A 72089-nucleotide genomic window follows, 5' to 3' on the forward strand; every position below is an offset into this window, starting at 1 on the left:
GATTTGTGAGAACTTACAAACTCATAATCAACTCATCATTTTTCAACACAAAAAACACCAATCTTCTCCAAATGGTGTGTTTAAGCCATATCTAGGCTAAAAAAAAGATTTGACGATTTTATTTTATTTTATTTTTTTGGGTTTTTTTGTATGACTGCTGATGAGCACAATCAACAGTTGTATGGACTGCTGATGAGTACAATCTGTTGGATTAGGTGTTTAAGCCCATAACTATAATTTGAATGTACTTAACCCGATAGTAGCACGGTCCTTTTGGGTTGCCTTCACACTGGTGACTAGACAGGATGACTGTTCAGGAGAGAGGCTGATTTATTGTTAAGAATAATAAATTAGGGCATAAATATGATTTATTAATATATTATATTAATAATATATTAATCTGGAATCATATTATTATTTAGTATTTAATCAGAAATTAATTTGGAATTAATTTTGGGATTAAATGAACTGATTAAAAGTGTAGGGACTGTTTTGTAATTATTTGATAGTTGAGGCTTTGGGCCAATGGATCACCTTATTAGGAAAGGGCCAAAAATCCTAGAAGGTTCTAGGATTTTTCGTCCAAGGCTAAAGGATAGGAGGTTCATGGACTTGCTTAGGCCCTAAGCTATGAGATTAAGGTTTCCACCCTAAAACCCTAGTTGGACTCAAGTATAAATAGACCCCCCTTAGGCATTAGAATTCGTCCAAGCTTGGAGAAACCGTAGTAGAGCCAAATTTTGGAGCTTGTTACCCTCCCTCCTCTCTCTCATATTCATCCTCTCACTCAAGTGTGTTTGTGAGCCATTAGAGGTGCTACACTTGTGGTACTTGTTCTCAAGAGCTAAGGAAATTCAAGGAACTAGTTGTTATTACTATATAGCAACAAAAGGTATGTATTCTATTCTTATTTGTGAATTTCGAAAATAATAGATGCATGCTAGGTTTCTTTTTGTGTTCATAAAGTTGTATGTCTAATAGTGAAAACATAGATCCAAATTAGGGTTGCATGCACACATAAGATTGTTTATATAAAACTTATCGATGGTATCACAGCCTTTGGTTTTTGTTTTCAATTGGATTTGATACAAGAGTATGAACTTGACAAATTAGGGTTTATGGCTAATAAACCCTAGGGCTTGGATTTTCGAAATCAGGGTTCTAAAACCCTAGTTTTCGAATTTTGTTAGGGTTTCTTAAACCCTTTCCTTTGGCATTAAGATTTCGAAATTAGGGTTGTCTCACCCTAGGGTTTTCGAAAATGCCTTATTCCCCAAGATAAGATTCCAAAATTTTAGGATTAGGATAATGCCATCTTTTGTAATTATCCCTTTAATTGTTTAAATAAATAATTAAAGATCTTTGAATTATCCCATCCCAAATTTTTGAATTTTAGGGGATAAAGTGATTAGGTTAAATTAATTGTTTAATTTAATAGATAATCCTCCAAGATTTAATAATTTAAATTAATTGTTTAATTTTGGATAATTATTAAATCAAAGTTTTAATATTTAAGATTTTAAAATTAAAAGGTATTAATTTTCGAAAATTTTAAATTTGATTAAAACCCTAGTATTTTGAAATGTTTAAAATACACCCTTATACTATTATAATATTATAAATTTAATATTTATATATATATATATGTATAATATTAAGCTAGTCTTACCGTTAGTAGGCCTCATTCACGAAGCTGATCTATAAGGGGGGTATAAGGTTGCTGCCTATAAAATGTCAGTTTAATGGGTGTCCACTCTCACCCACCGCTTCCTTGATTGGTGGAGGGTCATTAGCCGAACGGGTAGGATAGGGCAACTAATTCCTCATTAAAAGTATAATGGTTATTAAAGTAACTAAATTTTTTTATAAAATTCTCAATCTTAGTTACTTTAGGAAAAATGTGAAAATGATGTTATTCCATGAAATTACACTTTGTACCCTTGTCAAGTCGTTAGTGGAGTGTGCGTGGATAACCGGCACACTAATATGGACTAGCGAAGGTGGCGAAGGTGGCAAAGGGTGACTTGATGTTTGTCATAGATCAATGGAGAGCGTGTGGCTAACCGGCACATTGATTAGGTGACTGTAACATTGAGGGCACCAAGTATATTTGCATGGTTATTCACACCTTGTTTGTGATCCTCGATATCCCAGTCACAAACTTGAAGGACATATCGAGATTTAAACATGCCATTGAAAAGTTTAATGAATCTCAAAAGATCTAGGATTTTCAATACATTTAAAACTTAATTTCTTTTTCGTTTTTATGGTGGAAATTAGTGAATCGTCATTCACTTACCTTCAAATTATTTGCGATTTAGATTACGACATCCCTCTTCTAAATTGTGAATAATGTTGTTGGATCCTAGCCCTAATTTCTAATTTGGGTGTTTAATTAGCGATTCTTATCTAATCAAACTTTGTCTCTCTTCTTTTTCAGATGTCTACCTCAAACAACAACAACGCTTCTGGCTCGAACTCTTCTGGCTCGTTCTCACTCATGAATTTGTGTGGGAGGGTAATTTTCGATGGGACCAATTTCAATGATTGGATCCACAACATTCGAATGGTTACCCGCTACGAGGACAAGGAGTATGTCCTCGACAAGGAGCTGAAAGAAGTAAATGTCAACACTACTACTCCCGAGGAGATCGCTGCCTTTAAGGCACATGAGCGCGATGCTACCAAAGTCCATTGCATCATGCTCGCCACTATGACTGCCGAACTCCAAAAGTCCTACGAGGACTTCTACCCCTATGAGATGCATCAGGATTTACTGGATAGGTACCACCAAAGTGTCAGGCAGGAGAGGTACGAGATCATCACTTCGATGATCACTACCAAGATGAGGGACGGAGAGTCTGTCACAGCCCATCTGCAGAAAATGCAGAGATATGTCGACCGCCTGCTGAAGTTAAATGTTAACTTTGATGAGGAGTTGGCGATTGATATCATTCTTCACTCCTTGCCTCCATGTTACAACCAGTTCCGCATGACCTACCACATGAACTAGGAGGAGGTCACTTTAAGCAAGCTTCAAGGCCTGCTGAGGACTGCTGAGAGCAACCTCAAGGACAAATCCGTTGCCTCAACTCCTGCTGTTGCTGCCCCCGTCTTGGCTATTGGGCAGGGGAAGGGTAAGAAGGGGAAGGCTCCTTCCAAGAGCCACCACAATGGAAAGTCCCAAGATGGCACCTCTTCTAGTGGAACCAAGGCTGGTTCCGCTGTGCCCTCCTCCAACCCGAAGGATGCAGAGTGCTACTACTGCCATGACAAAGGGCATTGGAAACGAAGCTGCCCGAAGTATCTGCAGGACATCAAGGATGGAAAGATAAAACCATCCTACGCAGGTACTTATATTATTCAATCTAATAACTCATCACATGCTATTTCTTGGGTTCTCGATACAGGATGTAGTTTTCACATTTGTTTTGATTTGCAAGGCCTAAGAAGAAATAGGGATGTGGAGCATGGGAAGATAAACTTGATCATGACGAACAGAAGAGCGTCGCTTGTCACCAAGATTGGAGTTTACTCTTTAGTGCTTAGTAGTGGGTTAGGACTAGAGTTGAATAATTGTTTCTATTCACCAGAAATGGCAAGAAACATCATTTTTTTCATGGTTTATATAAACAAGGTTTTAGATTTTCATTTGATAATGAAAAAGGTTCTATTAATGCTTTCTTTAATGGTGTTTTCTATTTTGAATCATTGCCTTGTAATGGAATATATGAAACTGTGATGGTTGTAGACAACTTAGGAAATGATGTGTTGTATATCGATTCTTACAATAATTTGGATAAAGCATGCTTGTGGCATTGTCGTCTTGGACATGTCAACAAGAAACACATAGCCCAACTCCAAAAGGATGGAGTGTTGGAGTCATTCGACCTTAGGGACGATGACGTGTGTGAGTCTTGTTTACTTGGAAAGATGACCAAGTCACCCTTCACGGGTACTTGTGAAAGGGGTGAGGGTTTATTGAATCTCATACACACCGATGTGTGTGGAACCTTTAGATCCACCACAAGGGATGCAAGCCGCTTCTATGTGACTTTCACCGATGATTATAGCAGATATGGTTATATCTACTTAATCAAGCACAAGTCAGAAACCTTTGAAAAGTTCAAAGAGTTTAAGCAGGAAGTGGAGAATCAGCTGGGCAGGAAAATTAAGATGCTCTGATCCGATCAAGGTGGTGAGTACCTTAGTCTTGAATTCCACGACTACCTCAAGGAATGCAGAATCGTTTCGCAATTGACGCCACCTAGGACACCGCAGTTGAATGGTGTGGCTGAGAGGCGTAATCGAACTTTGTTGGACATGGTTCGTTCCATGATGAGTCGTGCTTCGTTACCTATCTCATTCTGGGGGTATGCCTTAGATACTGCCGCCCGTATCCTTAACTTAGTCCCTACAAAGAAGGTTGCCAAAACACCTCACGAGATATGGACAGAGAAAGCTCCCTCGTTGGCACATATCAATGTTTGGGGTTGCGAGGCTTTCGTAAGACGAGAGACTCACGAAAAACTCTAACCTCGTAGTGAGCGGTGTATTTTAATTGGCTATCCACAAAAGTCCTTTGGATATCTCTTCTTTAGACCGAGTGACAATGTTGTCTTTGTTGCGAGGAGAGGGGTTTTCCGAGAGCGAGAACTCATAAGCTAAGGAGACAGTGGGAGGCAAATCGATCTTGAAGAGCTTCAAGAATAGAACGATGAAGGAACCTCCAACGTTGGAATTCAACCCGAGGAGGAAACTCCTGTTGAACCTATTAACGAGTCCCTACCTCTTAGACGTTCCAGTAGAGTTAGTGTTCCACCTGAGTTTTATGGTTTTCATATTACTTTTGAAGGTGATACGTTTATTAGTGATAGTACACTAGTAAAATTTGGATGAACCTAGCATCTACAAGGAAGCCATGGCAGGCCCAGAGTCTGCAAAATGGAAAGAGGTTGTGGACAGCGAGATTCAGTCCATGTATGACAACCAAGTTTGGAATTTGGTTGAAAATGTGTCGGGTCCTAAGACGGTCGAGTGCAAGTAGATCTTCAAGAAGAAGACCGACATGGATGGAAAGGTACACACTTATAAGGCGCGATTGGTTGCGAAGGGCTTTACTCAAACTCCTGGAGTTGACTATTATGAGACCTTCTCACCAATTGCGAAGATAAAGTCTATTGGGGTAATGTTGGCCATTACTGCGTTTCATGACTATGAAATATGGAAAATGGATGTCACAACCGCTTTCCTTAATGGGAAGTTGGCTGAGGATGTTTACATGTGTCAGCCAGAGGGTTTTGTCGATGCACGGCATCCTAATAGAGTGTGTAAGCTTGAGAAATCCATTTATGGATTGAAACAAGCATCTCGCAGATGGAATCTTTGTTTCGATGAGAAAGTCAAAGAGTTTGGCTTCCTGCGAAGCGAGGATAAGTCATGTGTATATGTCAAAGCCAGTGGGAGTATAGTTAGCTTCCTTGTATTGTATGTCGATGACATACTACTCATAGGAAACGACATCCCAACCCTGTAGGAGGTTAAGTCCTGGCTTGGGAAGTGCTTCGCTATGAAGGACCTCGAAGAGGCTGTGTGACATCCCCATTTTCACGGCCAGAAAAGACTGATTTTGTTTATGCTATATAAAAATCAGAGTACCTATTTTAATAAAAATGTTGCGTAATTTGTTCCCAGAAAAACATGATAAATACATTATCAAAGCATTTCCGAAGAAATGTATTTTTATTCATTTTCAAAACCTTGGGATGTCATCGTCAATACAGAAACATAAGCATAAACAGAACTTACATTCATTTACACTAGTGATCTACATCTCTTTTAAATCTCTCAGTGTAAAGTAAGATATCGACACCTGTGATACAAATAAGCTTGAGTGGGTCAGGTTGGGAAACCTGGTGAGTACATAGGGTTTTCAACCGACAATAATATAATCATTATGTTTAATTATCAAACAATCAATCAACCCAATTACCCATCCCCATTATCTTATTTACTCTTAAGGATCTACCCTAAGAATCAGTCATTCATCGTTCATTCATTCCTAAGGATTATCCTAAGGAATCGGCACGAAGTCCATCGATGCCATGGTTTACTCAATAGGCACTAAGTCTCATAGTCGCCAGGGTTATTCTCTTTTATCGATAGTATCGATTCCGAGACTCCTCTCACAACACATGTCAAGGGGTTTAGCCACTACGTTGCATAGTCGCCAGGGTTAATCTCGTCTATCGACAGTGTCGTTTTCGAGACTCCTCTCACAACACATGTCAAGGAGTTTTTAGAGTACGGCTGGTGAGCACACAGTTCAAAACACCTACAGGTTGCGAGCCTGCTAGTGTCCACTGGACTGTCTAGAACAGTCTGTGGTTGTCATCCATACTCTGCTGAATGACGGGGCCAACACATGGGTAAAAGGCTTCTCTCATGGTTTACCTCTCACCCTTATCTCATGGTCTATATCACCTCTCATCATTTTGTTTTTGTCACACGGCAACTATTTCATCTACCCATGTTTTACCCAACACATTTTGTAGATATAAAATACATATACAGTTTAAATCATTTAAAACATGTATAAAAATCTTTCACCCAGCACAGACGGCAAGTATACAGACAATATGCACACATAACACGTAATTTATATTAAATACTTCATATATATATGTAAGATGAAAGGGACTATGCACTCACTTGATAAGGTGGTGACTCGGTACTCGGACAGCGCTTCGTTTACTTTAAAATAATTTCCTTCGACGAAACCTAGTATTATTACCACTAGATTTTAGTCTAATATTTACCGTGACTAATTATTAGTCTTATTATTATTATTATTATATAAGCGTTTAAACAATATTTTCTAACCACTATGTACAGACAGGGGCCACACATAAAACACCGGAGGGCAGGATCATTTTGGCATATAGCACTTTTGAAATCCAATAACCCAGGCGGCCCTTCAAACCGGATTCCCCGTACCGCGAGTGGTTAAAAAGATATTATAACGACACTTATATAACCCATAATAATAGTTCAAATAATTATTATAATGTCCTAATAACGTTACTATATTTAAATAAAAGCTATATTAAAAATTAGGTAGCCGTATCTTACCTACAAGGGGGTTTGGCTAGAAGCCGCGATCTGCAGGGGCAGAACTTCCGAGCCGAAAGCCCTTCTTCTCGGAGCCGTCGACCGCTCCGGGGCTTTCTTCTAGCGTTAGGGGAGTTTTGGGAGGTTTAGAGAGAGAGTAGAGAGAGAAGGGTGGAGGTGTGAAGAAATGAGGGTGGAAGGGGTTGTATTTATAAGGTGAAATATGGCTGAAATTAGTGCCACATGTCACCATCTAGTGGCAAGCCTTGGGGAAAAAGTAATGGCCAAGATTGTGTCACGTCACCCCTTTTGCAGCAGCACCCTGCCGACTTCTAAACCCCTTAACTTTCGCATACGAGCTCCATTTTCAACGTTCTTTATATCCACGCGTAGGTAAAAATAAGATCTACAACTTTCATTTTGACCCCGTCGGTGAATTCTTGACCGATCTTAAATTTAACAGTACGAGGAGATTATACTGTTAAATGTCCGCGTAAAATTCATAACTTCTACATACGGACTCCGTTTTCGTCTGTCTTTTTACCGTTGAGTTCCTATTAATGAGATCTTCAACTCTCATTTAGGTCGCGTAGGCCAAAAACCACTCGATCTAAAATTCGAGTTTCGGGTCGTGCACTGTTATGCCAAATCTTAGAAAATTCATAACTTCCTCATACGAAGTCAGATTTGGGTGTTATTTTTTTGTACGTTCTCGGTTTAACGTATACTATAACTTTTGTTTAGATTTCTAAGGCTAAAAAGTCCTCCATAGTAAATTCATTATTTATGTCTCCCGGTGTCGTGCCGGTTTTGCCGAAAAACTTCGACGAGCCATAACTTCTTCGTTATAACTCGGATTTCGGCGTTCTTTATATGTACAGAACCCTTGTAACATATACTATGACTTGGTTAAGATTATTCATTCTAAATAATCTTCTATTAAAGAGTCATTTTTGACACTTATCGTCTCTAAATTGACTAGCCCGAATCTGCGGGCGTTACAATTATCTCCCCCTTAGGATGATTACGTCCCGGAATCATCAACGAAACAGGGTTGTATAATGACTCCGTACGTTATCTCTTTATCCTAGGTAATAATCCTAACTTCTATGTTCCTTCGAATGAGTATCTAATTCTTGGACTTCTCGACTGCAGGCGGTGCTCGATCTTGCACTTGCTCCCTATCTCACGTTAGACTCCAAATTATGACCTTCAAGTCACAATCTCGATCCTCACTGGATACGAACTTAAGATAAGTTTTTTTTACTACAATGGAACGATGTGTCATATTCTAATGACCTATCATCGTATGTTGCAACGCTTAGACTCAGGTCTCTTAGAGTCAAATTCCACAATGGAATATACTTTCCTTCATGTTCTAATGTGATATAATCACATTTTAACATGTAGAATTTCTAGCTACTAGCTTCTTTAACAACGATCACAATACTTCTATTGATCGCTTTGATTATCTTTTACTTTAATCTTCTGGCTTAAGTCGGATGCTACATCAAACTTGGTTCTCTGAACCACGTAACATACTCATCTTAGTCGGACTCGATATGATATGACCACTAGGGTCGGAATAAAAACAATCTTCTTAGTCATTACCGAAACTATGGTAATGACATACATGAACAAAACAGAATCAATTACTAGCTTCTTGGTAACCTTGTGACTTTCCCTGATCCAAGCGTGAGTCCTGTGCTTCCGGTAGTATAGGCCTCTACTACCCTTCACACCTACTCATACTCGTCCTAAGTATTGTCTCGCAGTTCACCCAAGTCACCATACAAGAAAATCACATAACAACTTGACTCATCAGATAACAAAATGAAGGTTTTATATTATTCCCTGAAACGATTACATAGGTGTTCAAGTTCAACCTATACTATGCCTCTAATAGGCTACACCACGTGGTACTATCTACACGACTACTTCATAGATCCTCATTCTTGATCCCTTTCATTGCCATCTGCTTCGTCGAGGATCATATGGAACGCTCTTGCCTTCGGTTTCGGTGGAATGTTTGGTCTTACCGCCTCTTTCATCTTCGGGCAATCCTTAGCAACGTGCCCTTCTTCACGACATTCATAACACACCCTTTTGTTGGTGGTGCACTCGTTGGCGTAATGCCCGGTCTTCCCACACTTGTAGCAGGTCACTTCCTCGCTACATTTCCCGAAGTGCTTCTTCTTGCATTTCTCGCACCATTTCGCTTCGTTTCCTCCTCCACTAAACTCTTTTGAACCAGACTTGATCTTCTTATTGTTGGGCTTTGCAGACCCCTCGAACTTCCTCTTCTCGCCAACCTCAACCTTGTTGGCAGCTCTTCCTTTAATCATATCCTCCACATACTTGGCAGCCCAGATAGCTGCCTCCAAAGTAGGTGTCTAACGCACTGGCACCGCGTACTCCCATGGAAGTCCCTTTGCGTACTTGTCGATTTTCGTCAGCTAATCCAGAACAAGACGCAAGTCGAAATCCATCTTCTCTGTGAAGTTGTTGGTGTATTCATCAATTGACATGCTTCCTTTCTTCAAGGTCAGGAATTGGTTCTCTAGCTCGAGCAGGTTTTGGGCTAAGCAGTACTTGCGTTTGAACTGCCCCAAAAATTATGCCCATGTTAGTTGCAGGGGCTCATTGGGGCTTAAAGTCTTCCCCAGGGTGTTCCACCAACGCACCGCGCCTCCTCGGAACTGACGCACTGCAAACGTGGTTTGTAGCTTGCCTTTGCAACCACATGTCATGAAGGCTAATTCCATCTCCGAGACCCAATCCATAACTCCGATCGGATCTTCCTTCCCAGTGAAATTCGATGGCTTGCAAGTTAGAAAATCTTTGTACTTGCATCCATTCCTCTCGACTCCATCATCTTGGTTGTTCCACCTAATCATCGGCGGATCAGCTTGACCAACGGTCCTGCTGTAGTTTCCCTCCTCAAACTGCCCTTCGTTCAACTCGGGTTGTTCGATCGGTATGGTAGCTTCCTCTCGATTCTGTTGGAGCAAACGTCTGGTTTCCTCCATTTGACGATCCAACATCATCTGGATCATCGCTTAGCATTCTAAGTTTAAGTCTAGAAATCCTACAAATTCCTACTTTGCTTAAACTAATGCTCTAATACCAACTGTGACATCCCCATTTTCACGGCCAGAAAAGACTGATTTTGTTTATGCTATATAAAAATCAGAGTACCTCTTTTAATAAAAATGTTGCAGAATTTGTTCCCAGAAAAACATGATAAATACATTATCAAATCATTTCCAAAGAAATGTATTTTTATTCATTTTCAAAACCTTGGGATGTCATCGTCAATACAGAAACATAAGCATAAACAGAACTTATATTCATTTACACTAGTAATCTACATCTCTTTTAAATCTCTCAGTGTAAAGTAGCTTCAAACCTGGTGAGTACATAGGGTTTTCAACCCACAGTAATATAATCATTATGTTTAATCATCAAACAATCAATCAACCCAATTACCCATCCCCATTATCTTATTTACTCTTAAGGATCTACCCTAAGAATCAGCTATTCATCGTTCATTCATTCCTAAGGATTATCCTAAGGAATCGGCACGAAGTCCATCGATGTCATGGTTTACTCAATAGGCACTAAGTCTCATAGTCGCCAGGGTTATTCTCATTTTTCGACAGTATCGATTCCGAGACTCCTCTCACAACACATGTCAAGGGGTTTAGGCACTATGTTGCATAGTCGCCAGGGTTAATCTCGTCTATCGACAGTGTCGTTTTCAAGACTCCTCTCACAACACATGTCAAGGGGTTTTTAGAGTACGGCTGGTGAGCACACAGTTCAAAACACCTACATGTTGCGAGCCTGCTAGTGTCCACTGGACTGTCTAGAACAGTCCGTGGTTGTCATCCATACTCTGCTGAATGACGGGGCCAACACATGGGTAAAAGGCTTCTCTCATGGTTTACCTCTCACCCTTATCTCATGGTCTATATTACCTCTCATCATTTTGTTTTTGTCACACATCAACTATTTCATCTACCCATGCTTTACCCAACACATTTTGTAGATATAAAATACATATACAGTTTAAATCATTTGAAACATGTATAAAAATCTTTCACCCAGCACAGACGGCAAGTATACAGACAATATGCACACATAATACGTAATTTATATTAAATACTTCATATCTATGTGTAAGATGAAAGAGACTATGCACTCACTTGATAAGGTGGTGACTCGGTACTCAGACAGCGCTTCGTTTACTTTAAAATAATTTCCTTCGACGAAACCTAGTATTATTACCACTAGATTTTAGTCTAATATTTACCGTGACTAATTATTAGTCTTATTATTATTATTATTATATAAACGTTTAAACAATATTTTCCAACCACTGTGTACAGACAAGGGTCAGACATAAAACACCGGAGGGCAGGATCATTTTGGCATATAACACTTTTGAAATCCAACAACCCAGGCGGCCCTTCAAACCGGATTCCCTGTACCGCGAGTGGATAAAAAGATATTATAACGACACTTATATAACCCATAATAATAGCTCAAATAATTATTATAAGGTCCTAATAACGTTACTATATTTAAATAAAAACTATATTAAAAATTAGGTAGGCGTATCTTACCTACAAGCGGGTTTGGCTAGAAGCCGCGATCTGCAGGGGCAGAACTTCCGAGCCGAAAGCTCTTCTTCTCGGAATCGTCGACCGCTCCGGGGCTTTCTTCTAGCGTTAGGGGAGTTTTGGGAGGTTTAGAGAGAGAGTAGAGAGAGAAGGGTGGAGGTGTGAAGAAATGAGGGTGGAAGGAGTTGTATTTATAGGGTGAAATATGGCTGAAATTAGTGCCACATGTCACCATCTAGTGGCAAGCCTTGGGGAGAAAGTAATGGCCAAGATTGTGCCACGTCACCCCTTTTGCAGCAGCACCCTGCCGACTTCTAAACCCCGTAACTTTCGCATACGAGCTCCATTTTCGACGTTCTTTATATCCACGCGTAGGTAAAAATAAGATCTATAACTTTCATTTTGACCCCGTCGGCGAATTCTCGACCGATCTTAAATTTAACAGTACGAGGAGATTATACTGTTAAATGTCCGCGTAAAATTCATAACTTCTACATACGGACTCCGTTTTCGTCTGTCTTTTTACCGTTGAGTTCCTATTAATGAGATCTTCAACTCTCATTTAGATCGCGTAGGCCAAAAACAACTCGATCTAAAATTCGAGTTTCGGGTCGTGCACTGTTATGCCAAATCTTAGAAAATTCATAACTTCTTCATACGAAGTCAGATTTGGGTGTTATTTTTTTGTACGTTCTCGGTTTAACGTATACTATAACTTTTGTTTAGATTTATAAGGCTAAAAAGTCCTCCATAGTAAATTCACTATTTATGTCTCCCGGTGTCGTGCCGGTTTTGCCGAAAAACTTCGACGAGCCATAACTTCTTCGTTATAACTCGGATTTCGGCGTTCTTTATATGTACGGAACCCTTGTAACATATACTATGACTTGGTTAAGATTATTCATTCTAAATAATCTTCTATTAAAGAGTCATTTTTGACGCTTATCGTCTCTAAATTGACTAGCCCGAATCTGCGGGCGTTACAGGCTGCCTATATTCTGGGAATAAGGATAGTGAGAAACATGAGTAAAAGGCTAATAGGATTTAGTCAAAATACTTACTTGGATAAGGTACTAAAACGTTTTAGTATGGAGAATTCCCATAAGGGGGAGTTGCCGATCCAAAGCAATATCAAGTTGAGTAAGACTAAAAGCCCGAGTACTGAAGCCGAGATAGCCGAGATGAGTCGAGTACCTTACGCTTCCGCAGTTGGATCGATCATGTATGCCATGACTTGTACTCTCCCTGATGTGGTCGTCGCTTTGAGCATGGTCATCAGATATCAAGGGAACCCTGGTAGAGCGCATTGGACCGCAGTCAAGAATATTCTTAACTACCTTCAGAGGACCAAGGAATGGTTTCTTATCCTCGATGGGAGTGATGACTTAAGGGTGCGACGGTATAGTGACGCCAATTTTCAGACCAACCGAGACAACTTCCGCTCTCAGTTGGGCTGGGTCTTTAATTACCTTTAATGGAGGAGCAGTGACTTGGAAAAGTTCCAAGCAGGAGACCGTAGTTGATTCAACGTGTGAATCAGAGTACATAGCAGCGAGCGAAGCGTCAAAGGAGGCGATATGGTTGAAGAACTTCATCAGAGACCTTGGAGTTGTGCCAGCCATAAAGGAGCCTATGGAGATTTTCTGCGATAATGAAGGAGCGGTTGCCTTGACCAAGGAACCGAGGGATCATGGCAGATCCAGACATATCGACAGGAAATATCACTTTATTAGACATCGGGTAGAAGAGGGACTCATCGTAGTTAAGAGGGTATTATCAGAGGATAACCCAGCAGATCCCCTTACGAAGGGACCGAGTAAGGTTAAGCACTTGCAGCACACTAGGAGCATTGGGCTGAAGGACGATATAAGTTTTAGTGATTAGATAGTTTTGAAACGTGTAATAGATAAATTGTAATTAACATTTTATGATTAAATAAAGGAGTATTATTATAAGTAAAGTTACTGTCTTTTGTTAGTTTTTTACCTATTGATTCACTTTGCATGTTTTGACTTCCTGAATAATAAGATTATTCGAACAGTCCACAGTCGTTCATATGTTGGAAGTAGATATGAAAGAAGACTGCCGTGAATTGGTTTGTAGACTGTCTAAAGTGTATTAGACATAGCAAAAGTTTGTTGCAACGTTCATGAGTGCTTATGAAATAATATTTGAGAATTGGATTAAACCCACGCTTACTTGTATCACTTCATGGAATTTATCACGAGTGATCGTAAGACGATAATATCATGTAGTCTTTAAACCTAGATATATGGTTTATTGTTTGCAAGTTGGTTGTGCATTGATAATGCGTAAACGCATCAGTAACTTGATGTTATAAAACACATTGTTGTGTATGATTTGATGAGTGAATAGTAAATGCATATAAGTCGAAGTTTATCAGTTCCTTTTATCTTATGAGGCTAAAAGCGATATCTTAGGCCCCTCGATGATTTGGTTTGACTTATGTGTCGGGCCCGATCAGGACTAAGTTGATGTGTTCAATTAAGTTCTATGTCTGACAAATCAGAGATCGAGAAACAAACTGCTGGACAATAAGTATGACTATGTTCCATGTAATTGTCCGCACGATATCTTGAGAACGGAGGACTATACGATCCCTTATCTAAAGGACGAGTCAGAGTTCGACAGCGGCTATTGAGAGCTATGATTGCTAATCGGATTTTGAAGTTACATTGGCAGTTATAGTTATTAGACTTATCCAAGTGGGAGACTTTTGGATTAGGTGTCTAAGCCCATAACTATAATTGGAATGTACTTAACCCGATAGTAGCATGGTCCTTTTGGGTTGCCTTCACACTGGTGACTAGACAGGATGACTGTTGAGGAGAGAGCCTGATTTATTGTTAAGAATAATAAATTGGGGCATAAATATGATTTATTAATATATTATATGAATAATATATTAATTTGGAATCATATTATTAATTAGTATTTAATCAGAAATTAATTTGGAATTAATTTTGGTATTAAAGGAACTAATTAAAAGTGCAGGGGTTGTTTTGTAATTATTTGATAGGTGAGGCTTTGGGCCAATGGATCACTTTATTAGGCAAGGTCCGAAAATCCTAGAAGGTTCTAGGAGTTTTCGTCCAAGGCTAAAGAATAGGAGGTCCATGGACTTGGTTAGGCCCTAAGCTAAGGGATTAGGGTTTCCACCCTGAAACCCTAGTTGGCCTCAAGTATACATAGACCCCCTTAGGCACTAGAATTCATCCAAGCTTGGAGAAACCCTAGTAGAGCCGAATTTTGGAGCTTGTTACCCTTCCTCCTCTCTCTCATATTCATCATCTCACTCAAGTGTGTTTGTGAGCAATTAGAGGTACTACACTTGTGGTACTGTTCTCAAGAGCTAAGGAAATTCAAAGAACTAGTTGTTATTGTTGGATTAATGTCTAAGTCCATAACTATATTTGGTATGTACTTGACCCGACCCGGCATGGTCCATTTGGGTTGCACTTCACCGGCACAATTTATATGGATAGTCTTTTGAGAATAGTATATTTATGATTTATATTAATATATTATAAGTTCTAATATATTAATATGGAATCATATTATTTAATTAGTATTGATCAAGAATTAATTTAGAATTAATTAAGTGATCAAAAAGAACTAATTAAATATGGACTCTTATATATATGGAATGGGCCAAGTTCATTTAGGTTGGGCTAAGCTTTCATGGATGGTCCATGGAGCTTTTAACCCATGAATCCTATGTAAATGAAAGGTCATGGGTATTAGGGTTTACATGGATGTAACCCTAATCCTCCATAATATATAAAGGGGTCCTTGGCTCACAAAATTGGACAAGTGTGTAAAAATAAGAGTGGGCTGATTTTAGTGTGCATACATATTCTCTCAAGTTCTTCCAAGGTGTTTTGGTGATTTGTGATTCCATTTGAGGCTTCCACACTATTGGGGCTAAGCTCTTAAAGCTTGAAGACATCAAGCTACATCAAAAGGTATGTCATCTAACTAGAACTTTGTAGTATAGGTGCTTCATAATATGCTAGTTAGGATGAAACCTTGAAATAGTTAATATTTGCATGTATAATAGAGAAAACATAGATCCAAGGTTTATAGGGTTGCATGTACACCATAGGAGTGTTAGAATACTATGAAAGTTGGATGTTCAATCACTTTCTAAGTCACTTTCTAAAGGTCATCTTAGTGCATTCTTATGACTAAGAAGAGGAGTCATGAATTGTTGAAATGGTTAGATCAGGAAGATGAGTCATACTTCGTTCCAAAACAATTCTTAGAGTCATACTCCAAGATTGTAACTTGAGTGACATATCTTAAAGAAAGGTTTAAAACACTTGTCAAATGTAAGAGTAAAAGTGTCCTACTCTTGTACATTTGAAATTGGTAAGTTGTGATGTTTTGGATAAAACAAAGACCAACTAAGGCCAATTGTGTGAAGTGTTTGTCTTGATAAAGAATCCGCACTATCTCTTGAATATTTGGCAAGATAGTCTTATATGTCAAGAGGATAGTGGGAGTCTTAAAGATCCTAAAAAGAATTTCAAGAACTAATCAAGAATAAAACCTGAGGTTCTTCACTAGCACACGACTTGAGGTTTATAACCTATCGTGTTGACATATTATGTGCCCATTCCAGTTAAAGTTGGCTTTGCATAGGAGTTCTGAAAGTTCTCAATTGGTTGTATAACAACTTGGAAGCAATGGCAGGCCCTGTACTGCCAGGTGGCAAGAAGTTAAGATTGCATAAGTTCAGTCCATATGAGTTTGGATCTGTCATTATCCTTGTCTTGTGACTATGGTTTTGACGATTCACATGGATAAGAACACATACACCATAAAATCTAAGGGTCATAAGGTTTCTCTCCGATTCATGAAAATGATGGTGAGGAAACACTTCCACCAAGTAGATTTGAAGCAGATGGCAAAAGGTCTAAACAATTGAGACTATGATTACGGCATCCCTTTTCATAGTTCTGAAATTGTTTAGACACACATGCTTGCTATCTAAGGAAAGGTGTATGATTTTGATAAAGTTTTATCAAAGCATCTCGTATCAGAAATCTGAACTTTGGTAAGAAAGTCAATAAAGTATTGATTTCTAGAAGTCCAGCTGATTTCTGAGTACATGTCAAAGCTAGTGGGAGCATAAGTGTTATGCTAATAATCATCATGTTAGTGGGAGCATGATAATTATTGTTAGTGTTGCAAGTTAGCAATGTTAATTATAGAAAACAAAAGTTTCAATGCGTGAGGCTGCAGGGATTGAAAAAGTTGTTTTGCTATAATTAAGGGAGAGGATATACTTCATTTCAGTTCTAAAGGCTTAGATTGAGACCTTAATCATCCTTGGTCAAGAATATATATATATGAATTTCATGTTGGATTGGTTCAACTTAAGGAAATTCTATATATTGCGTTCTCAAAATTCGATTATGATTACGGAATCCCTCTTCATAGTCAAATTTTGAAAACATGGCAAATAAAAATATTGTAGCAAAAGACTGGTCTAGAATCATGTCTTTATGTGAGACATCATGAATCGTGTACCATTTGCTTTGGGTACAGGATCGATTGCATGTGCTATAATATTTGTCATTTCTAAATTTTTCCAAATGCCCAGAGGCATTAAGAAGGGAAAAGGTCTAGAATTTGATATGACTAAAATGATTAAGCAATTGTCGAGGACAATCTGAGGTTTACCAAAGATTGGTTGCTCATGGACAGTTGGAAGTATAGTGCTAATTTTGGAAGGACCATATTGACATATTCTGAAAAGAGGCATCTCTTATTCAGAAGTGATAGTCAAAATGAGAATATGGAGTTGTCTCCATAGGTGGAAGTTATCTGTGTAAGATTAGAAAACTTAATGCAAGAAGCATGTCCAAAGCAATGTACTTTGAATATGAGACTTAGTTTCCATGGAGTTGATCTCCATTGGAATACCTTATAATGACTGTTGACAAGTCTTTGTGACTTTGTACATATTCATTACAGGAGGGTCAGTGCATATAAGTTTAAAATCTAAATAGATTTCGATAAATGATAGGAATTTGAAATTCTCACATTTTTCGATAAGGATTTGGGAGTGTGAATTAGAATCATTGAAATTATGTTCAATTGGTTTATTTCACAAAGTAAGGATCATAGAAAAACATAGAGTGCATACTTGGTGTATGGCAAAGCTATTGTTTAAGAAAAACATAGTGTACATGCTTGGAGCATGGGACAACTAGTGTTTTTAATTCAAGTATAAAGTTGATAAAACCGAAACAATGAATAATGAGTAATCAGTATGGTGATAAATAAAAGTGTTTATTTATATTCATAGGGTTTGATACCATATTTGATTCATTTATTCTTGTGTTTCACTTTGCATGTTTTGACTTCCAGAATAACTAAGTCGCTCTTCCTGAATGATTAAGTTATTCAAACCATCCACAGTCGGTCATATGTTGGAAGTAGATATGAATCAAGACTGTCATGGGTTGGTTTGTAGAGGTCCAAGTTGGTGGACAAAGTGGTGCTGCAACACTCATGAGTGCTCATAAGTTCTGAGTATTGGATTTAATCCACGCTCATTTGAATCACTTCATGGATTTTATCACGAGTGATCATGAGACGATAATATCTTATATTCTTAAAACCTAGAGATATGAGTTGTTACTATGAGTTGGTTATACATTGATTGCACGAAAACGCATTGGCAACTCGATGTTATAAAACGTGCCTTTGTGTATGATTCAACAAGTAGTAGAACAAGCCATATGAGTCGAATTTTATCCATTCCTTTTACCTTCGGGATAAAAGCGATATTTGTGGGCCCCTCGATGATTTAGCGATGACACATGTGAGTGCTTGGCCAAGCCAGGACTGATTTGATTTGTTCAATCAGTCAGTCATCATAAATCGAAAATCGGGAAACAACAAATGGACAAAGAGAATGATTATAATCCATGTCTCAGTCCATATGATATCTAGAATGGAGGAATATATGATCCCTTATCTAATGGACAAGTCATTGACAAGGTCAGAGTTCGACAGCGGCTTTAAGAGCTACGATTGCCAGTTAGGTTTTGAAGTCATACTCAATAATAGTTTTAGACTTATCCAAGTGGGAGACTGTTGGATTAATGTCTAAGTCCATAACTATATTTGGTATGTACTTGACCCGATCCGGCATGGTCCATTTGGGTTGCACTTCATCGGCACAATTTATATGGATAGTCTTTTGAGAATAGTATATTTATGATTTATATTAATATATTATAAGTTCTAATATATTAATATGGAATCATATTATTTAATTAGTATTGATCAAGAATTAATTTAGAATTAATTAAGTGATCAAAAAGAACTAATTAAATATGGACTCTTATATATATGGAATGGACCAAGTTCATTTAGGTTGGGCTAAGCTTTCATGGATGGTCCATGGAGCTTTTAACCCATGGATCCTATGTAAATGAAAGGTCATGGGTATTAGGGTTTACATGGATGTAACCCTAATCCACCATAATATATAAAGGGGTCCTTGGTTCACAAAATTGGACAAGTGTGTGAAAATAAGAGTGGGCCGATTTTAGTGTGCATACATATTCTCTCAAGTTCTTCCAAGGTGTTTTGGTGATTTGTGATTCCATTTGAGGCTTCCACACTATTGGGGCTAAGCTCTTAAAGCTTGAAGACGTCAAGCTACATCAAAAGGTATGTCATCTAACTAGAACTTTGTAGTATAGGTGCTTCATAATATGCTAGTTAGGATGAAACCTTGGAATAGTTAATATTTGCATGTATAATAGAGAAAACATAGATCCAAGGTTTATAGGGTTGCATGTACACCATAGGAGTGTTAGAATGCTCAAAACCCAACAGTTATTACTATATAGCAACAAAAGGTATGTAATGTATTCTTATTTGTGAATTTCGAAAATAATAGATGCATGCTAGGTTTCTTTTTGTGTTCATAAAGTTGTATTGTCTAATAGTGAAAACATAGATCTAAATTAGGGTTGCATGCACACATATGATTGTTTGTATAAAACTCATCACAATCAACAGTCATATGGACTGCTGATAAGCACAACCAGCAGTCATATGGACTGCTGATTACTCATCAGCAATCCATATAGTTACTGATTGTGCACATCCGCAGTTCATGACTGCTGATTGTGCTCATCAGCAGTCCGTACAACTGCTGATTGTGCATACATGCAAATTTCGAAAAAAAATAAAAAAATTGTCAAATCTTTTTTTTTTGAGCCTAGACATGGCTTAGACGCACCATTTGGACAAGATTGGTGTTTTTGGTGTTGAAAAATGATGAGTTGATTATGAGTTCGCAAGTTCTCACAAATCTTTTGGTTCGCAGAATAACTTAACCATATATATATATATATATATATATATATATATATATATATATATATATATATATATATATATATATATATATATATATATATATATATATACACACACACACTTCCCATGTCTCGTGTAACTTAGACATTGTGTAATTTTTTTCTCATATTGTATTGTCAGATTTCTTCCAACATAATGAGTTTCTTCATTGTGCCTCAATTAGTGGATTTAATGGCTTAAACATCATGTTTTGAATAGCTTCACAAGCACTTGATGCAAAGAATACACCACGACTTATGGTCCCTTTCCATCCCATGTGCATATGCTCCTAAACTACTATACATAAAAGCATGAATATTAACATATTTTAAATTGAATACGAATTAAGAAATTGTAAAATGGAATACGTTATTGCCTTAATGGCATTCATGTGTTCGATAACGTGTACTTCAACTGTCTATGTCACAAGTAACGAAAATAATTTTCTAAATTCCTCACCAATATATGTTTTCCTAAACTTGGCATAAATATTCCTTATACGCCACCTCTTCTCCGCATGTGGAAGGACCTCCTTTACCGCCTCAATTGATCCTTTATGTTGATCCGACATAATATACATCCATATGACTTCATTAATTTAAAGGTCCTCCCTAAGTAATTCGTAAAACCATTTCCAATTATCTTTATTTTATATGTCAACAACTACGCAAGCAATATGATATATCTCATTACTTCCATTTCTGCCTATTGTAGAGATCAATTCCACCCCCCCCCCCCCCCACCCCTTTTAAAAACCAACCATCAAATACAATAGTTTGTCTTCAGTTTCCCTCTATTATATCCATCTTTAAATAATTTGAAGCATATGTAAAATCTTTAGTGTGGTCCAAAATTGTTACTTCTTCTTTTAAGCTCCATGAGAAACAAATTATCCGTTTTAACACCTTAGAAAAAACGATGGGTAAGGGTGATTTAACCTTTTTCTAGAAAGATGTTTGGGTGGGAGATACGACTTTACAACAAGCGTTTCCTAAACGGAAGGCTTTGGATATTGATATTGATTGCCTTATTGTCGAATGACGCGAGCATGAGCTTGGAAGTGGAGATGACGACATGATCTTAGAGGTGGAACCGAGCTTTCACAATTCTCGGGTATGTATCAAATTCTTAGTCACATTAATTTTTCTAATGATCCTGACAAGTGGCGTTGGAATAATGCAGGAGTGGAGTTTTTGGTGAAATATACTCTTATGTTTATTAAGATTATAGCTTTCCGATCGACACGATGCAAACTAGATGGAACAAATTCATCCCGATTAAAATTAGTATTTTTAATTGGAGAGTGTTTTCGGACAATCTTCCTACTAGACAAAATATATCTAATAGGGGGATCGACATTGATGCTACCATTTGCCCTTCTTGTGAGAACTATGTTGAAATGGTTAATCATGTGCTTTTACATTGCCATGTTGCTAAATATGTCTTTATAAAAATCGGTCAATGGTGTGATGTGAATGTTTCTTGTATTCCTTCGGTTGGAGATTATCTAGCTTTCTTGGATGCAACCCATCGGTCCATGTCTAAGAAACAAGTTCTCGATGTGGTGATTTCTACAACTTGGTGGGTGCTCTTGAATTTCAGGAAAAAATGTATTTTTGTCAACTTGAGATTGCGCTTGGAAAAGATTTTTGATGATACTGTGTCAGATTTTTTTTTCCGGTTTCGAATAGGAAGCATAAATTTCATATTAACTGGAATCAATGGCTTCATAAGCCATGCTCAACATTTTGATGTATCTGTTTTTGTTTTGCACTAGCTCCTTGTTAGTGTCTTTTTATGAAATTTAGTTGTTAAAAAAAATCTTAAAGTATTTTGAAGCATATGTAAAATCTTTGTAAAAGACATGATACTTACAAATTGATTATCATTTTTAGTTTGAGTAAATAGGAATGTAGTTTCTTTTATAATTTTATGATATATTTTTTTTGTTAAATGTAACAAAAATTTTAAAAAAAATTATTGATATGTTTGTAATAACATCATATTTTTATTTTGTATTACAAAAGAAAATGAAAAGATAAAATGAAAGTCTTCCACCCCTCTCAAGATCTGTCACTACTCACTATATATATGGTTAGATGTGAAGACAAATTCCATAAACTGAACTTATGGCACCACAGCTCTTACTACTTGGCTTGCTCATAAACTTTCTCATATTCACAGGTATCTTTCTTTCTCTGCCGTAATTAATTCTTTTTATATTATTTATTTATTTTTTAACCATTAGACCATTGTTATTTATGATTATAAGTCATGTAATACGGTTGGGAGGGAGAGAGGTTTTACCAATCAATAAATAAAAAAAATATATTAAAAAATATAAAAATAATTTAAAATGGTAGAAAGTCATTGTATATGCATTAAGGACCAACTACGGCAAAAATAAAATCACAAGGACCAATCGTATAGACAGTTTGATAGTTGTACTCAAGCAACATGTTTTAGCAAACCATAGGGGCAACCGTGTGTTTTTGTTTATTTAAAGATATAACAACAAAAATGTTATGTAAGATCATCTCCAACTCATCTTCATTTTTTTTTCTATAAATGAAGTAAAAAATAGGGTAAATAGTGTTTCATCTCCAACCCTACTCAATTTTCTACCCCAATTTTTACCCCAAAAAGTATATTCCTAGAATATTCTATTTTTATAACTTATATATTGTCAAATACACCCCTCTATTAATTAGATTTTAACAAATATATATTATATTATTTCATTACAAAAATATTTCAAATTATATTATAATAAATAAAATGTTTATATATAGTAAAATTTAAATTAGTTATTACTTTTTAATATATATTTAATTTTTTATATGAATTCTATAATTAAATATTAAACTCTGTATTTATGATTAATTAATATAAATTAGTATATAATATAACATGATATTATAAATATTAAATATTTCATTTAAATTATAATTAGTAGATAAAATAAACTAGAAATATATAAAATAAAAATGAGAGAAACTAAAATTGGCAACCAAACTTCAACTCCATTTTTGGAGATATGAATAGTATTCCCCCATATTTGGGAGAATAGTATTCATATATCCAAAAATGGAGGTGGAAATGAGATAGGGTTGGAGAAGAATGAGGAAAGAAATGGAGGAAAAAAATGAAGTTTGGCGGTGGGTTGGAGATACCCTAACAAATGCAAATCAAAAGACCAGTAATGTCAAAAATCCAATACTAAGACCAAAAACAGAATTTGGGCAAACCATAAGGACCAAAATTATAATTTACTCTTAAAACTATTATGCCACTCGTCAACAATGTGAGCATTGTGACCGGACCGAACCAGACCAATTTGACATAAATTGGTTGACCTTAGACTGAAATTATTGAGTCTTACTGGGTCCAGGTCTAGGTTTAGGTTTTTTTTGTTCTTGTACTCGTTAGACCGGTACAACTTTAGGTGTATACAATATAACTCGTTGAAGCCCTACCAAAAATTAGTTTATCTATAATGACGGTAGGGTGGGCATCTGGACCGAATCGGACCAGACCGACTCTTAGATCGAACCGTTTTGACAAAAATTAGTGGATTTTAGACCGGACCTGTTGAAACTTACCGAGTCTAGGTCCATGTCCGGTTCGATCCCCTAATCAACATAAACAACTTGATAATTTGAGTTTTATTAGATTATAAGAAATCCAATCCTGCGAACATTTCATTATTTTTTTATTAATAATCAATTTTTTTATTTTTAAAATTATAGAGAATAGAAACAAATTACGATCTCTTAAGATAAACAAGGATTTTTTTTAAAAATTTATATAAAATATAAAAAATACATAGAAACATGTCAATATTGATGTTTATATGTACAGTTTTATTTTATAAGAGAAACTTATAGTAAATAGATATGACTATTGCTGAAAAATATCACAAAAATACATTACCATGTGATTCGGATAATGAGTCAAAAAGAAAATATATAATCCGGACTTACAGTTATTTGTTATTTTTTATTTTTATAAATATCAATACATTAAATAACTAGGTTATTGTCCGTGGACACTACGCTTACAAAAATAAATTTTTATAGTAAAAAGTCATTATTATTAATCAATTATTTTCAATAAATTATTAATTAAGATATTTAGAGTATAACCTGTAGAAACTATGGTTACAAAAATAAATAAATTTTTATAGCAAAAAGTCAGAATTATTAATCTATTATTTTCAATAAATTATTAATTAAGATATTTGTGATTTTTATTTATGTAAACTTATAATCGTTGATTCAAATAAAATTATAATTATTGATTACCAAATATTTTGAATTTTAAAATGGTAATAAATAATTGTAATTTTAAGGGATTTAAAAGAATTTAAATTTAAATATAAAATCATAGAAAAAAGACATTGTCATTTTTAGAGAATGAGAGAAACAAAATTTAAAATTATAATAAAATGATAAGTGACACACAAACTATTCTTTTATTGTATAGGGATTTTAAGAACATTAGTTTTTCAATCTTGTTCTAAAATTAAAAAAATGCACTACCCCGGATTTCCTTTTTCTTAATTAAGTGGGATACATGATCGCTTGACATGTATAATCTAATCGTTTTTTTTTTCTTAATTCGTTTTTATCGTTAATATCTTTCTCTTCGTAGACAGTTACACACCACTTGTTCATTTGTAAATGAAAAAAAAAATGAAAACATCTTATATCATTTTAATGATTTGTCTTTTAAGGATTAAAAGGAATACGTATACAATCATATTCTTTTATGCAAGGAAAGCGATGTAATAATGTTTCGATTTTTAATAGTTTCTTTATTTTATTTTTTTTATTTTTTTAAGTGTAAAACGTGTGTATTACACGGATTGATTAAAAAAAGATTAAATATTAAAATATAAACATTAAGTATTTTTTTAAATAAAATTTTGAAATAAAAAATAAAGAAGCGTACTAATTACAATTATTATCATATATATTTTTTTTGAAACAACAAATCTAACATACTTCTAAACTACACCTTAAGTCCACCAAAATCTAACATACTCCTAAACTACACCTTAAGTCCACCTATGTCAATGACAGCACTTGAACCCTCAACCTCAAAGAGGGAGGGCAACACCGGATACCGCTAGGCTATAAGCCATTTGGTTATTATATTTAATATACTTTACATATATAAATATATAAGTATCATGTGGCTTTTTAATTTTAAAAATTGGAAAAACTCAAAAATTGACACGTGGATATTATTTATTTCAAAAATATCATAAAATGACAAATATCAAAACTCACAAGAGATTAACATGTGACAAAATGGATCTTCGTTTATTATAGTCGATTTAATAAAGTTGATCTCTTACCAGTTTATACATGCATACAAATTGATGAGTTTTTACCTTTTAGTAACAAACTAAACATCAAACATGGTTACATAAATCACATAAAAATCTATCTTTTTGTATAGACAAAATTGCAAAAATGGTCCCTGTGGTATATATTTTTTTTGGGTTTTAGTTCAAACCACAACTTTTTTGGATTGGTGGTCATTTTAAGCTAGTTTTGTTACCTTTTTTTGTCCCTCGATAAATTGAAATGACTATAATGCCCTTCTGATATTTTTTTTTATGTTTTTTCTAATTTAATTTAAATGAAAAAGAAAATAAATAATTATATTGGTCTCTCTCTCCACCGTCACCCCTAACATCAAAGTCCACAACTTCTTGAAGACCTCGCCTCCCACCACCTCCGATCACCAAGACCCTATGCCAAACCTCCATATGACGACAACAACAACCACTGATTTCCCTTACATCAATGACCACCTTTGTTGCCTTCCTCCTCTTTGACGACCATCGCCACTTCAATCTGAGAGATCGATTTCTGCAACCTCCTTTCCACCGACTACCACCACCATCTTTGATGTCCTTCTCATTCATCTCCCCATCTGATAGATATCCAAAATCGACATTGTATTGGATCTGTAACTAATTATTTCTAGTATAGATCCACATTTATTGATGGTATAACATTGATTTTGTTTGTGTTTTCATGTGAAATTAGGGCAGAAGGTTAAATTAAGTTCTTGATTGTGGGTCTTATTCTCGTTCAGTCCGATTAGAACGTAAATTTGATTGATTTATCTGTGTTTGATTAATTTGTTTGATTAAGTTCTTGTTTGTGTTCTCATCCCCATCGACGACAAAAAACAACACCTCCCATCGCCTAAAATGCCAATTCATCACCATCAATTCCCACCGCCTCTCCCTTGAACCCTATATCCCCTATTCTATTATAAACATCGACTTCTCCAACTCTGGTTAGTAGTTCAATCACCTCCGACCATCGATGAATTACTCCCCTCAATCGCCTCTTTCAAACAACCCTGTCACATCCCACACACAAAAAAATTATGAGTTTAACCAATGTGTATGCGTGTTTAATCCTCAGAACCAGAGACAAACTCTATTTGGTGATGATTCTACCATCACAACGAACTCAAATGTAATCAGGTGCTCTGTTTTTCTGCCTATAATTTGGAACGATGATTTCGACTCTACAACTGGGGTTTGCCTTATTTACAAGGATATAGTCTACCCTCTTTGATCTTGCTCTAATCAGTCGAGCTAATGGCCTATGGTTTTCTTCTTCCAATACATGTTCTAAGTGTCTGATAAAACTGAGTGCTTTGGATGATGTATAGATGTGATTAAGCTGATTATTGAGTAACAATTTGAGTAGATTGCATCAGACATGGAGAAAAATTAATGTTGATTTTAGTGCTCAAGTCCAAGTCCTTTTGATTATCATTATTCTAACAGTTAAGAATCATGAACGAGGTGGCGGCAGAATAATGAGATGGAAGAGAAGATAGATTGAGGTCTAAGATTGAAGAAGAGGATGGTGGTCGATTGTGAGTTCTGGGTATTAAAACTTGATATGAGAGAGAGAGAGAGAGAGAGAGAGAGAGAGAGAGAGAGAGAGAGAGAGAGAGAGAGAGAGAGAGAGAGGGGGGGTGGATGGGTCCTTTTTTTTATTTTTTTAATTATTAAAATAAATAAATTAGTATTAGATTTTTAAAAAATAAAAGAAAAATAGAAAATAAATACCCCAAGGGTATTACAGTCATTTCATTATTTTGAGGGACAAAAAACAACTAGCTCAAAAAGACCACAAATCCAAAAAAAAATTATTGTTTGGACTAAAACCCCAAAAAATCATACCATGGGATATTTTTGCAATTTTGTCTTTTGTATAACTTAATACAAATGAACAAATACGCATTCAATCATTTTTAATTTTCAATTAGTGAAAATTTTATATACATAAATACTTAAAAAATATCATTTTGACAATTTATCTCATCCTCTCAATCATTTTATCATCTTTACATCTTATTTGTTTTTATGCAAAATAGATGCTGAACCGGTCGGAATATGCTACGGCCGGCTCGGCGACAATTTGCCCTCCGAACAAGAGGTGGTAGACCTCTACCAAAGCAACGACATAACCAGAATGCGACTCTACGATCCAAATCCAGACACTCTTCAAACCCTACAGGGAACCAACATCGAACTCTTACTTGACGTTCCAAATAGCGATCTTCAATCCCTCACAGATCCATCCGCCGCAAGAACTTGGGTTGAAAACAACATCCAAAACTACCCCGATGTCAATTTCCGGTACATCGCCGTCGGAAACGAAGTCGATCCCAATAACGATAACCGTCAATACGTCGATATCGTACTTCCGGCGATGCAAAATGTTCACCAAGCTATTGTAGACGCAGGATTAGCTGACCAAATCAAGGTCTCGACAGCAACCTACACCGGTCTCCTATCGAATTCCTATCCGCCAAGCGCCGGCGAGTTTCATGACAACGTGAAGAGGTTTATCGGGCCGATTATCAATTTTCTACGTCAAAACAATTTGCCGATGCTTGCTAACATTTACCCCTATTTTGCTTGTCGTGATAACCCTGATGTTAGTCTCCCGTATTCACTGTTTACATCGGGTCCACTTGTGAACGATAATGGTTTAGTGTACTCTAACCTTTTCGACGCCATGTTAGATGCTCACTATGCAGCTCAAACACGTCTTGGTGGAGGCGATTTGAAGATTGTTGTGTCGGAGAGTGGATGGCCGTCGTATGGTCATCGGGTAGCAACACCGGAAAACGCAGCAACTTATTATCAGAATTTGATTGAACATGTGAAAGAGGATAATGGGACACCGGCAAGGCCTGAAAACTCTATAGAAACGTATTTGTTTGCAATGTTTAATGAGAATTTGAAAGAAGGAGATGAGTCTGAGAGGCATTTTGGGCTTTTCTTCCCCGATCAAGGATCCAAGTATGAACTAAGCTTCTAATTACCAAAATCCATAGTGTAATGGAGTTTCGGTAATTTAAGTAATAAATAAATCATGGAATAAAAGCTTTTGTTTCCTCGATTGTACATTACCCGTATTATTGATGAAACAACAAAACTTCCTATTTTAGGCTTTGAATGGAAGTCAACTTTATGAAACATCAATGGCCTTCAATCCTATAAGAAATTACTCCTCTAAACTAATCTTAAGAAACACCATTGCTCTCCTGTGACATATATTATTTTTTAACACTTTAAATAGCAACCAACTATTTAAAGTATCCAATCAGTTGATGGATCACTCCATGTACACAATAACGCAAAACAATTGGATCAATACACTTTGCACCATTGAAGTATCACTTTACAATCACATGTAAATTTTATTTTGGTTCAACATAGATCACACCACACCACCACACTTCATCCATCTGCTCACAAGCTGTGAAAAATATCAAACATGTGCATTTTCTTTAACATGCAAGGAATTAGCAGCTCATATCCATATTATACTATTGCAATCCTCCATCCCAAACTTGATGTTTTTAAATAGTAATCTTCGGTCTCTCATTGATCTATCGGCCGCAATAACTTTTTTCATGTATATATATATATATATATATATATATATATATATATATATATATATACTAGCCGTTTACCCACGCCAAGCGACGGGTGCAAATAATTTTTTCAGAAATTAGTTTCTAGAGCTGATTAGTTCTTTCATAACAGTGATGCTAGTAGAAACGAAATAAATAAAAATTAAAGATGAAAAGTTAGGATTACCTGCAAACTTCATTGACAATTTTGTCAATTGCACATCAACAACCAAGGGATAATTGCAACAAGATATTCAGGGGACAAAATAGTCGATTGAGGAGAACAGTTAACATATATGAATTACCTGCAGTAGCATCTTAAAAGATGTATGATAATAAATAGTTGAAGAAATGAACATTCCTGAAAATATTAGTATGCCAATGAAGTGCTTTTAATTCTTTTTGTTCATGTACGTCATAAGCTAAAAATCAAATAGGGTCAGATTGTTAACAATCACAAAAATTCAATATTCAAAAGAGCAAGTAACCCGATGAACAAAAAGAAATTGTGACATTACATAATATTCCTTTTGTGGACATTAAATCAAAAGTAAAAAATAAAGAAAAAAGTTACTAAATGAAACCAACTACAATCTATTCTTCTAATATAGGAAAAACTTGCAAATTTTTATGACAAAATCAGAAATCAATGAATTAAGTTTGACAGTACACATTAGTAATTTGAACTAAAAGTAATTAGGAATTCCATAATCTGTTGAGAGATAATTATAGTTAACTCTAAACTTCAACCAACTACAGTTTAACTTTTTTTAAAACCAAATATGCAAAAATAGTAGTAAAGATCACTAAAATATAAAGCACACAAATAAGCTGTTATGCAATATTCACATACCTTGAGTAATCTAAAGATGACGAATAAGAAATACCCTCTCATCATCACCGGTTGCTTCATGTTATCACGCTATTAACCAACATAATTTAAATAAGCAAAACAAAAATTATATTATTACATGTAAATATAAGATCAACAATATAAAAAAACAGGTTGAAAAGCATACCAGTGAACAAACCCCAAAAATAGCAATGCCCTCCATGGAAAAAATCTATAGTAGTCTATCAGGCATTTAAACATAATCTGTAGTTAACTTTTGAATCTGCAGCCAAAAAATTGGTGGTGCCTATACATATATAAGTAAGATGGCAAGGATGTAAAATCGTGAAGTACCTCCATCAGATGCCTCCACTTTTCGTTTCCTAGTAAAAAGGAAACTCCATGCAACATTAGCATAAAACCAAAATTCCAACAATGACTACAGTTGAAGTTTACCTAAATGAAACCATTTTAGATTAAATCCAAAATGGTTTAAGAACCTTAATGGAGTCTTGATATCAGATGGCATGCAGAAGAACCCTCCAAATTCAACCTATATCCCCAACTCCAAACACCTTTCCCAACTCAAACCTGGTCCACCTTAGTTTTGTTGAGTTCGGAAAAAAACAAAATAATATCTAGAAAGTAGAAACAATAAAGATCAGGAAAAAATAGATATTAACCTGCAGTATACACAAAGCGGTGTTTTGTTAAATCATAGGGAAATTCGAATCAAACTCTAAGAGAAGGACTTTCAACAGTGGCGTTTGGGTTTCTACTGCGGTGGCTAGACTTCGAGATTTTGCGGTAGGTAATAATGGAGTCGGTACAGGTGGCTGGGGAATGACAGGTACGTTGGCATTAAGAGAGGGATTTGACGAACGGTGTTTTCTAATTGAAAAACAGAGAGACAGTTGTAGGCAATGGTAGGAGAGGTGTGCGGTGGTTTAGTGATTGTGGTGGTTGTAGGTAAGAATGGTGGAAGCAGACTTGCCTTTTTCTCTCTCGATCTCTCCTTCTCCTTTATATGGATCTGAAACCAGTAGAACGCTTGGTGTTGGTGGTGAAAATCGTAGCGAGTGGTGTCACCGTAAGAGTGGTGTTGGTGGTGAAGATCGTAGCGAGTGCTGGAAACTGCAACCCATTACAGCCTCCATAAACCACCGAGACCACCTATGCGAACTGCCCCTTTCCAGCCGACGTGCACCTCAGCACCATCGAGAACCAAAACCACATCTTTCATCAGACCAAGAAAGAAGAAGAAGGAGGAATGCCCACATCAATAATTTTTCGGCCAAATTCTGAACAAAATCAAGGTAAAATGGTGAGATTTTTACCTTTTATGATCAAAAACAGCTAGTTGATGCAAAATCATGGAAATCTAGGTCAGATGTGATACCTGAGGTTCATTACGTAAACCCAAATGTATGTATTATTCAATGAACCTTAAAGTGTGGAATCTGGTTTCACACTGAAAAGCATAAACAAAAATTTATAGGAAATCATAAATCGATTTACAAGTGGTGGAGAAAACATCTCTATAAAATCGAGCCATGCTTGATCACCATATTTATTCCTGCAAAATGAAAAGAAATCCAACATTATTCAAGATTCAAACCAAAATCAAGCCAGGCGACTGATGGTCGATTAACTGAGAGAGATTTGGGGAAGTGACTACCTAAATCTGTAATTTACCACACACACAGATACAATTAAGAAGATAGAGATAGGAGGAGGAAGCGATGAAGGGATGACGCAAACCGTGAATGGTTGTGCGATGGTTCGATCAGATGGGAGCATGGAACCTTATATTTGATTCATCAACTTTAACGTAGGAATTCGATACCGGAGAGTGGTGGCGGAGACAACCATGTACGATGGTGAAGGTCGTCTGATAGGGAAGAGAGAAGGAAAAGAATGGTGTTAGTGGTGGCTATGTTAGCTGATGAAGGAGATGGAAACACATTAGGTGACGTTGGTTTTTCTATACAAGGTGAAGATCTGAAGTAACAAATTCCCCGTATTTAAGGTTCTTCAAATAGAATGAGTCTTTTAACTTCCACCTATAATTTGGGGATATCGAGATATAAGGAGCTGTTTAATTTTCTTTGACTATTTCAATGGTTTACCGATCTGATCTTTCTGCATAAAGTTTTTGTAAAATCAGCAAAATATGGTAAAATGCTTTTATATATATATATATATATATATATATATATATATATATATATATATATATATGAGTAAATTACATGAATGCTCCCTATGGTTTAGGGTAATTTGCACGTTTGGTCCCTAACTTATTTTTTAACTCGGAAGGTCCCTATAGTTTGTTTTTGTTGCGCGTTTGGTCCCTGTCTTACCTAAAAATATTATTTTGCCATTGATTTTTTATTTTATTTAAATAAGATGGGGTAGGTAAGATAAGGTGAGGTGGAATTGGGGTTGGGATGTGTTTATTCCATTATAACAAACACTAACTCGGAAGGTCCCTATAGTTTGTTTTTGTTGCGCGTTTGGTCCCTGTCTTGCCTAAAAATACTATTTTGCCCTTGATTTTTTATTTTATTTAAATAAGATGGGGTAGGTAAGATAGTGATGGTTACCTACACTATACGAGCCTTACTGTAATTGCATCCCAAGAATTAACACTTGTGCCTTGCAACCCTCTGACTATGCTCAAATTTTACCTTATTACCCTTTTGTGAATCTCGAACCGAATCGTTTGTGCTCGAATAATCTATAACTATTTGATGCACAATCACTTTGATCTATTGTATTTCTGGTTTGAGTTTTGATGGGAGCCGCATTGAAGGATAGAATAAAAACAAGAGGCATATGAGCATATCTTCCCTCAACATCTTAACGATTTTGGAAAAAAAATGACAGTTAAATTGATTTTCGGTTTCTAAATTTCCGAAATTTAATTCTGTTCAATCCTAAAAAAGGAAATGCAATCGTGTATAATTGCCTGATTCCTTTCAAATTTTTTAAATGTCTTTGCTTACTAAAATAATTGTTATGTAGCCAATCAAAATCCTTGCATTTCATTTAGCACATGCAATTAGAAATCTTGCTGCTGGAAGATGATTTTATTGTTCTTTTTTTCAAAACAGTAGAATGTAATTGAAGCATTAGTACTTTGTTTTAACAAAAAAATTATTTTGTTAAATTTGTGATTTGGGTACCCTTCTCTTGGCATGAATTAGTGTTTCCCTAGGTTTGTCATTTTCTTTCTAATGCCCTCTTGATTTTCTATCTGGTTGGTATTCTTAGCCTTTGTTAAGACTACGATTTTATTCTTTCGATTTCTTTACTATTATTGAACAATGATTTAATCGATATCCCTTTTTATACATTGTTATCTACACGTAATAACTTTGTTTTACTTTTATGTATGTAAAATGTAATTGATGTTATGTTAATTTTAGCCGGAGGGTAGTTTGGTCATGAGAATAACAATTTACTTTGTTAAGACATATACTACAATGGCCAATATCGGAATCAATTTGGATGTAATTAAACAATAGCTTTGAATTTTTATTATTATTATTTTTTTTTTTTGGGAAAACTACAATAATGTCCTTATATATTGGTCTAATAATCGATTTAGTCATTATATCTTTTTTTTTATTTAATTAAGTCCCAAACACCGGTAATCGTATTCAATTTAATCATTTTACCCGGTCAAAAGGTCATTCAACTTTCAAAAATTACATTTTTGGCCTAGATTTCAAAATTTATTACAAATTTGGTCCAACATTTACACTTTTGGTCCATATTTTAAATTTATATACAAATTTGGTCCAAAATTTACCTTTTTGGCCTATATTTTAGAATTTTGTTATGAATTCATCCTAACATTAGTTTTCTTACATTTTTTTTCTCAAAATTTTGTTTCGAATATGTTTTTTCTTTATAAAATCATATTTATACAAAAAAAACATATTTTACAACCTTATTTTCTATATAAAAACCTTTTTAAAAAAACATTTTTGTATACGAAATATCTATTTATAAAAATAAGTATTTATTAAGTACATAAATATATACAAACACCTATTTTATTATAAATACATTTGTATGCAAACACATATTTATAAAAAAATGTAAACAAACATTTATTTCATAGTAAACGTGTGTGTGTGTGTGTGTGTGTGTGTGTGTGTGTGTGTGTGTGTGTATATATATATATATATATATATATATATATATATATATATATATATATGTGTGTGTGTGTGTGTGTGTGTGTTTTACAAAAGAAATGTATACAAACACATATTTGGGTGCATATAATATGTTTTTACAAAAGAAATGTATATGGTTAATATGAAATAGGTGTTTGTATATTTTTTTTTGTAAAGTGCATGTCTGTATACATTTTTTTTATAAAAATGGATTTATATATATTTATGTACCTAATAAATACCTATTTTTTTAAATAGGTATTTCGTATACAAAAAAGTTTTTTTTAGAAAAAGTTTTTATGTAGAAAATATAAGAGATTTTTATGTGAAAATATGTTTTTTTTATAAATATGAATTTTTAAAGAAAAAACATATTTAAAATAAAATTTTGAGAAAAAAATTGTAAAAACAACTAAAGTTAGGAAGAGTTCATAACAAAATTCTAAAATTTGGGCCAAAAAGGTAAAGTTTGGACCAAATTTGTAATAAATTTTATAATATGGGCTAAAAGTGTAAATTTTGGACCAAATTTGAAATAAAATTTGAAATCTGGGCAAAAATGTAAGTTTTGAAAGTTGGATGACCTGTTGACCGGGTAAAAGGGTTAAATTGAATACGATTACCGATTTTTGGGACTTAATTGAATAAAAAAATATATAAGGACTAAATCGATTATGAGGTCAATATGTAATGACTTTTTTTTTAACTTGATTTCATTTAATTGTGTGCTAATCGATTGCTATTTATTTTATTTTATTGCTTTTAATGTTTTTTTCATTCATATGTTTTTAATCGGGTAGATTTGTTATTATACACTATTAATACGGGAACAAATTAAAGAATTATTGTATAGAAGAAAGTAAAATCAATTTTTTTTATAACATCGGTCAACCATCTACCGCACAGGTATAACACTAGTTAGAGACGGGAGATAGAGCACGAAGCCCACATCTATTGCAAAAAACCCAAAAACCAAACCCCCCATAAAATACCCAACCTATTAAAAGAGCAAACCCAATCCGATAGGAAAAAAAAGATATCAATTTTTGTATCATGATAACATGATAGCATGGAGCCTTAAAAATCTACAAAAGTCCTTCAAAATTGGGAAAATTACTTGCGATGATAATTACCTTTTTGTCTTGTTCACGTTTAGGTAACATCATTTTTTTGTACACATTTGACCATTTAACTTGTTAAAGGGTCAAACGTGTACAAAAAAAAAAAGTTTTTTAAATGTGAACAATTTTTTTTATAAGTTTCTTAAATTTTTTTATAATTTCTTACAACATTTTTATGATATTTTTTCCTACAAGTTTTTCGTTTTAGATCTTTGTTTATATATTTTTTTTAACTTTTTTTATTCTTTCATATAATTTTAATACAAGTGTTTTTAAACCAAATATTTTATAAATGTTTTAATTTTTTCTTACAAGTATTTATTTATTTATTTATTTTTTTACATTTTCATACAATTTTTTTATAACTTTCATATATTTATTTATAAACTTTCTTTTACAACATTTTTAAAGTGTTTCATAGATTTTGTGTGATAGTTTAATAATTTTTTATAACATTTTAAAATACTTTCGTTAAATACTAGTTTAAAACGTTGTATTAAAAAAATTAAAAGTTTATAAACTTCTAATTAAAAGTATTACAAAGTTGGAATAATTTTAAAACATTTGCATTATCTAGATTTTTTTGTTTTTTTATTTGCTAAGAAATATTTTCTTTTTATTTTTTTAAAAGACCCTCCATACTTACTGTTACATATTTAATTTATTTAATTTTATTATTAGATACTATTTACTTTAAATATATTGTATATGCTTAAAAACAAAAGAAAAAAAATTATAAGAGGCTATATAAAATATTTCACAAAACAAAAACATATTTATAAATTAAAAAGTAAAGTATAAAATTGATCAATAATTAATTAATATTTAGGAGATTATGGATATTTTAAAAATAACGTTTGAAAAAAAATAATACAAACAAATATGAAAAATAAAATCACTATTAAAAGTGGGGAAAATGACTAATCAAGGTAACTAACTTTTCGTTTTATTCACATTTAGACAACTTTCTTTTTTCGTACACATTTAACCATTTAACTTGTTAATTTGTTCACATATTACCATTATCACCCAGTATACTCTTTCCTAATATAACAAACATATTAAAATAGAAGGACCACCAATGAAATTTAATATATATATATATATATATATATATATATATATATATATATATATATATATTCATTTAAAGATAACGGATGAATAAGGGTATAAGTGTACATTGTCCTCTCCATTAAAATAGTAAACTGAATATATTGATGAAAACTACCCGCATAATCCCTATAACATCGCATGCACCCGAATTCCACTACCCTCTGTATCGGAACACAAAATCAAACTATATCTTCTCTACTCAACCCAAAAAGCTGTAGATTCTGTTGTATATGTTATATAAAGTGATTGATTCTTGAAGATTATTCACAGAAATTGCGTTGTGATCGTTCGAAGTAAAAGAAATTGCAGTGCAATGAGGAGTACAAGGACGACTTCTTTCAAATCGAAATTTAAGAACACACAAGAAACAGTGTTGAATCTAGATGAAGACGATGATGATTTCGTCGCTCCGCCTATAGGTAATCTTTTTTTTATAAGTTTTTTTTAAGTTAATCGTTTGAATACACAGTATTCTTTTGGAATGTTCTACCAATGAAGTATTTGCATGTGGTTTTTTAGTTGGTTTAAGTAAAATAGAACGAAATAGTTTAAAAAGGGGGTATTTTCTTATTAGGGTTTTATGAAATTGGGGATTTAAAACCCGATACAATTTTTGGATTTTAACAGATATGCGAGAGATGTTTTGCAAAAAAGGGTTTGTGATTGTTTATTATGTTATGTGTTTTAAAAGCGAAAAAATACTATTTTTTTTTTGGTAATATGTTGTCGGGTTTTGTTAGAATTCAGTTAGGATGATATTCTGATAGAATGCTTTGTGGTTTTGTAAAGTTTATATGAAATGCATTCTTCCAGAATATGAACATATTTAAAATCTTTTCTTTTAGGGTTGGTAGTGTTGTTTGTGTTTGAATTTTTTTAAGAATTTTCAGTTAAGTTTTTAAAAACTTTCATAAAACTGTCATGTGTTTGATGTTCTTGTAGAATTTTTGAAGATACTGTTGAATTTTTATATTTTTTTTTGTTTTTTTGAAGAAATAAATATTTTTTTATTTGTAGTTTTAATCCTGTGATTTTGATGGTTTACTTCATTTGTATATATTAAATGAATCTTATTCTCATAGAATAAAAGTAAGGTTTCGTGTTTATATTCTTAAAGAATGGGAACATGTTAAGTGTGTATAGGGGTTATATAGATTGAAGTGTGACTGGTTAATCTGCTAATTGCTAGTAAGTAATTGATTGTTTTTTTTTATTGCTGTGAGTTTGACTGATTTACTTTAATTGTAATACTATTGAGGATTAATTCTCATAGAAACAGAGTATGGATTTGTGTTGCATTCTTATAGAATGAAAACATATACAGTACTGATATTGGACATATATATTTAATTATAGCTGCTTAAATTGAAAATTACTATTAATTGACTTTCATCATTTGATTGATTAGTTGTTGCAGAACCTGATCCAGAGCCAGTTAACGTTGATACTACAAGGCAAACAAATTTGAGAAGGAACTATCGTACCAGATCAACACCCGTGAAAGAGAATATCAGTTCTTTGAGCCAAATCAGTATATATTAAAAAAGGAAAAATCGTGTAATTGATATGTAACTAAAAAGGCGTGATATCTGCATTCATTATTATCGATTATTTATTTTTTTTAATTTTTAGAAACATTGTAAAGATAAGAATCAACACAAAATCGTATTATTCATCATGATATTCTAAATATTTGACAGATTCATATTCCAAATATAATAAATTTCATAGATAAGACTTCGAAACATCCTGCGTTTTAAATTAGACTTTTAATTAATTTATTCAGCAAACTTGAAAAAAAAATATTTTGTATGAATTTACAAATGATTACTGATTTATTATGGAATAAACGCATATACTAAGAAATCAATGTATATACCAAACTGTTATTCTTTGAGAATATTAACAATATTTACAAAAAAATTATTTTCCACACATTTGTTCTTTATATTCTAATACAACTTAACAGAGACATAATTATACCACGGTCTCATTATACCACAGTTTTGTTCTGTAAGAATATATGTAATAAGAATTACACTAAATGTAGTTTGATCATGTTTGATATGTATATTCACTACAAATTAACATTCTGAAAGAATTTGATAATAATAATTCTAACGGAATCTTTGATTAATCATTAATTAAGACGAATTTGTGAACACTTATTCTATACGAATAGAAAAACAAAATGAATTAAAAAAACAAACAATAAATTGTGTTTTTGTTTATTCTGTTTATTGTAATCAACATTTACTTTCTAATACTTTTTATAACCATCGTTCTAACAGAATGTTTACATATAACATTATGTATAACACAATTTACGAATTATTCTATAAAAATATGACAACAAAAATACATTTACAACAACATATTTGTAGGCATATGATAAATAACAAAATGTATGGAATTTTAATCAAACTCAAAATGAAAATTATTAATATTAATTGAATGAAAACATAAACTTACAAGGATAAACCCTTAAAATTCATGAATCCATATCTTTATTATACTGAAATAAAACTCCATAAAATCCGATAAGACTAAATTGAAAACATTATTCAAATCTTAAAATATCTTGACGAAATAACATTTACTCTCTCTTGACCCTTGCTTGAGGACAGTTCCTCCTATCATGACCAAGACCAAAACAAATCCCACATCTTCTTAGTTCCGATCTTGATTCACTTGGGATTGTTTGACATTCCGACCATTGTTATCAGAAAAGTCCTTGTTATTGTTATCAATATTATCTTTGTTCTGAAAAACACAAAACTGAATTTCATCAATGAAATATCATAAGAACAAATATGATATGAATCTGATTAAAAATTAATATCAACTATGAATATAACAAAACTGAGTATGCATATGAAAAACGATTAGTCAACACTATAAAAATAAAAACGTGGACGAACAACATACCTCCATTAAAGAAATATCAGAATAAGAGAAAAGATATTAAAATGATGAACGATGAATCTGCAATCGAATAAAACGTATATGATGCATATATATATATATATATATATATATATATATATATATATATATATATATATATATATATATATATATATATATATATATATATAATATTTTTGTTGATAAGATCCATATTTAATAACCAGATATTTAGGAATTTGATTGATATCAATCAACATTTAATTAACTCGGAAAAATATAAATTATATATTAAGATTACATTAATACCCCTTAAGAATGACTGTCCCATAATTATGCATACAATAACACAATATATACATTAAACACATGAACCTATCTCTCTCTCTCTCTCTCTCTCTCTCTCTATATATATATATATATATATATATATATATATATATATGAGAACACTAAATAAAGTGAAAACGTGAGAACACTACTTTATATTATTATTCTGCTATGAATTTTGTATATACAACGCTATGACATGATTCATCAACAAATATATGAACAATCACACATTAATATTAACATTAAAATTTTGTATGTACAACTTTATGACATTAATATATAAACAATCACATATTAACATTCACATTAAAATTTACTAAATTATTACATATATATATATATATATATATATATATATATATATATATATATATATTTATAGTAGAATAGCAATATAAAATTGAATATATTAACATTGTAATGACTACAATATTATACATATTAAATTCAAAGAAGAATAATAGCATACAAATGGTGTTCTCGCGTTCTCATTTTATTTAGTGTTCTTATTTGAACTTAACTCTCTCTCTCTCTCTCTCTCTCTCTCTCTCTCTCTATATATATATATATATATATATATATATATATATATATATATATATATATATATATATATATATACACACATTTTTTTTAAGATGGTGGAGATGCTTAGCCGCCAAAAACCAACCCACAAGGAAAATAGTTTCTTCTCAAATGTTGTCATGTTGATACGGAGCATTCAAAAATCTTCATAAATCCATAAAAAAATCTCTCCTTAATTCTTAAGCTGCATATACCACCCACTTTGTTCAAAATCTAAGAACCATCGTTTATATATATATATATATATATATATATATATATATATATATATATATATAGTAGTGAAGTTTTATGGCCCGTGCTAAGCACGACCCGCGGATGGAGTGATGTTTTAGTTAAAGTGGATATTGGGGGGAAGAATATGCCGGAAGTAAATTGCTATTATGGATAAGAAAGTTAGTGTATTGTTATAATGGGTAAAACTAAAGTATATTGCCTAATCAAAATAACATCAAGAATAAAAAATCAGTCACATGTTCGAATGATGTTTTTCCAAGCCTTGATGCATAGAGGGATCGACAAGTAGATAGACAATTCATGTATAGATAAACATATAAGAACCATGGTATTTATATTGTGAAGTGAAAATCAACGGCATATGCAAAAATAGAGAAGTTATGTCATTAAGAAAATATGGCATGTTAAAGTTTGCAATTGTAATTCTTACTTATGTGTAACCAAGAGAAGTTTCCACATGGTCAACCATAAGTCCATAACTTCTCTTGTGATTGGGCATTAAAAAGATTGAGTAAATTACGTAAATGGTCCCTGTGGTTTGGTGTAATTTGTATATTTGGTCCCTAACTTATTTTTTTAACTCGGGTCATCCCTATAATATGTTTTTATTACGTATTTGATCCCTATCAACCATAAAAAGACTATTTTACCCTTTCTTATTATTTTTAATTAATTTTCAATTTATTTTGTTATTTATAATTTTAAAAAAATTAAAAGGAAAAAAAGCCCATCACCTATCCCTACCCCACGTCCATGCCCTCTTCCTTCTTGACCAGACAACCCTAAAACACATACTGCACACACTAGCAAACCTCTTGCTCTCCGGTAAGCCACCGAGCACTCCACCACCGACGTCGTCCTCCACCAAATGTCTTGATCGTCGAGATGTACCCCCAATATCATCTTAAGTTCCATAGATGCAAATCCCTTAACTGAAATGGCTGCAAACGGCGCCCTTTCTTCTCCACATCTAGAAGAAGCTCGAGGAAATCGAAGGGAGTATTTAGCAAGACAAAAATTGAAGCAACTCGCGAGTAGAAACTCAAATCGAATTTGTATAGCGACGTTTGGTTTTATGCTTTCTTTCCTGCCGGAGACCAGAGGTTTGATTTTTGTTTTCAATCGAAGTTCATCTTAGGTTCCCAGAGGGTATTGGTTGGTGCTTGGTGGCGAATTGACTGTGATTTCAGTTAACCCTAAAGCTCAAATGGAGATGATGCACTAAAGATATATTTGTCGCAAAGCCCTCCCACAACAACCACCATGTAACGTCCGGGTTTCGGGGCTAAGCGTTAATAGATGATGTAATAGTCTAGGTCAACTATTGTAACTCTTTTTGAAGTAATAAAAATGAATTATTTGAGTATTATGTGAATTATGTGAATTTATGTGCTTTATACTTAATTATAAAGGTATAATTAATAAAGAATAAAAATAAGCGTCAAAATTAAAGTGTGAGATAAACCCGATATCTTTACATAAAGTGGTGGTGGTCGAAACAAGGATTTCGGGGATATAAAGAGCGCCCAAATCTGACTTCGTATGAGGAAGTTATGATTTTTCTAAGATTCAACATAGCAGTGCACAGCCAGAAACTCGAATTTTAGTTCGAGCGATTTTTGGCTTACGCGACCTAAATGAGAGTTGAAGATCTCATTAATAGGAACTCAACGACAAAAAGATAGACGAAAACGGAGTCCGTATGTAAAAGTTATGAATTTTACGCAGACATTTAACAGTGTAATCACCTCCTACTGTTAAAGTTAAGATCGGTCGAGAATTAGCCGACGGAGTAAAAAGGAAAGTTGTAGATTTTATTTTTACCAACGCGTGGGTATAAATAACGTCAAAAACGGAGCTCGTATGCGAAAGTTATGGACGAAGCTTAGTCTCTACTTTTCGAGCGTGGCGAATTCGATACAGTTTTGTAAATCCGAGATAGAATGAGAATTAGCCAACGAGGTCTAAATGAAAGTTGTAGTACTCGTAAATACCAACGCGTGGATATAAATAACGTCGGAAACGGAGCTTGTATGCGAAAGATATGGACCAAGCTTAGTCGCTACTCTTCATGCGCGATAAATACGATATAGTTTTTGTAAATCTGAGATAGAAGGAGAATTAGCCGACAGGGTCTAAATGAAAGTCGTAGTACTCGTAAATATCAACGCGTGGATATAAAGAACGTAGAAAACGGAGCTCGTACGCGGAAGATACAGACGAAACTTAGGGGCTACTTTACTATAAAATCCCTATAAATAAAGGGTGAACTATTCATATTTTCTTCACACCATAAGCCTTTCTTTATCTCTCTAACTTCTCTCTAGCCTCCCTAAACCCCTCCCAAGTCTAGGGAACCTCCCTAGCACGAGTAGGAAGCCCCGGAGCGCCCGACGGCTCCGAGAAGAAAAGCTTTCGGCTCGGAAACGCTGCTCCAGCGAAGCCCAATTTTTAATAAAAACTCGCTGTTTTGTCGAGGAAAATTGTTTTAAGAGTAATGAAGCGTTGTCCGAGTGCAGAGTCACCATCTTTTCAGGTGAGTGCATAGTCACTTTCATCTTACACATAGATATGAAGTATTTAATATAAATTACGTGTTATGTGGGCATATTGTCTGAATACTTGTTGTCTATGCTGATGAAAGATTTTTATACATGTTTTAAATTATTTAAACTGTATATGTATTTTATATCTACAAAAATGTTGGGGTAAAACATGGGTAGATGTAATAGACGATGTGTGATAAAATGATGAGAGGCCTCGATGTTGTTGTTGTTGATTCTGTCATCTAGCGGAGTATGGATGACAACCACAGACTCTTCTAAACAGTCCAGTGGAACGCTAGCAGGCTCGCAACCTGTAGGTGTTTGTGAACGATGTGTTCACCGGTGTACTTCATCCCCCTCATGGTTGCCTTTAGTACATTTATTGCTGAGGAACCCCCTTAGCAGTAGTGTCCATCCCGATGATGATCCTTAGGCTAGGTCCCTTATGATAGGTGTTTAGAGACGTAAAGTGAGGATAACGGGAACGAGTAATCGGGTTATTGTTGGTTGATGAAATTAATAAACTTATTTATTGTGGGTTGAAAACCCTATGTGCTCACCAGGCTCCCAAGCCTGACCCACTCAGTTTCTTGTATTACAGGTAGTGGTGCACGAGCATAGATATGATGTTTGGGATGAGAGATTACAGATATAGGCCTGTAGATATGAATACATGTAGTAAGGCTTATATTGTACTGTTTATGCTTTTGATCTGTATCGAACATGACATCCCGAGCTTTTTAATGAAATACATTTATACGGAAATGCTTTGATAAATCTTTATCATATTTTATTTTGGGAACAAATTCCGCAACACTTTTATTTAAAATGTTACTCTGATTTTTAAACAAATCATAAACAAAATCGGTCTTTTCTGGCCGTGAAAATGGGGATGTCACACACCACATCACAACCATATATGCAGATCCGATATTCTTCTCTGATGCAACTAATAACTTAATTTGTGGTTTAAACATGTGTTTGATTCATAGATTGTTATACATGCTTAGGTTGTTAGAAAATTGATTAGGCATTTGAGTTGAACATCGATTTTGTAGGTTTTATTTGGGTTTCGGTAAAATTGGTTGTCTTAGCTTTGATACATGGTTTATTATAGGATCTAGATATTTATCCTTCACTTTTCACTTTTTGGGTTTGTTCTTAATTATGTATTTAGATTTTGGCTTTGTTTTTACCATCCATGAGATAAATACAAGCTTACCAGAGAAAACAATGTGTTTATTGGTCGAGTTTTCCGGCAACGTGGTGGTTGGAGAAGATGACAGGATCATAGGGGCGACAAGAAGAGGATGATAGGTTTGGGTGTGGGAACTGTGTATTTATTTCTTAATAAATATTTTTTTAATAAGATAATAATAATAATAAAAGTAATAAAGGGTATAAATGTCATTTCAGATTGGATAAGGACTATATCTGAAACAAAATCAAACTGTAGGGATTATCCAAGTTAAAAAAATAAGTCAGGGACCTAACATGCAAATTACTTCAAACTATAAGGACCATTCGTGTAATTTACTCAAAAAGATTAGATAGGCTCTAATGGTATGTAAACTATGTAACATTAAGGGAAGACACTTTATGTAGATGTTACAAACTTTATGACATTGTACTTTCATGTTTTTTTTCCCTGTTGAGGCATTGTATTTTAAAAACCTTACGATCCACCTCCAAGCTGCAGCTTTTTTATGTATTGTAACATAATAAAATAACAACTTTAACCAAAAATTATATGAAATTGTGCCAAAAGATCCAAGTATGACAGATGAAGAAGACGATACAGGAGAGCTTCTTAGACTTGGCCATTGGTTCCTAAAATTTCCAAGCATGTCAAAATCAGAATACTTACAAAAAAGATTAAGAACTCTAAATAGTTACTGAACATATGAATTTTTATTAAACATATAAAATCCTAATTTTTTCTCTTTTTTTGGTAAGAAAATGACAAATTCGTAATTTTTATAATTTAATATTTTCATTCATATTTTAACACAATATATATATATATATATATATATATATATATATATATATATATATATATATATTATAATCTAATACAATCAATTTATAGTTTAATACACAAATTCATAATTTAATACAATCAATTTTACAATAATTAAAAAATCCAAAGATGTCAAACTCAAACTCTACCATCACCACCCGCAACAACACCTGGCCACCAAACACATGTGTCACCGTTGCAACCATCATTCCTTCCAAATTAGATCTGTATGTATATAAAATAATGTATTGATAGATTAAATACTAAACTCATAGGTTAATAAATATATTAATTCACTTGTTTATAGTTTAATGTAAAACATCTATAAAACTATTATATTCGTATATATTTATACAACACAAAAAATAAGTATATTTACAAGAAAATTAATACAAAAGTCATACATAAGTAATTCATAATTTAACACAAAATTTATAAAAAAAAAGTTTAAAAAAAAGTCACAGCTTAATACAATTCATAGTTTCATACAGTCAGTTCACAACTTAATACAATCAATTTACAACTTAATACAATAAATTCATAATTTAATATATAAAATTCACCTTTTAATATAATAAATTCATAGTTTAATACACAATTCATAGTTTAAAGTGTGTATTGTATATAATTTAATATAGTAAGTTCACCATTTTATTCAGTTTATTCATAGTTTAATTCAGTCTATTTAAAATTTCTGTTACAACCAACAACATTCTGGGAGATAAAAGGAAAAATATACAATATTATTTGGATACTTAATTCATTCGTTCATAATTTAACATAAAAGTTATATAAAATTACAATTTAATATTGCAATTTCGTATTTTAATTTAGTCTATTTATAATTTAATTCAGTCTATTCACAACTTAATTTACAAAATTCATAACTTAATACAGTATATTCACAACTTAATACAATATTTTACAGTTTTTTTCCTGCTAGCATCATTAAATGAAGCTCTTACTATGCTATGCTATAATAATCATATCCGGATTAAATAAAAAATCACAGTTTAATTATCTAGTTTTTATAATTCACTGTTTAAAATATTACTTTACACACCCATTCACAACATAAAAGATTAGTTCAGACATCCACGAAACTTAATAAACTAGTTCAAATACTCATTCACAACTTCAAACGTAAATCCTTTTCATTGATGCATTTTATCAAACACATTGTGTGCATGTTATTTTTAGAAATCAGTTTTCAAAAATAAAAAAGATAGAAAGCAAATAAGGGAGGCGGCAATGGTAGAACCACCACCAACCACCAACAGGAGTCAGATCATACCATAAAACTTCAGAAGGCAGTGGAACCACCACCTGCCACCGGAGAATGCGAGTTTTTGTTATTTGTCGTCAAATATGACCACAACAACACTTTTTGGCTTCATATTTGCTCCGGTGTAGTCAGTTGTCAGAAAAACTTGACAAAACATAAACCACATGTCTGCAAGAAAGTGGAGACGAAGCAAGGGAGAGGTGGATCCTCACTAAAGGTCGTTTTTAGTGGTGGTTCTAGATCTAAAGCGAAAAACATTTCGGAGTCAGCATTATCGGTGTAGTTATACGGCCGGTGACGACGTTCGTCGACGTGTAGCCATCTTCAACGATGATGGTGATGGTGACGGTATCAGATCTGAAGAAATCGTACCAAAAATAGCATATCTGTTACACCCAAAAAATTCAAACCAATTTAAACTTTTAAAAACATTTCAAACCATTAAAAATCATTACAACTTTGTTTTCAAAATGCATAATATCAGAGTTTTCCCAGAAACATAGACAAAACATGAGGAGCTGTACGATCACGCCTTCGCCTTGCCGCGATCCCCTGAGGCACCTGAAACAATAAACTGAAACTGTAAACCCGAGAGCTTAGTGAGTTCCCCCAAAATACCCATACCCGCAACAATACACATAGGATCATAACAGCATACTATGGGTCCAATCAACCATCGGGTTGGAATACCCCAAGCCCACAACCAACAGGTTGGATTGCCAACACACTATGGGTCCAATCAACCATCAGGTTGGAATACCCCAGACCCACAACCAACAGGTTGGAATGCCTACATACTCTGAGTCCAATCATCCTCGGGATGGAATACTCACGGCCCACAACCTACAGGTTGGAATGCCCAGGTCTATTGGCCTTCGCACCAAGCAGATAAGCCTCAACCGCCAAACAAATATGTGCACATATAATAGATAATCACATAACAGTCTATAGACAATACTTGATCTAACAGATCTTACCACATAGCACATAACACCGTCCTATCTACCAGGATGCCAATCTAACAGATCATACCCCATATCATATAATATTATCCTACCCACTTGGATACCGATCTAACAAATCATACTAGCATAACATAACCATATAATAATCCAAAGGGCCGGCCTTGGTGCCTTAGACCCTTGAGTATAGTGAGGAAAACTCACCTTGCAACTGTCGTCTGAAACTAGAAAGCTCAACTCTCGGATCACCAACACGAACTCCACCACCTATAGTTACCATAAAACCCTTTTTCATAAATCTCCAAATTACCAGAATACCCTCATAAGTCAACTGGTCAACTCTTAGTCAAAGTCAAAGTCCACAGTCAAAGTCAACAGTCCATGTTGACTCGACTCGTCGAGTGCAGTTCACCGACTCGTCGAGTCCTTCCTGAACTCGAGAAGTCGTGAAATCCTTGATTGGCTCGTCGAGTTCCCCTTTAACTCGCCGAGTTCATACATGTCCAAGAATTGGGAGAAACCCTAGCCGACTCGCCGAGTCTTTGAACGACTCGCCGAGTTCAAGGCAATCTTCAACGGACTCGCTGAGTTGTTCATCAACTCGTCGAGTTCATGCCCATCTTCATATGACTCGCCGAGTCGACCTTGCAACTCGCCGAGTCCCTTCAATCCTTCATCCATACAGATGGTTTTTAAGCCATGCTGAGGCTCCATATTGTAGATCCAGCTTCCCAAGGCATGTTTATCACGTAAAGTTGCAAACTTTACGTGCATGCAAGGTGAAAATGACCTAAAACAAGCTAAAGAAGGGGTTCTAGGCAAAAGAGCTTCACCAAAATGCTAAAGACTGAGACTTTATGATGATAAGGGCCAAGATGAGCCTAGATCTGAAGTTGCAACTTCAGATCTTGGTTTATCACTCGAAATGCAACACCAAATGCCCAAAATGGTCCCAAAACTCAATATAGAAAGGGGGTTTAACTAGAAGAAGCTCAAGGTGATGACTTGATACCTCCAAATGGATGATAAACTGAGGTAGACTTCAGATCCCCAGCTGTTCCTTGTTCAAAACTTCTTGGTCTTCAAACCTTTCCTCACCAAATCCCCCTTCCAAGCTAAGAAGCACACCAATATAGAGAACAACACGAATTAGGGTTTCTGAATTCGAGGGGAGCAGTAAGAGAGGCTAAGGGGGGATAAGTGATCCTTAAATAGGGTGCAAACCCCCGAAATTTAGGGTTTCATCTGCCAGCTCCTACTCGTCGAGTCCGCTATTGGACTCGGCGAGTAGGTCACTAAAACACGCGGACCAACCCGCTGCTACTCGACGAGTCATAGCGCCAACTCGTCTAGTAGACCTTCAACGTGAAGTCTAAAAGGAAAATATTAATAATACCTGACGGTCGGGATGTTACAATTCTCCCCCACTTGACTTAGACTTCGTCCTCGAAGTCAGCTGTAGCGAATAACTCCGGGTAATGCTCCCGCATCTCAGCCTCCGACTCCCATGTCCACTCGGATCCCCTCCGATGCTCCCATTGTATCTTTACCAACGGAACCTCCTTGTTGCGCAGTACCTTCACTTTCCTTTCTAAAACGGCAATCGGCCTCTCAATATAATTCAGGCGCTCATCAACCTGAATGTCATCCAGTGGCACCACTGCCTCCGGGTCCACAATGCACTTTCGCAACTGCGAAACGTGGAAAGTACTGTGGATCCGACTAAGCTCCTCCGGCAGCTCTAGCATGTAAGCCACCTTGCCAACCCTAGCAATGATCCTGAACGGTCCAATATATCGGGGACCCAATTTTCCCCTCTTCCTGAAGCGGATCACACCCTTCCAGGGCGAGACCTTCAGGAGTACCATGTCACCGACCTGAAACTCTAACTCGGATCGACGTCGGTCAGCGTAACTCTTCTGCCCACTCTGAGCGATCTGCAGCTGCTGTCTAACCTGCTGAATCTTCTCGGTAGTCTGCAAGACCACCTCCGTCCGACCCATCACCCTGTGACCAACCTCACCCCAACAAACCGGGGTGCGACATCTCCGCCCATACAACAGCTCGAATGACGGGGCGCCAATGCTAGAATGATAGTTGTTGTTGTAGGCGAACTCTACAAGCGGTAGGTGGGAATCCCAGCTCCCACCGAAATCGATGATACACGCCCTCAACATATCCTCGAGGGTCTGAATGGTCCGCTCGCTCTGACCATCAGTCTGCGGATGGAAGGCTGTGCTGAAGTGCAACCGTGTGCCCAGCTCCTCGTGAAACTTCTGCCAGAAGCGGGAGGTAAACCAAACATCCCGATCAGAGACAATGGAAACGGGAACCCCATAGCGAGACACGATCTCGAGAACGTACACGTCGGCCAATTTCTCGGCCGATGAGCTCTCCCGTATGGCCAAGAAATGAGCACTCTTGGTCAATCGATCCACGATGACCCATATAGCATCAAACCCCTTCGCCGTCCTTGGCAACTTGGTAATAAAATCCATCGTGATTTGTTCCCATTTCCACATGGGGATCTCCAAGGGCTGCAGCTTGCCATGCGGCCTCTGATGCTCGGCCTTGACCATCCTACAGGTCAAGCACCTCTCGACGTACCAAGCGATTTCTCGCTTCATTCACGGCCACCAATAGCTCAAACTCAAATCCCGAAACATCTTGGTGGCCCCCGGGTGAATAGAGAAATTAGACTTATGAGCCTCCTCCATAACCGTCTGCCTAACCCCGCCAGACATCGGAACCTAAACTCGACCGCATCGGGTCAATAATCCCCGACTATCCTGCTCAAACCGTGTATTCTCACCCTTGATCCTCTCCAGCTTCCAATTCTCCGGTCGCATGCCCTCAACCTGGGCATCTATGATCAGACTCACAAGCGGGGAGTCCACTGATAACCTCAAACATACTGCTGGGGTGGAAGACCCAGCTGACTTGCGGCTCAAAGCATCCGCAACCACGTTCGCTTTACCAGGGTGGTAAAGGATCTCGCAATCGTAGTCCTTGCCTACATCTAGCCACCTGCGCTGTCTCATGTTCAGGTTCGGCTGATCCATGATATGTCTCAAGCTCTTGTGATCCGTGTAAATGGTACAGCGGACCCCATAAAGGTAATGTCTCCATATCTTGAGGGCGAATACCACCGCCTCCAACCACAAGTCATGCGTAGGGTATCTTGTCTCATGCGGCTTCAATTGTCGCGACGCATAAGCTATCACTCGTCCTTTCTGCATGAGGATCGCCCCTAACCCTGTGATGGATGCATCACAGAACACCACAAAATCCTCAACTCCTTCCGGGAGTGTCAAGACTGGGGCCTCGCACAACCGCTGTCGGAGGGTCTCAAACGCCCTCTGCTGCTCAGGGCCCCACCAGAAATCCACCCCCTTCCTCGTCAGACGAGTGAGGGGTATCGCAATCTTGGAGAAGTTGTATGAATCTCCGGTAGTACCCTGCCAATCCCAAAGAGCTCCCGATGTCTGAGGGAGATTTCGGAACCTCCCACTGCATAACCGCCTCGATTTTGGCCGGATCGACCAAAATCCCCTCTTGGTTAATGAGATGTCCGAGGAATTGGACCTCTCGTAGCCAAAACTCACACTTTGAGAACTTGGCGTACAGCCGTTCTCCTCTCAGAACTCCCAACAACTCCCGCAGATGCTCCTCATGCTGCTCTCGGGTCTTGGAATACACCAAGATATCATCTATAAACATTATGACCGAGTGATCGAGTATCGGTCTACAGACCCGATTCATCAGGTCCATGAACACCGTTGGCGCGTTGGTGAGCCCAAACGGCATCACCACGAACTCGTAATGTCCATAACGAGTTCGGAACGCGGTCTTCTCCACATCCTCCTCTCTGACCCTGACCTAATGATACCCAGACCTCAAGTCTATCTTGGAAAACCAAGATGCACCCTGCAACTGATCGAAGAGGTCGTCTATCCTCGGGAGTGGGTAACGGTTCTTCATCGTTAATTTATTCAACTCCCGGTAGTCAATGCATATCCGGTACGAACCGTCCTTCTTCCGGACAAAAAGAATCGGTGCTCCCTATGGAGAACTGCTTGGACGAATGAACTGTTTGTCTAGCAGTTCCTGTAGTTGTGATGACAGCTTCTGCATCTCTGGTGGTGCCAATCGGTACGGCGCCTTAGCGATAGGGGCCGCACTTGGCACCAGGTCGATCCTGAACTCGACCTGCCTCTCCGGAGGTATCCCCGACAACTCCTCCGGAAACACATCTGCAAACTCCCTGACTACCGGTACATCAGAAACCGAAATTTGATCCCTGGCCCGCGTATCTACCACATACGCTAGATAACCCGCACACCCGTGCTGAATGTACTGCCGAGCCCTGGCAGCTGAACAAAACCCTGATCCCACTCTGGTGCCCTCACCATATAGAGTCAGTTCTCCCCCACTTGGGGTTCGAACTACCACTCGCTGGCCCTCACAATCAATCATAGTACCGAACCGACTGAGCCAATCCATGCCTACAATCACGCACACCTCCCCCATGGGAATCAGAATCAAATCTATCGGGAAGGACACCCCGAAAATCTCCAAATCACACCCTCGATAAACCGAAGAAGCAGAAACCCCGTGTTCGTTGGCGATAGACACTCGCAACGGACACTCTAACTCGCCCACTGGCACACTGAACTCGCTACTAAATGACTGAGATACGAAAGACCGACTCGCCCCCGAGTCAAATAAAATCAAAGCAGGCAAAGAGTTCACTAAAAACGTACCTAATCACTATTACAACAGATAAGCATAAAACAATTATAATAACTGAGATAGAGGGGAGAAACATACCGGCAACCACATCTGGCGCTGCCCTGGCCTCCTCTGCGGTCAACTGGAAAGCACGACCCTAAGCCTTCGGAGGCTTTGCCCTGACTGGTCTCCCATCCGTGATCCTCAAGGTAGTCGGCGCTGGAGCCTGCGCCGGCTTGGCGGCTAGTAGAGGACACTGGGCCTTCATAAGGCCCACCTGCTCACAATGATAGCAAAGCCTGACTCCGGAAGTCGGAGTCGGCTGCCTGCAATCCCTGGCCAAATGGCCCTGCTTGCCACATCGGTGGCACCCACTCCCTGTCCGGCACATCCCTGAATGAGCCTTCCCACACTTCCCACAAGTGCGACCTGGCTGTCCCCCAATCCTCGTATCAGCGGTCTTGGACCCGCTATGGCGCCGGCTGTGAGTGTGTCGGGGCCTGCCGCTGCTCCCTCAACTGCAGCTCAATCTCCAACTCACGCCGTCTAGCGGCCTCCTGCAACTCCAGAAGTGTATCACATCGCTGGGTAGACACAAACTGACGGATGTCAGTCTTGAGCATGCTCAGATAACGGGTCATCTAAGCCTGCTCGGAAGCAAACTCCGGGCAAAACATCGCCCTCTCAGTGAACATACGGGTGATCTCCGTCACCGACTCCCCATCCTGTCTCAAACTCAGAAACTCTTGTGTTAAAAGCTCCCGCTCGACCCGCGGAATGTAACGGGCGCGGAACATGTCTCTGAACTGCTCCCAAGCAACAGCAGCTCTCTGGTCATCAGTGTACGACCCAGTCACAAGTCTCCACCAGTCCTTGGCCTCGGACCTTAGCAGGTTCAGAGCACACCTGACCTTCTGGTCAGTAGGACACGAGCAGGTGAAGAAACACCCCTCCACATCCAAGATCCACTTCATAGCCTTGATGGGATCCTGCGTCCCATCAAAAGTAGGGGGCTTCGTGTTATCGAAGTTCCTGTACTGAAAAACTCGCCCCGCTCCCCCTCTCGTCGTTGTTACAGCCGCGGTGGCTGCAGCGGCAGCTGTCTCAACGAGGGTTGCATATCTGTCGTTGAAATACTCCATCATAGCGGACTTAATAGTCCCGAACAACTCCGGAATATGACCCCAGACAATCTCGATCACCTCCTCGCGGATGATCTCCCTGACCCGATCCTCTGTCAACATTGGCCCCTCCTGGCCGATAGCCTCAGGTGCCACTGGGGCCTCCTGATCACCCTGTCCTGATCCTGATCCAGACCCCGGCGTGAATCGCCTCGTAACTGCCATTCTGAAACATAACAGGAAGATATCAGACAATCCGCATAGGTAACTGGGAACCAACTCCCGACTAATCCCTAGGGGTTGTGACTTCCTTGCTACGCGTATGGGTCCTGTGCTTTCAGTAGTACGGGCCCATACTACCTTCCACACCTACCCATATTTGTCTCAAGTATCACCACAACACCCTAACAACATACATATCATAGAGAACACTCAATCCTCACTCCTAGAGGAAGGCTAACCGTCTCACAGCTGATCTACCGGTCCCCTACAACTCACCCATCCATGAAACTTCCACCAACCCCGGCAGCCCTAGTGTATGCCAGTCATACATAACGCTAGACCCTATAGACTTTCGAATATCCAATCCTACCCTAAGCTCCCAATCAAACAAGAATAGAACATAAGGCTAAATCAAACATTCTTAGGCTATAAGATCTTAATTATGTACGGTCGTGATGCATACACTAAGCAACTACAGTAATGATGTCAATTTCATATAAGGGAAACCCTAGGCTATCAGGCATCATACAATCAGGCAATTCTATCATGCAATTCCTGAAGACCCCTAGCCTAGCACTAGCATGCTGTTCTAACATATCAATTAACTGTATGGTATTTTAGGGCTACTTACTGGCTCTGGCTTATCGTACATCCCGCATCCTCCTTTACTTATTTTGAAAACTTTTTTAAAGAAATCGTTTTGAAAATCCTTTCCTTGATTTGAGACTGGAGTTACACGCATGTTCCTCCAATTCACTCAAACCAAGGCTCTGATACCAACTTGTTACACCCAAAAATTCAAACCAATTTAAACTTTTAAAAACATTTCAAACCATTCAAAATCATTACAACTTTGTTTTCAAAATGCATAATATCAGAGTTTTCCCAGAAACATAGACAAAACATGAGGAGCTGTACGATCACGCCTTCGCCTTGCCTCGATCCCCTGAGGTACCTGAAAGAATAAACTGAAACTGTAAGCCCGAGAGCATAGTGAGTTCCCCCAAAATACCCATACCCGCAACAATACACATAGGATCATAACAGCATACTGTGGGTCCAATCAACCATCGGGTTGGAATACCCCAGGCCCACAACCAACTGGTTGGATTGCCAACACATTATGGGTCCAATCAACCATCAGGTTGGAATACACCAGACCCACAACCAACAGGTTGGAATGCCTACATACTCTGAGTCCAATCATCCTCGGGATGGAATACTCACGGCCCACAACCTACAGGTTGGAATGCCCAGGTCTATTGGCCTTCGCACCAAGCAGATAAGCCTCAACCGTCAAACAAATATGTGCACATATAATAGATAATCACATAACAGTCTATAGACAATACTTGATCTAGCGGATCTTACCACATAGCACATAACACCATCCTATCTACCAGGATGCCAATCTAACAGATCATACCCCATATCATATAATATTATCCTACCCTCTAGGATACCGATCTAACAGATCATACTAGCATAATATAACCATATAATAATCCAAAGGGTCGGCCTTGGTGCCTTAGACCCTTGAGTATAGTGAGGAAAACTTACCTTGCAACTGTCGTCTGAAACTAGAAAGCTCAACTCCCGGATCACCAACACGAACTCCACCACCTATAGTTACCATAAAACCCTTTTTCATAAATCTCCAAATTACCAGAATACCCTCAGAAGTCAACTGGTCAACTCTTGGTCAAAGTCAAAGTCCACAGTCAAAGTCAACAATCCATGTTGACTCGACTCGTCGAGTGCAGTTTACCGACTCGTCGAGTCCTTCCTGAACTCGAGAAGTCGTGAAATCCTTGATTGGCTCGTCAAGTTCCCCTTTAACTCGTCGAGTTCATACGTGTCCAAGAATTGGGAGAAACCCTAGCCGACTCGCCGAGTCTTCGAACGACTCGCCGAGTTCAAGTCAATCTTCAACGGACTCGTCGAGTTGTTCATCAACTCGTTTAGTTCATGCCCATCTTCATATGACTCGCCGAGTCGACCTTGCGACTCGCCGAGTCCCTTCAATCCTTCATCCATACATATGCTTTTTAAGCCATGCTGAGCCTCCATATTGTAGATCCAACTTCCCAAGGCATGTTTATCAGGTAAAGTTGCAAACTTTACGTGCATGAAAGGTGATAATGACCTAAAACAAGCTAAAGAAGGGGTTCTAGGCAAAAGAGCTTCACCAACATGCTAAAGACTGAGACTTTATGATGATAAGGGCCAAGATGAGCCTAGATCTGAAGTTGCAACTTCAGATCTTGGTTCATCACTCGAAATGCAACACCAAATGCCCAAAATGGTCCCAAAACTCAATATAGAAAGGGGGTTTAACTAGAAGAAGCTCAAGGTGATGACTTGATACCTCCAAATGGATGATAAACTGAGGTAGACTTCAGATCCCCAGCTGTTCCTTGTTCAAAACTTCTTGGTCTTCAAACCTTTCCTCACCAAATCCCCCTTCCAAGCTAAAAAGCACACCAATATAGAGAACAACACGAATTAGGGTTTCTAAATTCGATGGGAGCAGTAAGAGAGGCTAAGGGGGGATAAGTGATCCTTAAATAGGGTGAAAACCCCCAAAATTTAGGGTTTCATCTTCCAGCTCCTAATCGTCGAGTCCCCTATTGGACTCGGCGAGTAGGTCACTAAAACACGCAGACCAACCCGCTGCTACTCTACGAGTCATAGCGCCAACTCGTTGAGTAGACCTTCAACGTGAAGTCTAAAAGGAAAAATATTAATAATACCTGACGGTTGGGATGTTACAATATCTGAAAATATTCGAGTGACGTCGGAAAATCTTAGATCTGGAAGTGTTGGTTGTAGATCTGAAGGCGCGTTTTAGATTTGAAGACGTTGGTTCCAGATCTGAAAGCGGCGGTACCAGATCTGAAATTTGTCGTCTGTCCTTGACGATATTCTACTGGTGGTGGTGGTGTCGGCGGTGGTAGTGGCGGCCAGAGGTGGTTGGAGGCAAGAGAGAGTGAAAGAGAGATAAAGAGAGAAAGGGAGTGATGAGAGTGTTTGACTTTGAATAATTGGTGATAAAAATGAAACTCGTCTTTTTAGTTTGTAGTGCTTAGTGTAATTGTAATGTAAATAATTGAATTGACACAAATACCCTTAATGAAAAGGGTTCTTAGATGGTTCTTAACATTTAGGGGTTTTCATTTGATCTTTTACATATATATATATATATATATATATATATATATATATATATGTATATATATATATATATATATATATATAGGCTTAGGTTATTATATTCAAAGTAATTATTATGTTATTGTATGCATAAATGTGAGCCAATCATTTTACTTATTTTAAGAAAGTGATTAATACATATTATTGAATTAAATATAATTGAAAATTTCCATCTAATTTAACTAGAAGGGTATTTTAGTCAATTAACATAGATTTAATAAAGGAAATTTGCATATTTTAAGGGATCATATATTCTATTAATTTTAAAAATCCGATTTTACGAATTATAAAGTTTTTAATTCGGACATTCTAACAGAATATGTTTGAGTATGTTCAAAAATAAAAAAATTCTTGAACCATAAAATAATAAAAATATTCTTGAACAATTTTCTTGATCATGACTTTAAAAATTTCTTGTAGAATAACAAAATTCTCGAACCATCAATTGAAGAATTAAAACAAAAATTACATTAATTCTTATAGAATATATGTAACAATTGCTAAGAATTACATTTATTGTTAAAGAATAAAACTAAAAAAACTTTCAAATCTGGAAAAAAAACATCAAAATCTAACAAAGACACTACTACATTCTAAAAGAATAATGTTGCTAAGAGGCGTCGTTCAAATTTCATGGTCCGTTCTTCAAGCATCAGCTTCTGTAGAAACAAATCCAATAATAAATTATGAGAAAATATCCATATTCCATTCCAACATAATTGGAATTCGTGATTTCATTCTGATAGAATTGGAATTCATTTACCAATAATTATATTAATTCGGGGAATTCTAACAGAATATGTTCATGATTATCATAAAAAACATTCTTTTCTGATAGAATACTATAAACGAAGAAATATCATTCAGTTGAAGCATTTTAGCGAGCGCTTGGTGTGCATCAAAACAACTTTCAATTTCGGATGAGAGGGTGCTACAGCAGCCGCATATACCCCATCCTTCACCCGCTACCTCCTATCCGCCATTGGAGCCGGAAATCACCGGAGCCACCCCCCTCCTACGTCTGAAAGAGAGCGAGCCAGTCGGATGCAAGAAGTCTAGGGTTGTCACGCCACCATCCCTTTCGTGGTGGCTAACTGCCGTGAACCGCTCAGTCACCACCATGTTTATATGGCTGCTGTGAACTACCGGTGCCCAACTACCGTCGTCGCTTCAACGAGCATCGAAGACGAAGGCCGCCGATTGTAACTGTGGCAGCGAGCGATCGGAAGAAGAAAGATATTGGCTGTCGCGTTGTGTTTTACATGAGTACGAGTGTTTCTGCTCGTGTTTGGATGCGTATTCCAGAATATGTCGTTGTGTGTGTGCTTGGTCAGCCGGAAGTGGAGTGTGTATGAGAGGGAGATGAGAGGGAAAAGGTTGGGGGCGACGATGAATAGAAGAGAAGAGGGAAGAGGCAGACGTGAGGATACATACTAGAAATTGGGTTTTAAAACAGATATTCATAAATTAAAGGGATATTAATTGATTTATATATTTACCATAATTAATTAAATATATGATTACATATTTACCCTTTTGAAATGATTGACCTATATTTATTCATACAATAACACAATAATTACTTTAAATACCTGAACCTAACTATATATATATATATATATATATATATATATATATATATATATATATATATATATAATTTTATGCCATAATTCGTAGACTTTTTTTTGTCGTTTCAAAATTTTTATGTTTTTTTACAACTTATTCTTTAAACTTTTTTACTTATATGTTTCAAGTATCTTTTTTTATAAAAGTTTTATAACGTTTTGATTTTTGGTAATTTTTATATAACTGTTTACTTACATTTTTGGGAAATTATTAGAAAAGTCCTAATATTTTTGGAAAAGTTTCACTTTAGTCTCAAAATTTTATTTTTTTTGAACATAAACGTCTCGATTATTTCATTTCGACTTAAATTAACAAAAAAGACATTGTTTTCTTTTAGCAGGAAATGACATATTATCTTGTAAAATCAAAAAATCAGTACATTTCCGAAAATATTAGGACTTTTTTTTAACAATTTCCCTACATTTTTTCATGTTTTTATGAAAAAAATAATAATTAAAATTTCATATTAAAAAATCAAAATTATTAATCAGTTATTTTAAATAAGTTATTACTTAAGAGATATTTTTTTAATTATATAAAATTATAATCGTTGATTTAAATAAATACGTGAAGTTATAACACCTTATAATTTGTATTAATTTTATTGTATTTTTAATCTGATATTATTAATTTAATATAATTATAGTGAAAAAATTTGAAATTTGAAATTTACAATGGATAATCAATTATTAATAGTGTAAAATTTAAAATTTGAAATTGATAATTAATAGATTGACAAGTGACATGATAGGTGAGATATAATATTAATGACGAACTCTAATTGTATGACACTTATCAATAGGAGAATAACCATATTCATTTATTATAATAAGGATTTACTATTTATTTCAAAAAAATTTATGACTTATGAAACTTTTTTATTTACTTCATTCATGTTTTTACTTTCATTTTCACGGTTTTCATGTTTTTTATATTTTTTTACTTACTTTTTCTTTTTCAAGTTTTCTTTAAACTTTTTATAATCTTAACTTTTCACTTATGTTTTTTTTTCCTTCTTGTTTACATTTTTTTTTACTTATTTACAAGAAAATATTTACAAAAAAGTATTCATAATTTCTAAAAATATGTTACAGATATGGATGATCCATTTTTTTTAAAGCTGGTATTGGATAAACGTAAAACATCGAAAAGTTATGATTAAATAATATATACGAATAAAACATCAAAAAAAAAAAAAAAAAACAAATGAACAAAACGTAAAAGTTATGATTAAATAATTTGAACTTTTTAACTTACCCAATTCAAGGTTTTTAGCTTTTTTTTTTTTAAAAAAAAAAATAGCTTTTTTAAATTTTGAATTGTTTACTTATTTTTTTCAAACATTTTTTAAATTTCTTATAACATTTCATTTTTTTACTTTAATTTTCATGTTTAACATATTTCTTTACACTTGTTTTTTAAATAACATTCGTAAGTTGAAAAATGTTACGGATTTTGGATGTTCTGTTGTTTTAAAAGTTAGTTTCGGATTAACCTATCTAGATACTAATTAATAAATATTTGGATATTTAGAAAGTATTTCTTTAAAACCGTATAAAATCATTCGTTTAAAAAATAACCAAATAAGCCGCGGACCAACACAAACATATAACGAACAAACGTAAAAATAAAAACCAAAGTTAAATAATTGTTTTGGATTATTGATAATTATCTATGTATTCGATAAAAAAACGTTATATAATATAAACTTAAAAAACGTCAAAAAAATAAATAAAAAACAAAATAAAATAGTATATTCAATCAAAAATTATATTAGTTAAAAGAATTTTAAATGGGAAAGTTAAATACAAAATAAAATAATTCTAATAATATGATTTTCTATAATTTATATAATTGCTTTTTAAAATAACTATTTTATAAATAATCAATATTTATTTTATTAAAAAAAGAAAAAATAAAATAAAATTAATTATAAATTTTGATATAATTTAAATGATGGGTGGGAGCTTTATTAAGATTTTTAGGGGTTTTTTTTAGAAAAAAAGTACGAATAGATGTTTTGTGTAAATTTATATAATTGTTTTGTGTACGAATATAATTTTGATATAATTTAAATGATGGGTGGGAAACTGACTTAAAAGACCATCAAAGTTTCAAATTTGTTCAAGAAAAACCATTCAAGTATTACATGTTCAAAAAATACCATCAAACTAAGACATATGTTCAAAAAACACCAACGAAGTACATGTTCTGTTCAAAAAACACAATCTCTATGTTTTGGGGGTAACTTAAATATTTAGTCCCTAACTTTTTTTCTTAACTCAGACGGTCCCTTTAGTTTAAATTTGTTTCGACCACAGACCCTGATCGAGTTAAAAAGACTAATATACCCTATTACTTTCATTTAACATTATTTTTATTATTTATTAATTATTTATACAATTTATGTTATTATTTATTATAAATATATCAATTGTACAAATAATTAACAAGTAATAAAAATAAATGTTAAATGAAACTAATAAGGGTATATTAGTCTTTTAACTCGATCATTGTCCAAAGGTGAAATAAATACAAATGCTAGGGACCGTCTGAGTTAAAAAAAAAGTTAGGGGCTAAACATGTAAGTTACCCCAAACCATAGAAATGATGTTTTTTGAACAAAATATATAGTTCGTTGATGTTTTCTGAACATATGTCTTAATTTGATGGTATTTTTTGAACATGTAATACTTAAAATGGTTTTTCTTGAACAAAATTGAAACTTCGATGGTCTTTAAAGTCATTTTCCCTAAGCCTAATATAAATTATCTTTTATTTTTTTCATATATAAAAAGGGAAAATAATAAAAAAACCTCGCGCTACGTCGTATACCTAGTTACCTACTAGGCTACTAGTTGTGAGACAGTGACACCGAGACATATATGGGACATCGGTCTTATCACTCGGCCCAATTACTAATGAGCATAAGTCTATTCACTTGTAAAATACTAAGAAATTATGGGCCAATCTTAAATGCACAAAATGTTAAATATGTTGACCATAGTCTATAAGTCTTACCATTATGTATGCCTACATTTATTTTTAAAAAACAGCCAGCCACATATATAATATGGAAAAAAAACTCTACCAAAACACTGGAGAAATACAAAAAGAGATTACAAGTTGTCGAGAGGGAAGTGCTTCCAACAATTCCAATTAACAAAAAAATTTCTATATCTATTACTGATCCAAAAAAAAATATATATCTCTAATCGAATAAAAAGTAATATCTTTCCTTATCTTACCACCCTCAAAAACTACATCATTACCATTATGTACACTTGTACATTTGCGGGTCCAGATCAGTTTTGAATCGATTTCGAAACGGTCCGGTCATTTTACGGTCAGTCTTGAAGCGGTCTGATCTTTTTTTGGACTGGTCACGTCCTGTCTCGAGCCGTCTTTTTTCAAACCGGTCTCTTTCAATCCGATCTTTTTTGGTATCGGTCTCGGTTTTTTACAGTCCGGTCTTGCGATCTTTCCATGCACATTTTTTGGTTTGATTTTTGGGTTTTTTTGTTGGTTTTCGGGTATTTTCCGCCTAGTTTAGGTATTTGTTGTTGTTGTTGTTGTTGTTTTTTTTTTCTAGTTTTTTCTTAACAAATTTGTGATTAACACCAAAATGGTAGATTAAATTTTATTAAAAATGATACATTAAAGTTTAAAAAAAAAAAAAAAAAAAAAAGTTAGATAGTGTGATTAAAAATTGTGTGATTAACACAAAAATAATATATTTTTAAACTTTGGCTTCCGGTCTTTATTGAGATGGTCTCAGGTTGTTCTCGGAACAATCCGATCTTTTTTCGGACCGGTCACGTCCTGTCTCGAGACGGTCTTTTTCCGGTTCGGTCTTTTTTAGGAGTGGTCTTTTTCGGTCCAGTCTCGTTTTAGACCGGTCCGGTCTTAGTCTTTTTTCGAGTTTGGTTCGAAACCGGTCCTTGTATGCAGGTCTACCATTATGTATCGTTCGGTCCAAACCAAGTAAACGGGAAAGTCATAATAATTTAATGAGAAGTCAAATATCACCTTTCATTTTCTTTTTATTCATCTTTTTAATTTATTAGATCAAAATAAATATTAAATTTATATTATTATTATTTTTTTTTTAAAAGTTAATGAATTTTACATGCCGTTAGTTTATATCAATAAAAATATAAACATGCAAAAGATAAAAACATATTTAATTTTTATAATTTAATTTATTATGAAGTGTATAAATCTCCAACGCATGAAAGTGACCAATTTAACTATCATGGATGATGGAAAAACTAATAAGGCTAAATGGTATCGTAGTCTTTTTGCCACCGGTAAACCGACGTGACACGTTTTACTGCTGGTGAACACCGATCCATGACACATTTTAACGGTTTTTTGTTATCGGTGAGATTCCACCATTCTCTCTTTCTTCTTTTACCGTTTAAATCGACTCTCTCATTCTTTTTGTTTTGCTAGTGTACACCACACTTTACCCATTTTGAAAAATGACAAAAATGACAAATATGTCTCTATCAGCCTAGGTGACAAATACTACCGGTGGTATGACCCCGTTTAGTCTAATGGTATTGAACGTTGTTAAAAGCAGTTTTTATAACGTTTTTTATCAAGTTGAAAAACATCTATAAGACTACAGAGTATGGTTATCTTTTATCTTTTACTTTTGAGTGGAACATCAATTTTTCTCTTATTCATCTTTCACTCACCAAAAAGCATGAAATAGTCACCTTTCACTACCTTTTTTTTTATTTATTTTTTAAAATATATTTTATATAAATATTATACTCATTTTGTAGATAATTAAAAACCATGAATTTTGATATATTTTTTAATATATATATATATATATATATATATATATATATATATATATATATATATATATATATATTAAAGAACCTAAAATAATAAAAAAGGTTGACCAATCACACGAGAAAATAGAGGACAGGGTAGCCTCTCTTCATCTTTTTCCTGCGCCATGGTATTGTGTTCCGGGGTGCAGTTCCTCTTCCCACACCATCTTCCCGCTCCATACTCTTTGGTCTAATATGTGAGTTTTTAACAAATGTTTTTTTATGAAAAAAAAATCGAGAAAAAACTCATATTATCTTAAACTTTTTCAAATTGTTTTTATTATATGTTTGTATATATTGTTTAGTTACAGCCGGTAGAAAAAAAAATACGAGTCACACACAATCATTAAAAAATCTAATTGAAAAAGCTTGTTAATTAACAAGTTAATATCATAAAAGACCATTTGAGGATTTATAAATTAAACCTCTAACTTATTTGTTTTTCCTACAAAAGACTTTGTATTTTTTTTTTTTAATTTTTTGATTTGACCATTTTACTTGGGGATAATGACTTAAAAGGGTAATATATTATTCGATTTATACACATTTGGTCATTGAGTTTTTTCGCTAACATTTACCATTTCAAATTGTTAAACTGTATACATTCAATACTTATGACCGGCTACTCCAGGTTAGCCGGTAAAAATGACTTAATAGTGTAATATATTTCTCACTTTGTACACATTTAGTCCTTAAAATTTTTGTATACATTTAGTCTTTAATATTTTTTTTTTTTCAAAATAATTCATTTTTGTTTTTGTACTCATTCGGTACTTATGAATTATTTCTTAAGGTTTTTATCACAACATCTTACGTGAGACAATCATTAATGAGGTGTTTGAGGCTTTTGATGCTTATGTCCATCGTGATCTAGACTACTTGGTGGCTTAGATCATGTGTTCTGAACGTCATAATTTTTTCATACGATCTCGAATTTTAACGATCTTTATATCCATGTGTTCGTATTTTAGTCTACTAGAACTTTCATTTAGATTACTCCCGTTAAAAATTGATATATTTTTACTAACGATCTTTATACCTATACGTTTTTTTTATAAATGCATGTATGAATGTTTTTTTTTATAAAATCGTAAGTAAAAATATATTACATTTAACGAGAGTAATCTCAACAAAAGTTGTAGTAGACTAAAAAAACGAACACATGGATATAAAGATTGTTGAAATCTAATGTCGTATGAAGAAGTTACGACGTTTAGAACACAAGACCTAAGTCAAACCACAAGACCTACGCAACCAAGCATTCGAGATCGCGATGAACATAAGCATCAATTGCCCCAAACACCTCATCAATGATTGTCCTACGTAAGATGTCGTGAGAAAAACTTAAAGAAATCATTCATAAGTACTTAATGAGTACAAAAACAAAAATGACTTATTTTGAAACAAAAAAAATATTAAGGATCGAATGTGTACAAAAAAAATAAGGACTATATGTGTACAAAATGAGAAATATATTACCCTGTTAAGTCATTTTTTTCGGCTAACCTGGAGTAAACGGCCATAAAGACTGAATGTGTAATGTTTAACAAGTTGAGGTTTAAAAAACTCATCTTCCAGGTTTTGTGTCATTTTAACCTAATTAAGCAACTTAAAAAAATTGATTTGAAAAAAAACTATTTCTCATACAATTTTCAAAAAAAAAAAAATGATTTAAAAACAATGAAAGTCTATGTTCTTAAGTTTATTATTATTATTATTATTATTTTCATAACTTATTTCCCTTTCTTTCAATATTTTTCTTATATGTATTTATATTATATTTTCTTTAGCAATTTTTATATAATATATAACTCATGACAAAACAAAGAACTTTAATACTTGAAAAAAAAATATGGCATTAATCTAAAGAAGAAAGAAGAAATTTTTTTTCCCTAATGGCGACGTCAAGGCAATTCTGGAGATTTGATTGAGCAAGTTCTGACGGAATCAAACGCCACGTTTGGAAGATGGATGGATGGCAGACAGTTGGTAAACAATCAAAGGAGGATCAATTGAATAAGATTTCATAATCAGTCATTGTCATAAACTTTTCAGATACGTATTTCCCAAGGACATCTGGAAGTCATGTGAGTAATATGGCATAGTAGCAAATGTGTTTATTGCCAAAGAAAGATCGAACACAGGTAAGAGATATGAATTTGTGAGATTCATTAATGTTGATAACTTAACATTAATTGTGTCGAATCTATACACGATTTGGAATGGGAGGTTACATATGCATGCTAATATATCTAAGTATTTGAGGGGTTCGAAACCTATAGGTATACTACATTATGAAAGGAAGGCGGAGGTTACTAAAACTCAATCTAAACCTACATCGAGTAGGTTTGAAATACTAGTAAAACCTGCTCATGATGGAGGAAGGGGTTCGTATGCAGCGGTGGTCAGAGGAGTTAGTCCAGGTGGTGGGTATCATTCATCTGGTTCTAAAGGAGATGAACTGCATGCTATGGTTTTGGATGATTCTTGTTGTCACACCCCAAAATCGGAACGACGGAAACGTTCTGGGGTGGAGGACGTCATGTGTAGTATCACAACAGTTGTATCATAGTAAGTGAAGTAAACACAACCATTACATTATAATAAGAATACTTACATTGTTTGAAAGCATGGTTTATACATAACAGTATATAACAAAAGTAAAAGACGTGACTCCAAAATGCTCCGTCTTCTCCAAAAGTTGGCAAGAGTACATGTCTATTGTTGCCCTGAGAATACAAGCAGTTTTAAAATATCAGCATAAAGCTGGTGAGTTCATAAGCGATTAGTTCTGGTGAAAGAAATGTTTCTTTGATCCTTTGAAAAGTGTTTCCCAAGAAAATCATGTATTTTCTTATGAAAGATGTTTGATTGTCCATTCGTTATTTGTTTAACAGCCTGTTTATGTAAAGTTGAGTTATCCCAGGAAAATCCTATATTTTCCTTAAAAGTTGATAGTTGGTTAACTGTTCTGGAATGAGGTGTACAAGTATCTACCATACTTGTATCGTTAGATGTAGTTTCCTTGAAAAACCCTGTTTGCTCTCTGTGAGGTGTATTAGCCTTATTACATAAATAAAACTAATAAAATAGGTAGTGAACTAGATCCTAAGGGTATTATCAATACCCTCTAGTAATCAAACCGGTTATTACTTTGAGGTTAGTTCACTTGTTTCATTATTACAAAAGTAAATCTCTGTTATCTAGGTTGCGAGTTTTATAACCATACATTAAACTAGATATGGCACGTAACGGGGCCAGTATCCTTTTATGACTTTGTCACCCGTAGACCTGACGGTCCCACTGTAGCTACCAGCGAGGTGCGGGGTAGTCAGTCCCGTATAGATTTATACACAATAGTCACGGTCTCCTTACAAGAGATTCTGGTTACAAGGGTTAGTCCTACACTCACGAATCCGGTGGAGTGTTACCAAGGACGTGTCTCTAACTTAAAATAACAAACTTACAAATAATAATATAGAAAATCCTGTTTATGTTTTGTATGAATCCTTTGTAAAATATCACATTTTATGACAAGATTCACAAGTTTCATTGCTTTAGTTCTGAAAACTGTTTCTACGAGTTGATTTCTTAATCGTTTGGTAAAACTGTTTTCTGTGTTAAAAGCATACTGGACATGTAAGTATTTTATATGAAATAATATACTTTGAGTACAAGTTTCCTTGTACTTTTGCTTGTATTCTCCCCCTGAAAACATGAAAAACTCGGAAAAGGTGTAGGGGTATGAACTCACTGTTTGACGTAGGATCTGGGTGTATGATCGGTTACGAATACTGAGTGTCAACCGATGTTTCAGACGCAAGTGGATCCTATTAACATGTGATAACACATATGTGTGTTAGAATTTGGGTGTTTCATGACTAAACATAACGGGAAATGTCACACCCCAAAACCGGAACGGCGGAAACGTTCGGGGGTGGAGGACGTCATGTTCAGTATCACAACAATGCAAAGTAGTAAACAAGCAACAACATCATCCATTGCATTAATAATATAACTTCATACAAGTGTGTTCTGTCAAGTTATATAGACACCAAAAATGTACAAATCAAAATAAAAGATGAGTCTTGAACGAGCTCCATCTTCTCAAAAACCTGGCACCGGTACCTGTTTACTGGCGACCTGAGAATACAAGTTATTTTGAAAGAGTTTATCAGCTTTAAAGCTGGTGAGATCATAAGTATATTAGTGTCTGAATTTGTATGAAAGTGTTTGTAAGATGTTTGTAAGATGTTTGTATGATGTTTGTAATTGTTTGAACTCTCCTAGAAAACCCTATGTTTCCTACTAAAAGTAGCCTTCTACCAAGGCATCTAGTGTCTGTGTGTGTGTCTCTTGTAAGAGTATGTATTTTCCCAAATCTGACTATCATTAACCAAAAATATAGTTTTTACATTACTGTTCATTGTGTGAATGTTCACAAAGTGAATGTAATGGGAAAATGAGATAGTACTGTAGTGTTGTATTAAGTAACTATTGCTGTACTAACTACCTTAAACCAATTGTTATTTAAAGTACCATGTGATCAGCCTGTATCCTGCTACCGACTCATAGAAAAACGACGATGTAAGACGTCGTAAGAAATGATGTTTGGCACCCGTAGACTTGCAAGTCCCACTGTAGCGAGCAGCAAGGTGTAGGATAGTCAATCCAGTATAGATCTATACACAAACTCATACGCTCCCCACTTAAGGAGATTTTGGATACAAAAACGGTCATGGCAGGTAGTGCCATGCCCCGTTACGTGGCTCACATAACTGAAGTAATGTATATGTAATGTATGTGCTAGCTGTATTGTGTGTTCTTCCTCTGTCTAGCCTGTATGTATGTTCTCTCTGTAATGTATTGTTTGATTCTCATCACTATGTATTATGTTTGTTTCTCATCACTATGTATTATGTTTGTTTCTCATCACTATGTATTACGTTTGTTTCTCATCACTATGTATTATGACTCATGTATGAACTGACTCATTGAATGTTTCATTGATCTAGTAATAGTATTAGTATCTCCCTAAACTATACCTATTATAGCTTACTAGTAATGTTGTTTGTATGTATGAACATGTTTGTGTATACCTTTGCTACCCAAAGGTATTGAACTGAATGTAAGAAGTAACCTTTTATATCTATATACATATACATAATATATAACTAGGATTCAAACGACCTTCGGACAAATAACCCTGATACCCTAAGTCCACAACCAAACAAGGAACAGGAAGTAAGGTGAGCTATCAGTCCTAAGTCCTTTCAATCCTACTTATATAACTATATCTATATAGATACACATTTAACAGAATATAAGTTTAAAAGAGTTTAAGTAACAGTATTTGACATGTACAAGAGTTTGATAAAAGCATTTGGTATATAAAAGAGTTTGTAAAACAGTTTGAAGTAAAACAGTTTGGTAACACAATTTGAAAAGTAAGAAATCCACTTGTTTGGTAGTTATTAATCACATGTGATTGATATAATAACTATAATTGTTCAACTTGTATTCCCCCCATAAAAGCATTTAAAATCATTTAAAAGGTTAATTAAGGGGTATGAACTCACCTGTAGTGAGTGGTTTGGATGAACGGAATGTATAGGATGCTAAGTGTCAAGTGAAGACTTGTACACACACAATGATCCTATTTAACATATAATAACACATATATGTATCCAATTAGTCATTAAACAATTAATTAACCAAGTTAAGACCTCCTAAGACATGTAAAACACTTGATTTAAGTGCTATAAGTCCTAAGGATTGCATCTAAGGGTGGTTGGACCTTGCATTTGAGTTTAGGGTTCAAGGGTAAACTCCCTGGGAGTTTACGGTTTTGTGACCATAACTCATTGAGTTTATGGTCATAAACCCATGAGTTTACGGCCGTAAACTCATGGTACTTTGACCATTTTGAGTTTTGAAGCTTTACAAGTCCTAAGAAGCATTCCTACGTCAAGTATAAGCCTTTGGAAGTGATTAGGGCACCATTTCACTCTTTTGTGGAGTTTACGGTCCTTGGACCATTTGTCTTTGGGTTTACGGCCGTAAACCCAAATGGTTTATGGTCATTTTGATGTTTCAAGCCCCTAGAACATCAAGGATGGTATCTAGACTAGTTTCCAAGGCTTTGTAAGGGACTAGGGCACACTTTGGCCCCTTTGTTAGGGTTTACGGTCCAAGAACATCTTGGACCGTAAACACCTTTGATCTTGTGTTTCTTTGGTGTTTTCTTGATGATTAGAAGTGTAACAAGTCTTACAATACACTAGGGTAGGAGTACTTACTAGATAGAAGCTTGAAAAGGTGCTAAAAGTCCAAGAACACTAGTGTGTGTTCTTGGTGTTCTTGGTGAAACTTGAAGATCTACACATTTGGAATGATTTCACGGATGGAATCATGTAAGATCACTAGATTAAGGTAGATATCAACTTTTTAGGGATAGAAACACTTACAAAGTTGAAGATCAAGAAGAAAAGTTGGATGATACTTGAGAGGATTTGAGTTTGGATCTTGAAAATGTGAAAAAGTGGTAAATAATGACTAAGTGTCATATTTATACCCCGCTTTTAGGGTTTACGGCCGTAAACACCTTTGTTTAGGCCGTAAACTCCAAACTCTTGGAGTTTTGGGACATTATTGTTACACAATAAACCCTAGGGCATCCTCTCTCCTGATATCTCCCGAAGTACTAACTTTAAAACACTCAAATTATTCCAAAAAGCTTGAAAATTAGCAGAAACAGTTTTGACTTCTATTGAAGTGAATGGTTGTACAGAATAGAAATTTCGGGTTGTCACATCATCCCCCCGTTAGAAGGAATTTCGTCCCGAAATTAGAGTTTAAGCAAATAAGTAGTTACAAATAACTAAGTAAAAAGACGAGGATATTTCAGTTTCATCTGATCCTCTCGCTCCCAAGTGAATTCAGGTCCTCGCTTGGCGTTCCAGCGAACCTTCACTATCGGGATGCGGCTTTGTTTCGTTTGCTTGACCTCCCGGTCCATGATCTCTACAGGTTCTTCCACGAAGTTGAGGCTCTCGTTGATCTCGATCTCGTCGAGTGGGATTACAAGAGTCTCGTCGGACAGACACTTTTTCAAGTTCGAGACGTGGAAAGTAGAATGTACGTTACTGAATTCGCGCGGTAAGTTAAGTTTGTAAGCTACAGGGCTGATTCTGGCAAGAATCTCAAAAGGCCCTATGTATCTTGGATTTAGCTTTCCACGCTTTCCAAAGCGTATCAAGCCTTTCCAGGGTGAGACCTTCAATAGAACACGGTCGCCCACCTGGAATTCCAATGGTTTCCTTCGTTTATCAGCGTAGCTTTTCTGTCGGTCTCTAGAGGCTTTCAATTGTTCACGAATTTGAACGATCTTCTCTGTCGTTTCCCGAATGATCTCCGGACCTGTGAGAGTGCTTTCAGGAACTCGTCCCTTAGCTAACTGGGTATCACCCACCTCAGCCCAACACAGAGGGGATCTGCACTTTTGGCCATAGAGGGCCTCGAATGGAGCAGCCTTTATGCTCGTGTGATAACTGTTGTTGTAGGAAAATTCTACAAGGGGTAAATGAGTATCCCATGCTTTCCCAAAGTCGATCACACAGGCTCGCAACATATCTTCCAAGGTTTGGATAGTCCTCTCACTTTGCCCGTCGGTCTGTGGATGGTAGGTTGTACTCATGTCCAGCCTTGTTCCTAAGGAACTTTGTAGCGACTGCCAGAACCTCGAAGTGAACCTACTATCTCTGTCCGAGAGAATAGATATGGGAACATCGTGCAGTCGTACAATCTCCCTAATGTAAGTTCTTGTAAGCTTCTCCATCTTGTCTGTTTCCTTGATAGGCAGGAAGTGTGCGGACTTGGTCAATCTATCGACGATGACCCATATGGTATCAAGTCCACCCGTTGTCTTGGGCAACTTGGTTATGAAATCCATAGTGATCTGCTCCCACTTCCATTCCGGTATCTCCGGTTGTTGTAGAAGACCGGAGGGTTTCTGGTATTCGAGCTTGACCTTGGCACAAGTAAGGCATTTACTCACGAAGGTAGCAATCTCTGCTTTCATGTTAGGCCACCAGTATAACTTTTTAAGATCCAGGTACATCTTATCTGAACCTGGGTGGACGGAATAACGAGTGTTGTGCGCCTCGTTCATGACCAAGTCTCTGAAACCACCGAGTTTCGGGGTCCAGATCCGATCCATGAGAAAATAAGCTCCGCCACCCTTAACTTCCAAGTTCTTATCCATCCCCCTCAGGGATTCACCCGCCACATTCTCAGGTTTCAAAGCGTCGAGCTGAGCCTCCTTAATTTGCGTGGACAAGTGTGAATGGATAGTCATAGTCAATGACTTGACTCTACGACCAGAATATTCTTTCCGACTTAGGGCGTCAGCTACTACATTGGCCTTGCCGGGATGATAACGAATTTCACATTCGTAATCACTGAGTAGCTCGACCCACCGTCGTTGTCTCATGTTGAGCTCTTTCTGGTCGAATATATGTTGTAGGCTTTTGTGGTCTATAAAGATAGTGCTTTTTGTTCCGTACAGGTAGTGTCTCCAGATCTTCAGAGCAAACACAACTGCTCCTAGCTCAAGATCGTGTGTAGTGTAGTTGACCTCGTGTGTCTTCAGCTGTTTCGAGGCATAGGCGATGACCTTACCTCGCTGCATCAGAACACATCCGAGCCCTTGATTCGACGCATCGCAATACACAACGAAGTCTTCTATCCCTTCGGGGAGGGATAGTATTGGTGCGGTGCACAAGACTCGCTTGAGCTTTTGGAACGCTCTCTCCTGCTTCTCTTCCCAGTCAAAGGCCACGCCCTTCTGGGTCAGTGTTGTAAGAGGTTTCGCAATGCGAGAGAAGTTATGTATGAACCTGCGATAGTAGCCAGCGAGACCTAGAAATTGACGAATTTCTGTAGGCGTCTTCGGTGCTGACCAGCTCTCAATGGCTTTGATTTTGGATGGGTCCACGTGTATTCCCTCTTTGCTAACCACGTGTCCTAAGAATTCAACTCTTCGGATCCAAAATTCGCATTTCGAGAACTTCG

The 72089-nt window shown here is 35.5% G+C and overlaps 1 protein-coding gene and 1 long non-coding RNA gene across 8 annotated transcripts; one reads left to right on the forward strand and one right to left on the reverse strand.

The window, feature by feature from the left end:
* The first annotated feature begins 22252 nt into the window (after nt 1-22252).
* Nucleotides 22253-28513, forward strand: LOC145159494 (glucan endo-1,3-beta-glucosidase-like). Its single transcript, XM_079078501.1, has 2 exons — nt 22253-22328; nt 27561-28513. The coding sequence occupies exons 1-2, from the start codon at nt 22274-22276 to the stop codon at nt 28511-28513; spliced, it is 1008 nt and encodes a 335-aa protein (XP_078934627.1). The 5' UTR covers nt 22253-22273.
* Nucleotides 27477-32068, reverse strand: LOC145159503 (uncharacterized). 7 transcript variants are annotated; one of them, XR_013737760.1, is made up of 8 exons: nt 31625-32068; nt 31346-31522; nt 30403-31247; nt 30301-30329; nt 30134-30178; nt 29968-30036; nt 29302-29431; nt 27477-28954 (listed from the first exon to the last, which is right to left on the reverse strand). It is a non-coding gene; the product is annotated as an uncharacterized LOC145159503 (long non-coding RNA). The 7 variants fall into 7 exon arrangements; XR_013737761.1 differs by having other exon boundaries at nt 27477-29419; XR_013737753.1 differs by having other exon boundaries at nt 27477-29431.
* Nucleotides 32069-72089: the final 40021 nt, after the last annotated feature.

Source organism: Lactuca virosa, chromosome 1, assembly GCF_052849685.1.
Source record: "Lactuca virosa cultivar CGN04683 chromosome 1, Lactuca_virosa_CGN04683_v6, whole genome shotgun sequence".
NCBI classification, from domain to species: domain Eukaryota; kingdom Viridiplantae; phylum Streptophyta; class Magnoliopsida; order Asterales; family Asteraceae; genus Lactuca; species Lactuca virosa.

Excerpts from the sequence above, each read along its gene's own strand:
- LOC145159494 (XM_079078501.1), top strand. The coding sequence starts at position 22,274 with ATGGCACCACAGCTCTTACTACTTGGCTTGCTCATAAACTTTCTCATA. Across the intron at positions 22,329-27,560 it reads AAACTTTCTCATATTCACAG|ATGCTGAACCGGTCGGAATA; the intron begins GTATCTTTCTTT and ends TATGCAAAATAG.